This window comes from Hakea prostrata, chromosome 1, assembly GCF_041222555.1.
Source record: "Hakea prostrata isolate BN-2017 chromosome 1, UWA_Hpros_2, whole genome shotgun sequence".
NCBI lineage: Eukaryota > Viridiplantae > Streptophyta > Magnoliopsida > Proteales > Proteaceae > Hakea > Hakea prostrata.
The window spans coordinates 36,917,244-36,989,332 of NC_142600.1; the positions used below are offsets into that span (position 1 = coordinate 36,917,244).

A 72,089-nucleotide genomic window follows, 5' to 3' on the forward strand; every position below is an offset into this window, starting at 1 on the left:
GAAATCCTTAAGTATAAGGCATCGGTTTAAAACCCGAGTGAGTTCCTTCTCAGACTTATTGTATTTCTCCGGAAATCCTTAAGTATAGGCATTGTTTCGGCACAACTAAGACCTAATGCAACGGCGATTCAAGTGGCTAGCAAAGTTCAAAGATAAAGTAATTTCTTATTTCTTCGAAGATCCAAAGAGGCCAGTATCAAAATAATTACAAGAGTTGAATACAATCTTTGATCAAAGAAGAAAGTCATCACAGGTGACTGTTAACAAGTTATACAAGATCGACGCGACTTTGCTAGAACAAACATATGAGTCAACCATTGGTGAGGAGTCAAGGAAAAGAAGAGAAGAAATGAGGATTACAAAAATATTTCGATATTCAGAAAATCCTCCGCAATTTCATACTCTTTGTCCAGCTTGTCCAGAGAAGAATGGTCCTCGACCAAACTCGCATTAGGCACAAGCTCGTCATAATTGACTTCTTCCAGCCGGAGAATAAACAGAGAATCTTCCGGATATTGCATAATATCCGGATCGGAAGGTGGAGGATCAATCTTATCCTTGGTCCAATCGGGAGGAGGAATACCGTCGGCTCAGGATGGCAAACAAGCACCGTAGGGAGTCGTATCAAAATGAGGATCTTTCCTTAATATTGATTCCCATACTTCATTCTCACCATCCCGATACGCCCGCAAGTTATAAGCATTCAGCATATCAACAAAAGGCTTACCGTGTAGATACTTGAAGACGCAGCTCGCGAACATCGCTTGGAAGGGATTCGGGCAAATGAACGACAGCTTGCCTTTCGGGTAATGTTTTAGATCCTTTAGCTCCCGACTTTCCAACTGTCCGCTCCAGCCGCCGGATCTTCTCCCCGGCATCATCCAAGTCCGACCGAAGATGACCAATCATCGAATTCTTTTCTCTTGCCACCTCCCAAGCTAGATTCCGAAGGCGAGCAATCTCAACATCTTTAGCTTCGTAGATTTCCCGAAGCCTAGAAACTTCATTGCTCAACCCATCGAGTCTAGTAACCCGCTTCCACTTGGTTGTGGAAGTTACCAAGAAGACTCCCGCAAACAACTTTCGAGTTAGCGAGGAGCAGAGAAGTATTTTTTCAAAATCAGAGGATAATGAAGAAAGACTTACATCACCAAAGTGACTTCGTAAAGACTTCATCTCGGAAGTTTGGAAAGAACTGCGCTCTCGAAGTCATTCGAGCAGCAAGACACCATTCCAACGCTCGTCCAAACTCGTTTGACACTAATTCAGGCGAAGGATGAGAAGGACGAACTACACCAAGCAAAGGCTGAGCTTCATCACTTGTCATCCGACGGCGCTTCCTGGTAGCAAAATCCTCCAACTCAGAAGGAGAGGAGGAGGATGCCAAACAAGCATTGGAGTTAGAAATAGGAGCAGCACCTGCTGGGACCACACCTTCATCGGATGCCAACATAGTTGCCTCGGTATGCCCGAAGAGTCTCCTTCGGGGGTGCACCGGGCACCAACAAAGCTCACCAGTAGGATTGCCGGCAGCACCATCGGCAACGGAGTGATCAAGATCTTCCTGGGAAAGACGAGCGGTCACTTCGGGCAAAGGAGGCGCAGGGACGGCATCAACAGAAGCTGCAAGAATCTGACTTGAAGATTCACCGCCAGCAGTCGCCTTACGCTTGGAGGATTCACTAGTTGAAACCACCGCACTGGCCCCAACCACCACCGACGGAACGCTATTCTTACGAGATTTTGCTCTGATAAAGTCTGGGTTGATCTTGGGAGCCACTATGCAAAAAAAAAAAAAAAAAAAAAAAAAACAGCCGTATCGTTAGGTAAATAAACGACAAAGAACAATGGGGAAACCCTAGTTTTCTAAAAAGCTTCTGACAGACCACAAACTAAACCCCAAGTATAACTACTGTGCAGTTTACTTCGGGGGGAAGAGGGAAAAGAGATGAGAAATAAAAAAACTCACTTGTTCAGAAATGGATAGAGCTGTCGTTGGAGTACGAGGAATACGGAGGCAGGCCGAAGGACGAAAGGTTGCTTTGGCACTTTAGCAAATCTATCTTGCAGAAGTCAGGATAGATGGAGAGTACCCACGAAGGCTTTAAATAGCCTCAGGTATAAGACGACGGTTGAAGGCTAAGGACAACCGACGACCCAGATCGAAACGACGCTTCGAAATCCGCAAAAAGCAAGATCGACGGTCGAAGGAATGCCACATGGAAACATGTGGAAGCGAGCACCTGATGCAGAGAAACCTCCAATCGTCGCACTGCCATTAAAATAATGGATGTATTTCCGATTCATTGGAAACAGTGAATGGTACACAAAAGCAGGAAAACGTTTGAACTTCGCAGAAGGGAAACGTGCGGACTTTGCAATAAATGAAGTAGTGGGGAAGATTAACGCATCTTCCCGAAACGCATCTTCACAATATTTCTACAAGATCATTATTCGGCGAAGAATGAAGAGTTAAGTGATAAGTTTTATCATTAATACTTTGATATTCAAGGCAATACTTCGGCAGGAGACGGGGGAATTTTGAGGCCAACATGAATAAAGAAATGTCTATTCATTATATTGAGGGTATATCTTTACAAAAGAACAACTCCCTAAGCCTTTTCTTCATTGTTGCCCAAGGGACCCTGGTCGGGATGACTTTTCTCGAGACCATGAGAAGAGCCTTCCTCAAGAGTGGCATCGGCTGAATCCTCTACAAGCAACAACTTGAGACTCGGCTTGTGATTTCTCCTCCGGAAGTGCCGGCTCGTCATCTAGATATGCCTCGTATTGAGGGTCAGCTGGAAAAGGATCATCTACTCCCCGAGCCCGGCCTCTGGGAGATCCATACCAACTTTCCCGAAGACCTCTCGGGTGGCATACCTCACGAAAAGGAGCAAGTGTCGAAGTCGGGGATCGTTCCAAGGATCTGCTCCCAAACGTCGTTTTGCCCCATGCGGTAAGCTCCGAATGTTGTAGAAACCTAGCAATTCGGAGAAAGGTACGCTGTTCGGTGTATTTCCGAATGCACTCCTTCCGAAGGTCCGGCTTTATATGCTCGGGCTTGCTAGGGATTCCCAACTTCGGATGTTCTTCGAGATCCCTACTTTTGATCTCAAGGCTGTCACCAAACAACGTGGCAGCTGCCTTTTGCTTCCTGGCCTCGCGCTCGGCAGCAGAGACGCGAATTCTTGAAGCTTCAAGAGTTTCCTTGAGGGAGATCACTTCTTCCTCATGCTTTTTCTGCAGCTCCACCGTAGCTGCAGTCAGCTGGTCTATTTCGGAATTGGCCTTGGCCAATTTCTCTTCACAAGTTTGCAGCAAGGAGCTGGTGCGACCAACCCGGCTCAATGCTTCCATGTGTTGATAAAAGCTCAACACAAAGATTCCCGGGAAGACGGAAGATATCGAAGAAGTCATAAGAAATTATGAAAACATAAGTAAGCAAGAAGACCGTTACCTTGTAGATTGACTAACAAGGGAGGTGTCATCCAAGGCTTCAAATTCCCGGCGATCGAAGGAGCAAGACCGAGGGAGCTCCACTCTGCAGCTTTCTCGAGATCCCGAGTAACCCCGTCGGTCATCTTCGGGGTCCACCGGGGGATGAAGACTTCCTCACCATCCGTCGAAGCTTTGGATTTTTTGTTGGAGGGAGCATCAATTGTGTCATGCCTCCTCTTGGTTCGGACGGAGGAGGAGACGGTAGCCCTTTCCACCATTGGTTTCTTCCCTTTACCCGAAGCATCAGCTACAGGCCTGATATTCCTGATACCCCTGTAAGAGGGGTCGGGAGAGGGAAGAGAAGCCTCTTGATCTGCAGTCAAGACCCCGGGCGATCGTTGTTCGGCTGTCACAACGGCCCTAGCGGCCTTCACCCGCAGGCTTTCGGTGGTTCGTTCGGGGAGGCACCGCAAAGAAGAAGGACAAGAATCGAATTCAAGACATATCACTTCAGCCAAAATCAAAGGATGATGGTTAGAAGCTCACAATAAGCCAAGCCCCAGCACTGAAGGATGGAGTTATACTCCATTTCATATCCATGTATCTCTTGATACCACGGAATGGATTTGATCTTCCTGATGGTCGCCTCGTCTTCTTTGGATAAGGGAAGGCCCCGGTTACTTTCGGACGAAGAAGTAAACCTCCTCCCGGCGGTTGGGAAGTTAAGATCTGATGGAGGCGCTCGACAGAAAAAGTATCGTTCGCGCCATCTTTTGTGGTTAGAAGGGCAAGTTCCTTTGACAAGGATGCTGCCCCTCCAATCAAGTTCAGCCTTATTGCGGTTGGAAAGAAAGACCCATCCGGGAGGATGGGAGATAGAAAGAACATGAAAATGTACAAAAAGAGAAAGAGATGGCGTGATGCCAAGCTCAAAACACAAACCCAAGAAGCCGACGATGAGACGCCAGCTATTGGGGAGGAGCATTCCGGGACAAATGTTCCAGTGATTCAAAACTGCGGAGAATAAAGGATTAAAAAAGGGAAAGCGAACCCCGCTTTCCAGTGCATCTATGTACAGAGAAAATTCACCCGAAAGGGATGAATCAACCCTCTCATCAGGGTGGGGAGCCCTAACCTGATAGGAGGAAGGAAGGTCAAAATCTTGGACAGCTGAAAGAAGGGTTTCTCCATTATAAATGGAAGGAACAGAGCCAGGCCCACCATTGGACCCGGAGGTTTGAGGTTGCCTAGAAGAATCAACGATCTTGGAAGATCCAGACTCGACAAGGACAGGGGAAGTTTTGGTTTTTCTTTCAAAACCTTTTTGAGAAACTTCAGCGAACTCCTGCCAGAGGACGGTTAGGGTTTTGTTATCACTATCCGACTGTTCGGGAGCAGGAGAGGCAAAAGCATCACTGCTATCACCAGCATGGGGTACTAAAGAAGCCCTATCATCCGCCATTACTCATTTCAGTAAACTACAAAAAGAAAAGACCAAGAAACTTACCGATTCAAGGAGACGGAAGCTTGAGAGCAGGAAGGCGCGAAGGCGACGACAAAGGTTCAAATTCCAGACAGGAAGAATGAAACCTACGAAGACAACGAACCGCTTTTAAAACTCCCGCACGAGTGTTCGGGAATCTGAACGATCGAGATTGATTCAAAATCAACGATCAAGATTCGAAGACGTTTTGAAAGTTTGAACTCACGAATCCGAAATAGGCGTTCGGAAACCGTCGCTTGGATGACGTGAGCCACGACAGATCAACTGCAACGAAGACATGTGGCCTTACACTCACAACGCTCGAGGAAAAGTGACCACCGCATTAAATGTGATATGACATTTAATGAAGCACGTAGAGATCATCACCTGACGACGAACCTAGTTAAAAACCAAGCCCTCGGGATCGACCGAACGCTTGGTCTGGGGGGCTCGTGATATGGAGAGTTTATGATCTGACCGGGTTCATACCTGGTCCGACCCTCGACCCCGGTCGAGACGGAGAAAACCGAATCGCTCCCGAGCGAACCGGATCCAGAAGATGGCTTGCTGAAGAAGAAAGATTATTCGGCTGCAAGCGTGCCCTAATCTTACTTATGGATTAGGGTAATCACCCTGATGACAGCAGACTCAAACTGACGGCTGCGAATAATCATCATCAAAGGGATAACTATCGCATAACCTAACGGTTATCTCAGGAGTCCTCTACTAGCCCAAACTAGTAGAAGTCTATCGCTCAACGGATCTTATTGATAAAGATCTAACGACTACCCGAAGAAGGCTCGAGTGCATCCAACGAAGGAGATTCGAAGGTACACTCTATATAAACCTCACTACCATACAAGGTGAGGGACGGATCAATCGATCAAAAAGAATACTATCTGAGACTCGGGTTGGGGTACATTGGGGGGGGCCTAAAATATTGGGGTTTTGTTTTTTATATCCCCCTCCCCCTTTTTTTTTTTTTTTTTCGGTGGGGGGGGGGTGGGGTGGTTTGTTTTTTTTTTTTTTTTCCGCCGGGGGGGGGGGGGGGGGGCGCGCGCCGGGGGGGGGGGGGGGGTTGTTTTTGTGTTTTTTTTTGGGGGGGGGGGGGGGGGGGGGGGGGGGGGGGCAGATTTTGGACGCATCAGATCTCATCAACAAATTTAATATCACACCTTGTAGGCTTGAGCGTTGAAATCCTAAACTGCGGTCAAGAAGGAATCCAGTTGGCACCCCAGATTAGAACTTTGTTTCCTTTCCCAGTTGCCAGATTAAACCATCTTGTAACACATTATGATCGATAAGGATACTCCTCCAAGCCCATGAAGGACAATTTCCTGGTTTAGCTTCCATGAATGAACATTTAGGAAAGTATATGTCTTTCATGAATTGTGCCCATAGTGATTCCGGGTTAGCCAGAGTTTCCATGCCATCTTACTAAGAAGAGCTCTATTGTGTAGTTGAGGATCGCGTAGACCTAGGCCACCATCCTCTTTAGATCTACATAGTCTAGCCCATGACACCCAATGAATTCTGTGTTCTTCATCCTTTTGCCCCCAAATACAATTAGCCATGGCTTTTTCACATCATCATGATGAGATGCCGGGAGAGAAAAATGTGAAGCGCTATAAGTGGACATAGCACTTGCTACTGATTTGACCAAAGTGACCCTGCCTTCAGTAGAAATGGGAGAGTTTTTCCACCCTTTAATTCTGTTGCAGGTTTTCTGAGTTACCTCCTTAAAGACCTCCTTTTTTGACAATCCGAATTCTGTGGGAAGACCCAAATATTTCCCCGGCCCCTCGCCATACTTCACCTTCAATACTCTAGAAAACCAAGCTTTGGATTTCCTTGGAGTGTTTGGGCTGAAAGTCAAGTTAGACTTTTTGAGATTTAAAGCCTGACCACTAGCTTGACAGTAGTACTCTAAGCACTGCTTTAGCATGCAAATTTTGTTCAGACTGGCTTCCGAAAAGAGGATGCAATCATCGGCAAAAAGCAAATGTGAGATTGGTTGGGTCCGATTCTTGATGCTAACTCCTCTTGTTAAGTGTTCTGTTTCAGCTTTCTGGATGATGGCCGAAAACACCTGGGAACAAAGAATAAAGAGATATGGAGAAAGGGGATCCCCTTGTCTAATACCCCTAGTGGGCATAAATGATCCACTGTCAGATCCATTCACCAATAAGGAGTAGGATACTGAAGTTATGCACCCCATAACCAACTCAGTCCACTTCTGAGAGAACCCCAACTTAAGCAATGTAGCACTAATGAAAGGCCATTCCAATCGGTCATATGCTTTTTTCATATCTAACTTGAGTGCTAGGAATTTTTTCCCCCTTTTTACGACGCTTAATGTAATGAAAAAGCTCATGAGCCACAATTATATTGTCAGAGATTAATCTATCAGGTACAAAAGTAGACTGAGAAGGAGATATAATACCTTTTAATAGGGATTGAAGAGTTAGTTTCTAATTAAGAATTACATTTTGATTTTTGAATACCTAATAAGATTTTTTCCCCCTAAAATTTCCTTTAGCCTACATTTATAGAAACATAAGAGAATAAATAGGAAGAAAAGATGAGAGAGAAGAGAGGGGAGAATAAATAGGGATTGAAGAATTAGTTTTTAATTATGAACGACATTTATACCCATTATTTTACCTTTAAAAATTGTTCTCAATATTGGGGGGCCAAATATTGACATTTCACATGTGGGAAGAGAAAATACTGGAAAAAATAAGAGAATAAAGGGAATCGTATAAAAATTTTAAAAATCCGGGGGGGGCATGGCCCCCGGCCCCTCTTTAGATCCACCCCTAACCAATCAGTATCCCCTTTGGGTTGCCTAGTGTCTTTATGAGTATCAATTGTAGAGTTCTTCTTGTATATAATAACTAGTGTTTGATCAGTAGGACTTCTAACATCAGTAGAACTCTTAGAAGTTTGATCAGTTGTGGAACTTCTAACAGCAGTGGAATTCTTGGAAGCAATCCTAGCCGCATATACTTGAGATGAAGTGGCAGCTAGGATGTTGGTTGATTTTCCAGATATATCCTTAATACTTAGCAATATTTGTTTATTAAAGTTGAAAATTACAGTTATACCATATTCTACATATCATGACTAAAAATTATACGGTCATATCAAATTAAGGATTTTATTTCACTAAAGGCAACATCATAAAGTCACAAAAAGTTATACATAAGGGGTTAAAGGGCAATACTATAAAGTCACAAAAACATTAAGGGCAATTTTTGAAATTATGAAATTATCTAACCATGACTTAACGGAATTGGCTAACAGAGTGTACCAATATGCAAATTTAAGTGACATTTTGGGGTGTCTCTACCAATTTAATATATTTTTGGGGTAATTGTACAAATTTATTTTTTGTTTTTTTTATCATCATCAATCTAGTAACAAGGACGGGGACCATAGGCTCAGGGAAGGTTAAGGTGTGGAAGTATAAGTGTTACGACTAAAATTTCCACTTCCGGTTTATACCGGTCTAATCAGGTTCAACCGGATTCAGCTGATGAGATGAATGAATTTAAGGGTCCGCCCAAAGGTTAAACAAAGGCTTAATCATAGCCATCCAATCTATACTTTCTATCCGACGGTCATCAATGATAAGAGACAACATATTCAAGCCTATAAATAGAGCCAAGATTCTCATGAAAGGTAAGCTCATTCGAATATTCACACTCTTCTCGCTCATTTTCCATTAAAGCTCTCTGAGAGCTCTACTTCGGATCATCTACTGACTAGATCGTCGGAGACAGGCCGATCAAGACGATCGGCTTTGTTTCTCATTGGTGTTCTATCTTTCAGGAGCGAGAGGTTGATTGACGATTGAGCAAGCCAGATCGATCCAGATCTGAATGGATTGGTGCAAGGATTACGGTTCAAAGCCTCCGGCAATTTTAGCACCAACATTTGGCGCCGTCTGTGGGAATCGAACCCACTATCAATGCTAATTCTATGGATTTAATGGTCTATCGATGCTAATTTTATGGATTTAAAATCAAAACAATACAAGCGTTGGTGGAATTAAGTAAACAATGCAGTTGAAGCAATTTAATCAGTTCCAAATCCCCTCTCTCCTAAGTATCTTGGCATTAGAAGCTATCCTAATCACAAAATATAGGGAAGTCAACCATAAAATCGGGAGCCGAGGTGTGAGGCATGTAGTCATTCACGTAAGTTTTTTGGAACAAGAAAGACATGTATACTTTAACAAACATAGGCATTGGGCATTCTTCTCAATTTAACGATGTAAAGTTATAAGCATGATCATCTCATTCAAATGTTTACATCAATCCATTCTTGAACAGCTCAAGCATCAGTCAAGGATGTACTATATTATAACATACATATGGTTCTTTCCCCACCTTTCATTCTATGGTTGATCAACCATCATTCTGTTGACCATAGATAGGGTTTGATATAAATGTTCTACCTATCTTTGTGATTGTGGGAAAGGTCTCACACCATTGTTACAACCTTTCCTTATATCCATTGTTGGGTGGTTCTCTTTTCCCTTTCTACTTTGAGAATCTGCTATTGGTTGATTTTGAAGGGAAATTCTTAGGTAACCCTCATGAAAGGATATCCAATTGAGAACCATGATTTATCTTTTATTTGTTGGATCCTCCCAACACCTTTCTTGATTATGAATTTCTATTCTTCTTTCCCTACGTGAATCATTATTCTCTCTAGTCCTTCCATGAGATCCATGGACTGTCAACAATGAAACCCCAATCCTATGGTTCAATTAGGATTCTATCTTTTTGGCCCTATTTGATGCTTAGACCTTCATAGATAGACCTAGTATGTTTTTGGGAACTCCCATTCAAATTTCGGAGCAATCGGACTTCAAACGAAGAAGTTATGACCAATTTAGGGTTTTATACCCCGTACTGTTCCTTGGGTCAACTAGACTAGGTTGCCAACCAAGCTGCCCAAGCTGACAGCAACTTGTTTCTTTGTCCGATTTGATCCGTTTGACTTCTAATCTTTTAGGGCTTATTCCTAATGATTGTTATATGCTTGTTTAGGGTTTGTTTGCTAGTCTTGGACCTCTCCTCTTTATTCTCCGGAATTCTTTGAAGATTGTGTAAGGTAAGGACGGTTGATCCCTAATAACCTAATATACATGTCTACTTGTAATTGAATTGGATTACCTAATCATACTATTGTTGAATTAGCTTTCTTATAATTATATTGCTGTTGTAGTTTCTTCAACTACAGTAGTACTTGTTTATTTGATTCAGTTATTACTTCAGTCATATATGAATGATTATTTACTTGTGTTTTGCATTATCAGTTGTACTTGTGAATGACTGATTTGGGATTGTGGTTGCTTAGGTTGTAATTGGGGAATGGGGAATGCTCTTTCGGCGTTTCTGTCTTTGGACACCAGTGGAGGTGGTATGTGACATTTTCCTATGGTGCCCCTTGGCACTTTCTCGGGTTACTAGTTGACATAACTAGGGCATGTCTAGAAGTGTTTGGCTATGATCGTGTCGCTAACCAATCAAAAATAAAATCCTATACTAATCTAGCAAGCGAAAGTACAAGGGTCGAACTACGGGGAACTAAAAGGCTAAGTTACTGATATGGAGAAATTATGATCAGACCGGGTTCATACCTAGTTCGACCCTCGACCCCGGTCGAGACAGAGGGAACCGACTCGCTCCCGAGCGAACCGGATCCAGAAGATGGCTTGCTGAGGAAGAAAACTTATTCAGCTACAAGCACGCCCTAATCCTACTTATGAATTAGGTTAATTACCCTAATGATAGCAGACTCGAATTGACGGCTGTGGCTAATCATTATCGAAGGGATAATCACCGCATAACCGAAAGGTTATCTCAGGAGTCCTCTAGTAGTCCAAACTAGTAGAAGTCTATTACTCAACGGATCTAACTGTTAAGATCCAACGACTACCCGAAGAAGGCTCAAGTGCATCCAAAGAAGGAGATTCGAAGGTACACTCTATATAAACCTCACTGCCATACGAGGTGAAGGACACACAATCTGAGACTCAGATTCAGATTCAGATACATACTGATAGACGTAAACTATCAGCGGCTTACGATCTAGATCACCTTTCCCAGTTCTTTATTCCTTAGCTCTGTGCTTCTAGCAGAGCTATTTGTGATTAAGTTCATCAACTGACTTAGCCTTCGAAGGTGGACTCCCGACCCCGCGGTCGGGCCACATCTGACGCTTTCGTTTTGCAGGTCATCACGAGGAGATCTAAGGGCTGAGCAGATTTTGGACGCATCATTTGGCGCCGTCTGTGGGAAACGACTTGAAAAGCCATGGTGACTAGATCAGTAGCAGCCGCTGCACAGTGCGATTCCGGTGTTCAGATCCCTGGAGCGAATAATCCAGATATTCCCCAGGGAAGCCAAAATCCTATCGAGGTAGATGGTGGTCAGGGAGGACGTAATCCTCCTGATACATTCCAAGATCAATTGAATCAGGTAAAGATTCAACTTTTAAAGGTGAGCCAAGCACTCCGCATGCTCACTAGATGAGTGGTTTTACCACAAGAACCTGATCAATGCGATTCAGGGAGACGTGCGTTGCCACGTGATCAAAGATTGGCTGAAGACCGGAATATCGGTCAGAATTTTCGTGAAGGAGACCGAGGACTTAGGAGGATTAACGATCAACCTAGGCGAGACGATCGGTTCGACAGACCGCAAGAGAGTACAACTGATTCAAATACAAGGTTGGATACAGGGGTAAGAACTCACTCACCAACTGTCAGAAGAACCGTTCGTGACGATCGAGCAGTTCGCGACGAGCGGAATGTTCGGGAAGGACGGGCTGTTCGTGATGATCGAATAGCACGTGATGATCATGTTAATCGAGGTCGTGATCATATCGCTGAAGATCACCCGACCCAGATTGGTCAGGAATTGGCCAACATCAATGAGAAATTAGGGTAGTTGGCTAAGGGAAGGATAACTGAAGATATTTACTCAGTCATTCGAAAGACCCCCTTTGCCGAGCCAATTGCGGGATATCAGTTTCCCCATAACTTCCGTTTACCTACCTTTTCTACATTCGATGACTCCAGAGATCCAACAGCTCACATTGGCTATTACCAACAGACCATGGCAGTTTCAGGTAATTCTGATGAAATTTTATGCAGGGTTTTTGGTTCATCTTTAACTGGAGTAGCACAAAAGTGGTTTTCGAACCTCCCCTCTGGAAGGATCGTAAACTTTGATGAATTGGAGCGCAAATTTATAGGGCGATTCCAGAGTGGAATACAGGTCAAAAAGACAGAGGAAACTTTGTTTACTGTCAGACAAGGAAAAAACGAATCAATCAGAGAGTTTCTAAAAAGATTCAACAAAGTAACGATGGAGATAGAAAATTTGGATGAGCAAGTAGCCAAAACTGCTCTATTCACGGGACTCACTAATCGGAAACTCCTGGAGTTATTACTACAGGATATGCCTGCGACTTATGCTTGAGTTGGTACGAGAGATGCCGAAGCAGGCTGAAGTCATGGAGATTCTAGATGCGCGCCAAGGAGATAATAAAGTCTCCAATAAGGGAATGAAGGCTCCGAGCGAAAGCGAAGCCAAAGAAAAATGTCCGTGATCGGGTTGGAAAATCTCAGGCTTGGCGCCAAAGGTCTCCCGGTAAAGGTGAGTACACTCCATTGAATGTTCCTCGGGCTGATATTTTAAATATCATCAAAAGAAAATTTTTTTTGAAGTGGCCGCCTAAAATTCTTTTGAAACCCGGAGAGCAGCAGGATTGAGAAAAGTATTGCCGATTCCACAAGGACTATGGTCATTATACAAATGACTGTCGTCATCTGAAAGCAGATATTGAGAGATTAATATCTTAGGGACACTTGTCCAATTTTGTTAGCAGAAGGAGGGAGGAGCCACGTGAGCCACGCACGGCTGCTCCTAAAAGGGATCGTTCGGTTAGTTAAGAACGATCAAGGGAGGCTCCGAAGTCTAAGAAGGGCAAGGAGGTGATTGAAGCTACTCGGTCACCGATCCTTACCATCTTCGGGGGACCAGAGCCCGAATCACTCGGGAGTTTGAAAACAAAATCCAAATTTTTCGGAACCGGAGAGACGCAGAAGCGAAAAAAGCTGAATGGTGAAGATTCTATCACCTTTGGTGAGGAGGACGAAAGAGGCATTTGTTTACCTCATGATGACGCCATAGTCATCAAGGTAGAGATTGCACGTTGGGAAGTGCATAGAGTTTTGGTTGATACAGGGTCTGCAGTTGACCTAATTTGTTATGAAGTGTATCAAAAATTGAAGGTGGATCAGGACTTGATGGAACCTTCATCCACACATCTATATGGTTTTGCAGGGTCATCTGCGGTGGCGCAAGGATCTGTCCAGTTGGACTTATCTATTGGAAGTTTTCCTAAGGAAACAACCGTCCGAATCAATTTTTTGGTGGTTCGGGAACTGCCAGCTTACAATGTTATCCTCAGGCGACCATCTTTATCCAAGATAGGTGCTATTGTTTAGACAAAAACACCTGAAGATAAAATTCCCGACTGATATGGGAATTGGTCAAGTCTCCTCTAACCAAAGGATCTCTCGGCAATGTTACGTTGCCTATTTAAAAGACAAGGAGGGCCCGAGGAAGGTGACTGCCCTACCTATAGAAGTTCGAGACGATCGGGAAAATGCAGAGATGCAAAGACCCGAACCAGTGGAGAAGCTGGATGAAATCCAGCTGTGTACCGAGGATGAGAAAAAGATTACTTATATCAGGTCTGAACAGCTGGAGGAATTTAAAGATGAGTTGAAGTTATTTCTTCAACAGAATAAAGACGTATTTGCATGGTCTGCTGAAGACATGCTAGGAATCGATCGGGCTGTCGCAGAGCACAAACTCTGGATAGATCCTAAGGTGAAACCAGTGATACAGAAAAGGAGAAATTTCTCCATTGAAAAGTATGAAGCCGTTCGTAGTGAAGTTGAAAAACTCAAGAATTCTGGTTTCATAGAACCAATTGAATGCCCAACTTGGTTGGCCAACGTGGTAATGGTAAAAAAGGCGAATGGGAAGTGGAGGATGTGTACAGACTACACAGATCTTAACAAGGCTTGCCCTAAAGATTGCTATCCGTTGCCTCGGATTGACCTCTTGATAGATGTGACTGCAGGATATGAAACTCTAAGTTTCATGGATGCCTACTCGAGGTATAATCGGATCCTTATGAATAAGGAGGATGAGAAGTTTACTGACTTTCATGACTGATTGTGAAAGCTATTATTATAAGGTCATGCCTTTTGGCCTGAAAAATGCAGGAGCCACATATCAGAGGGCCGTCAACAAGATTTTCAAAGATTTGATAGGTAAGAATGTTGAAGCTTATGTTGACGACATGCTTGTAAAGAGCTTTACAAAAGTAAATCATATTGCAGATTTGACTGAGGTATTCTCAGTACTGCGAAAGTATCAAATGAAGCTGAACCCAGAAAAGTGCGCTTTTGGAGTTTCTTCAGGAAAATTTTTGGGCTTCATGGTGTCACAGAGAGGAATTGAGGCTAATCCTGCCAAAATACAAGCTCTGGTTGATATGGAGGCTCCCAAAATTGTTCGTGATGTGCAGTGTTTAACTGGGAGAGTTGCTGCTTTGAATCGATTCATCTCCAAGTCCGGGAGAAAATGTTTGCCTTTCTTCAAGGCACTTAAAGACCTGAAGGGCAGGAAGGAAGCAAAATGGACCGAAGAATGCCAGAAAGCTTTCGAGGAGTTAATAGAAGCACTCGGACAACCACCGATCTTGTCTAGACCAGAGAAGGGGGAAATATTACAGCTATATCTAGCGATGTCCCTTTCAGCGGTCAGTGCAGTACTTGTTCTTGAAAAAGATAAAAAACAGTGGCCGATTTACTATGTAAGCCACGTGTTGCTAGATGCGGAGACAAGATATTCGCAAATTGAGAAGTAGGCTCTGGCTCTCATGATGGCCGCCAGGAAGCTAAGGCCATACTTTCAGGCTCATCCAATTGAGGTATTTACAACTTTTCCTCTTAGTAAAGTTCTTAATAAACCTGATTTATCTGGAAGGATGGTGTCCTGGTCAGTCGAACTCAGCAAGTTCCAAGTGAGCTTTGAGCCCAGAACCGCAATCAAGGCTCAGGCGTTAGCCGATTTTGTAGTAGAAACTACTGCACCGGTGGAATCCACCATCGAGGATCCCATTATACCAACCACTTGGGAGGTATATGTAGATGGTTCGAGTAATAAAGATGGAGCAGGAGCTGGAATTCTATTAAAAAGTCCAGCAGGATTTATTATTCGATATGCTTTAAGATTTGCATTTGAAGCAAATAATAATGAAGCAGAATATGAGGCTCTGATAGCTGGACTTCGGTTGTCAAAAGCATTGTCTATTGCAGATGTTACTATTTATAGTGACTCTCAACTTATAGTCAACCAGGTCTAGGGGGAGTATGGTATTAAAGAACCAAGCTTGCAGAAATATCAAGAGATAGTGTAGGCATTTCAAAACCAATTTCGGAATTTGAAGATATCTCAGATTTCGAGGAATGAAAATTCAGTGGCAGATGAGCTATCCCGACTAGCCAATGCCAAAGAAAAGAATCTTGACCCTTCGGTCTATATTGAAGAGATAACTTTTCCAAGTTATCATGAGAAAGAAATTTCCTATATTGAAGCAGAGCGTTGCTGGATGGATCCGATAATCGAGTATCTGAGAGATGACAAATTACCTGAGGATCCGAAAGAGGCAAGGTTGATCAAGATACGATCAGCAAGATTTGTCGTTCAGAATGGGAGACTATACAAAAGATCTTATTCTGGACCCCTTAAGAGATGTATAGGCCTCGAAGGAGCAAAATCAGCTTTGGCTGAGGTTCATGAAGGAATTTGTGGAGCTCACATGGGTGGACGAGCCCTGGCCCACAAAATTCTAAGACTTGGGTTATATTGGCCTAAGATCCAAGAGGCTGCTATGGAATATGTTCGTCGGTGTGGTAACTGTCAAATTCATGCTACAATATCGAAGCGCCTGGCTGAAACCATGACTTCAATTCTAGATCCCATTCCCTTTGCGATGTGGGGAATTGATATCATGGGCAAATTCATCAAGGCGTCAGGCGGACGAGAATATCTGATAGTAGTAATTGATTACTTTACGAAATGGGTAGAAGCCAGTGCACTGGCAGCAATTACTGAGAAAAAAGTGGAGAAATTCGTGCTTGAGTCAATCATATATCGCTTTGGGATTCCAAAGATTATCGTCACTGACCATGGTACTCAGTTCGACTGTCCGCAATTTGAGCAATTTTGAGGAACATATATGATCGAGCATCGTATGTCCTTAGTGGCATACCCCCAGAGCAATGGACAGGTAGAGGTTACTAACCGAACGCTACTGGAAGGAATAAAGAGAAGACTCGAAGCTGACAAGGCTTCTTGGGTCGAAGAATTTCATAATGTACTGTGGGCCTATAGAACTACAGTTCGAACACCCACAGGAGAAACTCCATTCAGGTTGGCATATGGATCCGACGCATTGGCACTAGTGGAGATAATGGCGGGAACATTACGGGATCGAGAGTTCGAGGAAAAAGCAAATGAGCAAGTACTGCTTGATAGTCTTGATCTGTTAAACGAAGTTCGGGCAAAGGCAATAGCATGAACTCAACATTATCAAAGAAGGATAGCGTCTCATTATAATACTCGAGTGAAGAATCGTCGGTACTTAGCCGGAGATTTGGTGTTGAGAAACACCTTAGCTTCCGACCCGCGTCACCAAAGAAAATTGGACCCTTCCTGGGAAGGACCTTATATGGTTGTAAAACCAATTGGTTCAGGAGCTTACAGGCTGAAGAACATCAACACCCAGAAAGAGTTGGATCGTTCGTGGAATGCCAGGCATCTCAAAAAGTTTTATCCTTGATGATGATTTCAATTTTGTTTGCGATGTAAACAATTTCAACTCAATCAATGCAATTTTTGGCTTTCAACAAATTATCTTTTGATTGGAGGGCATCATACACCACATTCAAGAACAAGATCCAACTATAAGGCATCGGTTTAAAACCCGAGTGAGTTCCTTCTCAGACTTATTGTATTTCTCCAGAAATCCTTAAGTAAAGGCATCGGTTTAAAACCCGAGTGAGTTCCTTCTCAGACTTATTGTATTTCTTCGGAAATCCTTAAGTAAAGGCATCGGTTTAAAACCTGAGTGAGTTCCTTCTCAGACTTATTGTATTTCTCCAGAAATCCTTAAGTAAAGGCATCGGTTTAAAACCTGAGTGAGTTCCTTCTCAGACTTATTGTATTTCTCCGGAAATCTTTAAGTAAAGGCATTGTTTCAAACAACTAAGACCTAAAGCAACAGCAATTCAAATGGCTAGCAAAGTTCAAGATGAAGTTAATCTCTTATTTCTTCAAAAGATCGAAAGAGGCCAGTATCAAAACATAAGATTACAAGAGTTGGATACAATCTTCGGTCAAAAAAAGAAAGTCATCATCGGTGATTATTAAGAAGTCATACAAGATCAGCACAACTTTGCTAGAACAAACATAGGAGTCAACCATTGGTGTGGATTCAAGGAAATGAAGAGGAGAAATGAGGATTACAAAAATTATCTCGGTATGCATAAGATCCTCCGCAATTTCATACTCTTTGTCCAGCTTGTCCAGGAGAAGTATGGTCCTCGACCAAACTTGCATTCGAGACGAGCTCGTCATAATTGACTCCTTCCAGGGGAGAATAAACAGGAGAATCTTTCAGATAATGCATAATATCTGGATCGGAAGGTGGAGGATCAATCTTATTTTTGGTCCAGTCAGGAGGAGGAATACCCAGGTCGGTAAATACTTTAGGATGGCAAATAGCACTGTAGGGAGTCGTATCAAAATGAGGATCCTTCCTTAATATTGATTCACATACTTCGTTCTCACCATCCTGGTACGCTTGCAAGTTATAAGCATTCAGCATATCAACAAAGGGCTTACTGTGTAAATACATGAAGACGCAGGCTCTACGAACATCAGTTGGAAGGGATTCGGGCAAAGGAACGACAGCTTGCCTTTGGGGTAATGTTTCAGATCCTTTGGCTCCTAACTTTCCAACTCCTCGTTCCAGTTGCTGGATCTTCTCCCTGGCATCATCTAAGTCCGATTGAAGACGACCGATCATCGAATTCTTTTCTCCTGCAACCTCCCAAGCTAGTTTCCTAAGGCGAGCAATTTCAGCATCCTTGGCTTTGGAGTCTTCCCGAAGCCTGGAAACCTCCTTACTCAGCTTATTGAGCCTAGAGGCTGCTTCCACTTGGTTGTGGAAGTTACCAGTAAGACTCTTGCAAACAACTTCCGAGTTAAAAAGGAGCAGAAGAGTAATTTTTCAGAATCAAAAGATAATGAAGAAAGACTTACATCACTAGTGACTTCATAAAGACTTCATCTGGAAGTTTGGAAAGCACTGCGCTCTCAGAAGTCATTCGAGCAGCAGTGCACCATTCCAACGCTCTGTCAAAATCGTTTGACACTAATTCAGACAAAGGATGAGAAGGATGAGCTACACCAAGAGAAGGATGAGCTGCATCACCTGTCACCCGACGGCGCTTCCTGGTGGCAAAATCCTCCAACTCCGAAGGAGAAGAGGAGGATGCCAAACAAGCACTGGAATTGGAAATAGGAGCAGCACCTGCTGGGACCACACCTTCATCAGATGCCAACATAGTTGCCTCAGATGCCCAAAGAGTCTCCTTCGGGGGTGCACCAACGGTCTCTGCAGCAGGGGCGTCAGCAGTGCCATCAACAACGGAGTGATCAAGATCTTCCTGGGAAAGATGAGCGATCACTTCGGGCAAAAGAGGCGCAGGGACAACATTAATAGAAAATGTGGGAATCTGACTTGAAGATTCACCAACAGCAGTCGCCTTACGCTTGGAGGATTCACTAGCTGAAACCACCTCACTTGCCCCAACCACCGCCGACGGAACGATTTTCTTACTAGACTTCGCTCTGATAAAGTTCGGGTTGATCTTGGGAGCCACTATATAAACAGAAAAGCCGTATCAGTACAGATATCCAACAACAACAGCAAAGAGGGAAAACCCTAGTTCTATATCACTTATGAAAAACCCAATTAACTAAACCCCAAGTACTACTGTGCCGTTTACTCAGGGGGAAAGGGGGAAAGAGATAAGTAATCAAAAAACTCACTTGTTTAGAAGTTGATAGAGCTATTGTTGGAGTACGAGGAATACGGAAGCAAGCAGAAGGACGGAATGTCGCTTTAGCAAATCTAACTTGCAGATAGCAGGATGGATGGAGAGTACCCACGAAGGCTTTAAATCGCCTCAGGTATTAAGACGACGGTTGAAAGCTAAGGACAACCAATGGCCCAGATCGAAATGACGCTTCGAAATCCGCAGAAAGCAATATCAACGGTCAGAGGGACGCCACATGGAAACATGTGGAGGCGAGCACCCGATGCAGGGATACCTCCAATCGTCGCACTGCCATTGTAATAATGGATGTATTTCCGATTCATTGGAAACAGTGAATGGTATAACAGAGCAAGGAAACGTTTGGACTTCACAGATACGAGAAGGGAAACGTGTGGACTTTGCAGTAAATGAAGTAGTGGGGAAGATTAATACATCTTTCCAAAACGCATCTTCACAATATCTCTACAAGATTATTATTCGTCGAAGAATGTGAAGTTAAGTGATAAGTTTTATCATTTATACTTTGATATTCAAGACAAGAGTTCAGCAAGAGACAGGGAAATGGAAAGGCCAACATGAAAAAGAAGTGTCTATTCATTAGCAAGGAGGTCAATCTTTACAAAAAAAAAAGGATAACTCCCTAAGCCTCTTCTTCATTGTTGCCTGAGGGACCCTGGTCGGGAGGACTTTTCTCAGGATCTTGAGAAGAGCCTTCCTCAAGAATGACATTGTCAGAGTCCTCTTTAGTAGCAGCTTGACACTCGGCTTGTGACTTCTCCTCTGGAAGCGCCGGCTCGTCAGCCAGGTATGCCTCATATTGAGGGTCAGCTGGAAAAGGATCATTTTCTTCCCGAGCCCAGTCTGGGAGATCCATGCCTAATTTCCCGAAGAACTCTTTATGGCACACCTCACGAAAGGGAGCAGTATCGAAGGAAGGGATTGATGTGAGAATTCGCTCCCAAACGTCATTCTGCCCCAAGCGATAAGCTTGAATGTTGTAGGCACCTAGCAGCTCGGAGAAAGGTACGATGTTCAGGTATTTTCGAACACACTCCTTCCGAAGCTCTGGCTTGATATGCTCGGGCTTGCTAGGGACCGCCCACTTCAGATATTCTTCGTTCTCCCTACATTGAAATTCAAGCCTGTCACTGAACAACGTGGCAGCTTCTTTTTGCTTACTGGCCTCGCGCTCGGCAGCAGCGGCACGAGCCTTTGAAGCAACAAGGGCATCCTTGAGGGAGATCACTTCTTCCTCATGCTTTCTCTGCAGCTCCTCAGCAGCTGTAGTCAGCCGGTCTATCTCAGAATTGGCCTTGGCCAAATTCTCTTCACAGGTTTGCGGCAAGGAGTTGTTGCGGCCAAGCCGGCTCAATGCTTCCATGTGTTGATAGAAGCTCAACACAACATTCCTGGGAAGGTGGAAAACATCAGAAGAAGTCATAATAAATTATGAAAAAATAAGTAAGCAAGAAGACCGGTACCTTGTGGATTGACTAACAAGGGCAACGTCATCCAGGTTCTCAAATTCCTGGCGATCAGAAGGAACAAGACTAGGGGAGCTCCACTCTGCAGCTTTCTCAGGGTCCCGAGTCACCCTGTCGGTCAACTTCAGGGTCCACTGGGGGGTGAAGACCTCCTCACAATCCGTTGAAGTTTTGGATTTTTTATGGGAGGAAGCATCAATTGTATCATGCCTCCTTTTGGTTCGGGCGGAGGAGGAGACATTAGACCTCTCCACCATTGGCTTCTTCCCTTTACCCCAAGCATCAGCCACGGGCCTGATATTCCTGATACCCCTATAAGAGGGGTCGGGAGAGGGAACAGAGATCTATGGTCAAGGCTCTGGGTGATCGTTGCTCGGCTGTCGCAACGGCCCTAGCGGCCTTCACTCGCAGGTTCTCGGGGTTCATTCTTGGAGGCACTGCAAAGAAGAGCAAGAGTCAGAATTAAAGACATATCACTTCAGTAAAATTAAAGGATGATGGTTAGAAGCTCACAATGAGCCAGGCCCCAGTACTGAAGAATGGAGTTATACTCCACCTCAAGTCCATGTATCTCTTGATACCATGGAATGGATTTGATCTTCCTGACGGCCGCCTCGTCTTCTTTGGATAAGGGAAGGCCTCGGTTATTCTCGGAAGAAGAAGTACACCACCTCCAGGCTGTTGGGAAGTTAAGATCCGATGGAGGCGCTCGACAGAAAAAGTATCGTTCGCGCCATCTTTTGTAGTTAGAAGGGCAAGTTCCTTTGGCAAGGATGCTGCCCCTCCAATCAAGTTCAGCCTTATTGCGTTTGGACAGAAAAACCCATCCGGGAGGATGGGAGATAGAAAGAACATGAAAATGTACAAAGAGAGAAAGAGATGGTGTAATGCCAAGTTCAAAACACAAACCCAAGAAGCCGACGATGAGACGCTAGCTATTGGGAAGGAGCATTCCGGGACAAATGTCCCAATGATTCGAACTCATGGAGAACAAAGGATTAAAAAAGGGAAAGCGAACCCCGCTTTCCAGTGCATCTATGTACAGAGAAAATTCACCCGAAAGGGTTGAATCAACCCTCTCATCAGGATGGGGAGCCCTAACCTGATAAGAGGAAGGAAAATCAAAATCTTGGATGGCTGAAAGAAGGGTTTCCTCCTTGTAAATGGAGGGAACAGATCCAGGTCCACCATCGGACTTGGAAGTTTGAGGCTGCCTAGAAGACTCGGCAATCTTGGAAGATCCAGACTCGAGGAGGACAGAAGGAGTTTCGGTTTTTCTCTCTAAACCTTTTTGAGAAACTCCAGCAAACTCGCGCCAGAGGACAGTTAGGGTTTGTTATCACTATCCGACTATTCGGAAGGAGGAGAAGCAAAAGCTTCATTACCACTACTATTACCAACACTGGGTACCAAAGAAGCCCTATTATCCGCCATTACTTGTTTCAGTAAACTACAAAAAGAAAAAGACCAAGAAACTTACTGATTCAGTGAGGCAAAAGCTTGAGAGCAAGAAGGCGCGAAACAGACAACGAAGGTTCAAATTCCGGACAGGAAGAATGAAACCTACGAAGACAACGAACCGCTTTTAAAACACCAGCACGAGTGTTCGGGAATCTGAACGATCGAGATTGATTCAAAATCGACGATTGAGATTGGAAGACGTTTTGAAAGTTTGAACTCACGAATCCGAAACAGGCGTTCAGAAACAGTCGCTTGGATTACGTGAGCTACGATAGATATACTGCAAGGAGACACGTGGCCTTACCCTCACAACGCTTGAGGAAAAGTGACCACCGCATTAAATGTGATATGACATTTAATGGAACACATAGAGACTATTGCCTGACGAAGAACCCAGTTAAAAACCAAGCCCTCGGGATCGACCGAACGCTTGGTCTGGGGGGCTCGTGATATGGAGAAATTATGATCAGACTGGGTTCATACCTTGTTCGACCCTCGACCCCGGTTGAGACAGAGGGAACCGACTCGCTCCCGAGCGAACCGGATCCAGAAGATGGCTTGCTGAGGAAGAAAACTTATTCAGCTACAAGCACGCCCTAATCCTACTTATGAATTAGGTTAATTACCCTAATGATAGCAGACTTGAATTGACGGATGCGGCTAATCATTATCGAAGGGATAATCACCGCATAACCGAAAGGTTATCTCAGGAGTCCTCTAGTAGTCCAAACTAGTAGAAGTCTATTGCTCAACGGATCTAACTGTTAAGATCCAACGACTACCTGAAGAAGGCTCAAGTGCATCCAACGAAGGAGATTCGAAGGTACACTCTATATAAACCTCATTGCCATACGAGGTGAAGGACACACAATCTGAGACTCAGATTCAGATTCAAATACATAGTGATAGACGTAAACTATCAGCGGCTTACGATCTAGATCACCTTTCCCAGTTCTTTATTCCTTAGCTTTGTGCTTCTAGCAGAGCCGTTTGTGATTAAGTTCATCAACTGACTTAGCCTTCGGAGCTGGATACCCAACCCCCGCGGTCGGGCCACATCTGACGCTTTCGTTTTGCAGGTCATCACGAGGAGATCTAAGGGCTGAGCAGATTTTGGACGCATCAGTTACTAAGATTGAATTTAACAAAACTAAATTTAAACTAAATCTATTAATTAATGCAAAAACTTAAACTATGAATATGTGAAGATCTTTGGGATTTCGAATCTCCAATGCTTTTCCCTAACCGATATAACTCTATACTTCAAAGTAAATTATGGATGGTCTTCCTAGATATGCCCTATCTTCGCAAGACTATCGTCATTTGCGAAAGCTTGGCACGCTTAGTTCGCTGAGCTATAGAACATCTTTGGCCAAATTCAAACACAATCAACTAGAAGAGATAGAACAATCAAATTAATGAAATAAGCATGGTTCATCTACATCCCAAAGAAAAGGAACTAGCTACTCATTATCACAAAGTTCATAAAAAAAATAAGGGTAATTTTCATCTGGACCCCCTGAGGTTTGGTCTATGTCATTTTTAGTCCAAATAAATGGACACTTTGCATCTGCCTCCCCTGAGGTATTCAATAAGATCAACTAAGGACAATTTTTAGTTTTTATGACCAAAATACCCTCTCCTTGTCGATTTGCATATTTTCTTACAATTAAATACAAATGTGAAAATCAAAAAAGTAGGGTATCCGCTCCTGTACGATCAATGCAAACAAAGAGTAATTTCTCTGCTACTTGCCGACGCCGACTAAGAAACAAGTGGGTTCTGGCTATGGGCAAAAACTACAGAGCTTCCTTCTCCCTCTTCTCTAGTTCATTGTCTAGCTTAGAGCACAAGGTCCTACTTCATCGCCTAAAGAATTTGATAATCTGATTATGTCTTCTTCCTCTGGTAGTTGCATCAAGCATCGTACCAGTCTATCTAGTGCTTCCTTCATCCGCCAATGTTGACACACTTCTCTAGCCTCAGCCACGGTCATCTGTAACACAAGAAAGATTTAAAATCAAAATCAGAACCAGACAAGTTCGATTTAAATGGAATTCATTCTTCTTTACTGATGGAAGATGCAAATCTGAGTCATTAAACTTACCCATTTCCTTTGGCGAAGGTTCTTCTCAGGCCAAAGGTCAAGTTGCTCTTTAACGAGCAAAGGGAACATGACACCTTCATAGATTGTGTTATACCTCTTGCTACTGAAAGACCACTCACCAATCTTACTCTGCAAAATAAAAACCAAAAGTAAAAGAAAGTCAGATACAGATAGCCCCATGTAACTCAAATACTTGTAATGAATCAAGGCAACTTTTCAAAGGAATGAAATTACACTGAACTGAACTTTCCCTATCACTCTGGCCTCCTCCAACGTCTCTCGCAAGGCTGCTTCTTTGATTGACTCATCTGTTTCCCAACCTCGCTGATGAATTAAGAGAAGAAAATGATATCATGAGCGACATTAGCCCAGAACTTCAATTTTAGACTCTTTGGGTTATCTTTTTGGGGGGTTTAGTACCTTTGGGAACAACATGCCCTGACCCTTCTGTGAAGTAATTACAAGGATCTCCAGTTCACCTTCATCACCAATGTATTAGTACTCTCACATGGAGGATGTTCTCCGCTCTTGTATCTGTAAGGAAAGCATCTGCAGAAATTGAAAATGCCCATCAACATTAGATTCCAAGGTCAGAAATTTTTAGTATCCTAGGGGGAGAAATTACAGGAAAATCTGGAAGGGGCAAAACCCATTTTAGAATTTCACCCTTTCAACAGCCTCATGAAGATTTCCCCTCAAAAGTAAGCAAATAAGAACCCAAAAGAGTAAAGAGTAAGAAAGAATCCGTACCCAACAACAAGGCGATGGCCATCCCTGTAGCGTTGCAAGTGTCTTCCGGTGCGAGAAACCAAAGAAACCATGTTTCAAGATTTGCAAAGAGACTACTAGGAATGTAAAGCGGAATGGTTTAGCAGGAAAGAGAAATTGGGAAGAGAAAGAAACCCTTAAATTTTTTGTACGATGAATCCTTGATTAGCGGGTTAGCTATCACTGAATGTTCGATGATTGTTGCCGGAATTGAAGAGGAAAAAAAAGCAGCAACGATGTCAGACCGATGATGGAGACGATGAAGGAGATGAGAGAGATCAGGGATCCCGCAAACACCGCACTCTTTTGATTTTCACCGTTAGATTTAATTGTGGAAAAAATGTGCAAATCTTACGGTATAATAGATGTAAGGGTATTTTGGTCATAAAAATAACAAATTGTCCTTAATTAATCTTGTTGAATACCTCAGGGGAGGCAGATGCAAAGTATCCATTTATTTGGACTAAAAATGACATGAACCAAACCTTAGGGGGTCCAGATGAAAATTACCCAAAAAATAAAGATGAAACATAGGGGGAGAGAGAGAGAGAGAGATGTGGTCTTCTTCTTCAGCAATGAGAGATGAGAGCCGCATTCGCCGTCTTCTTCTCTTCTCTGTGGTTGGCTTCTCTTTTATGTCTCCCGCACACAATGAATCCCCTCTCTTTACTCGTCGATTTGACCTTTATTCTTTAGGAATTTGGAAAAACTTAAAACCGTAAAGTTGTAGATATTTTTAATATCGTTCCATAGCATCTTGAATCATCAAAATCCAAGCTCATACGAGAGAGATATGCCCAAATTACTGAAGGTAGGTCTGTTTACCCGATTTTCAAATTTATTACCAATTTTGTTCTTTAGACCTCCACCTGTTTCCAATTTGGCTAAGATCTCACTTTTCATGATTTCTTGGGAAGCAAGATTGAATGCCATGATTTAAAATCCACCAATATCTAATATATTTGCCAACTTTACTCCATATTATCTCTAATATCCAAAATCACCTTATTCCTGAAAAATACACAAAAATACTCAATTAGCTCTCTTTAATTAAATAAGTATTGGAAGTTAAATCAAATAAATAATGGTAAATGCATGCTTATCAAATACCCCCACACTTGAGTGTTTGCTAGTCCTCGAGCAAAACAAAACAATAAAAGTAATACAGAAAATAAAGAAAGAAAAACCTAACTCACTTTCGTAGGAATCACGGTTGCACTTAGCATGTGCAACAAGCTTTTAAACCCCTAGGTTACCCTAGTGGACGAGTTGTGTCTCATGAGTGTTTGCAGAGAATATACACACAAAATTCTTAAGTGCTCTTATAATTATTCTGGTAGTAGTAAGAGTAGAAAGATAGATTCCAAGACAAAGACACTCCACTAAAGATTAAAGGGAATATAGGCACCCCCACACTTAAGCTCTTACACCCTCTCTTGAGTCTAGCTCTAGGCAAACAATTCAATCGAGAAGTCTCTTCTTATCTTCAGTCTACCAGTTCACCCTCAGATAAGACTAAACTAGGTACTAAATAATACCAAGAACTCAAGATCTAAGCAATATTGACCTTCTTAGACATTTCTCCTTTATAAGCACATTAATTCACTTCTTTCTTTAATGGTCACAGTTCTAGTCCGTGCAATGTCTTGCCTCTTAAGCTTTCTAGATAGCCAATGTAACGAGTGTTGCGTCAGCCGCTCTCAAGCCAGATGGCCTTAAGGGACTAGGTGTAGAATACCCCTCAAACTTACTTACTCAAGCCCACTAGGCTACAGGCCAAGACTGGACCAAAGACACCTCAACTGTTTGATGCGAGGCATGATGTTGGTGACACCGAGACCCGGTTACTAAGAAGGAGGTCTAACCTTTAAACTTCAGCATATATATTTTTTTTCTTTTCCTTTTTTCACATTACACTTCAATTCACTTCACATTTAAATAGTCTAAAATCGGTCTCAACTTGTCACCATAAGCACAAGGCAATACAAGATAACTAGATGGTCAAACTTTTTGGACTACCTGGAATTCCTATTTTCCGATTCAACCTCGGTCTCAAAATGTAAAACCCATTACTATTCTCTCAAGAGGGTGTTCATTACATCAGATGGGATTTCTAAAACACTTAAACTTTCATTTTGTATCGAAGCAAGGAATTAAAACATTTATCTTACCAAAGCCAAAAAAAAATTGGGCACTTTTTATCTTTTGTGACAATGCTCTACCAACTATCAACAAGTCTTACTCGAGTTGACACCCCCCCACACTTAAATTATGCAATGACCTTAGTGCATGCAAGATATATAAAAAAAATGATAGAAGCAAATAGAGGAAAGAGTGTACCCGATGTTTGAGATCATGATAGAGCACGCAACAGTAAAACCTAACAACAAAAAAAGAAAAGAAAGGAAAAAAAACAAGAAATAATATCTAAACATATGGGTTGCCTCCCATAAAGCGCTAAGTTTAGAGTCTTCAGCCAGACTCAGTAAGAAGCCGCCAATGGAGGTGGAAGCTCAAATCTAAATGTGAATGGTGACTGCTCCAAAGAAGTGGAAGAGTCCAACAATGTGTTGACTTCCTCAATATTTAAGTTATATTCCCCAAATGGCAAGTAATGTTGTAGGGGATCATCAATAAGAATGTTTAGAATATAATCAATCACTACCTCATCAATAAAGTTAATCGCAAAGCACTCTTCATCTCTATTTGAGCTTAAAGATACATTCTTTATAGAATCTGGAATTGAGGACTTAAGAGCTTCATGGAAGGGGGCTTTGGGAGTGTAAGATTTAGGAGTAGGACCCTCTACAATCGGAATGTGCAACCCCTTACAAGGAAATTGATGGGAAATACTCACAGGTGGTGTTTCTTTACTAGGCTTGTGTGCATCATTGCCAGTCTCATTGTGAAACCCAGCCCTAATCTAACCCTTACCTTGACCCAGTAAACCGGTTGTTTTTAGGTCCGAAGACCCGGAGTAAAGAAAGAAGCCAACTATGGGCCATCTCAGTAGAAGACATGGTGTTTGACTCTGAACCCATGGATGTTGTTGATGGAGTTTCATACTTGGATGTCTGTGTAGATTTGGAAAGGAAGCTGCAGTTGTCTGAAGATGAGATTAGTTGAAGGACTTGGAGTATTATCTGACTTGGTTTGAAGGTATTTCTTCACACTTGACTTGTTACTTGATGTGTATGCAAAAGCCCATAAGGTTTAAAGCCCATTTGATCCTCCAAATCCCTGATTATTCCTTACTGTCTGCCTTGGTCGACTGACTGGTCGAGTGGGCCACTCGACCAAGCACTCGACCAAAGGAAGGTGAAATCCGAGGAATTGTAAATTTAGGGTTTTTCACTCTTATTTAAACCCTACTTCGTATTTCTTTGTTACGGCTGCCTCCTAAACACTTTGTGAACGTGAGAAGACCTCTCCGAAACTCTCTCTGGTGATTTCGAAGATTCCTCTGCAAATCTGAAACCTCTCTTCTCTGTTCTGACAATTCAAGGTTAGTATCTCTTCTGAATTTTTAATTCTCTTTTCTTGATCTTGTTCTTGATTGAGATCAGGAAGTTGATGCTGCATCCTTGCAACCATCCCTTCGTGATCTCCTTCGTTTCTTTGAGATCTATGATCATCATCATCATGATCTCAACCCTAGCCGAAGATTTTCTTGAAACCCTAACCCTTGCTGGAGTTCTGGAAACTCTTGTTAACCTCCCATGTGAGGGAAACCTCATGGGTAATATTTCTAGTAACCTAAATTAGTTTTCCTATGATTTTCTTATTGCCTTTGGCCAATTATTTAATTTTCTTTCATTCTGTGATCTCAACCTTTTTATGGGAACCATAAGGTTGAAACCCTAAATTCTTGGGTTAAATCAAGAACCCAAATTTTCCCTATGACTTGATGTTTTTATCTTACTATATGATCCTAATATACCTTAGGAAGTTCCCCTTCGAATTTCGGATCATTCCGACTTCAAACGAAGAAGTTATGGCCAAAAACAACAGTACAATTCCAGATCGACTTGCTTGGTCGATCCGGGCGATCTACCAAGCACTCGACCAAAGGAGTCAGTAGCTTCGTTTTTCACCCGAATTGATTCGTTTGCTCTCTGATCTTTTAGGCATCTTTCCTAATGTTGTATCTATGATTGTTAGGAATCTATTTGCTAAGTTTGGAGTTGCTCTCTTTGATTTTTGGATCATATTCTTCGATAATCAGGTAAGGACAGTTGATTCCTTAACTACATAGATTGCTTGTTCTCTGGTTTCTACTTTATGAAACTATGAGATTACCTACTGTTGTTGTATTTTAATTCTGATCTCCTACTGTGAGAACAGTAGCACTTATTTATATTATCTTTTTCATTATTCATGTTATATGAGTTACTTATTACTGCTTAATCTGATTTTGCTTTTACATTCTCTTGCATATGATGAACTGTTGGTTGTGTATGTCATGACTGATCTGAGAATGTGTTTGCTTAAGTTTGGTTTGGGAATGGGGAGTATCCTATTGATGCTTCTGTCTTTAGACATCGGAGGGAATAGTATGGGCTGTTTTCCGAAGATGCCCATCGACGCTTTCCCGAATCAATGGTTGTCATACCTAGGGCTGTCTAGCATTGTTTGGCTAGGATATACCCTTGTTATATCAGACCCGAATCGGAAGGGTATTGAGACCGAACGACCCGTGGTAGCAATGGAGATTCGTGGGCGCTCAAGACCGGTGAAAAGATCCGTGAGAGGACATGGATCACATTGTGGATACTTGAAAGAGGCCATTTATTGGAGGGTTGCATATGGCTAGACTTGGGCTCATGGGCCCTCAAGACCGGTGAAATGATCCGTGAGGGGACATGAGAGCTTCCCGTTTACCATATGTGGATAACCAATAGGGTTGATGAGTCCGTAGTCAGGGACTATTAGGACTCTAGTGGAAAGGATACCAGAAAGGATCGTCAGGGATGAGGAATGGAAGTATCTGGACCTGAGTTAATGTAACTGAGTAGATGACTTGCATTGGGCTAGGCTTTTCCCTGACATGCGCCAGTACTTATGCCAAATGGTTGTGAGAGAGTGTGTTGACTTAACCCCCTACCATGGTTTGTCCCGAGGGATGCAGGACCCGTTACCAACCGGCTGCTCAAGACCGGTGAAATGATCCGTGAGAGAATCCAAGATATCTTAAATGGTTGAGGATGTGAGTGGACCTTCCCAAAGAAGTACGGTGCTATGACTTAAAGCATGTCTACCATAGAGACCAGCATACATAGAGTTAGATGCATACATTCATTACTTGTTTCATACTGCATTGCATCATGTTATGTTTTGCCACATGTTATCTATGATGTTATGGATTAACTTGCCTTACTGAGTTTCTTCGAAACTCATTCCTTTTTTGTACATTTTCTTGTTAGATTATCTTGCAGGTACAGAGTATTATGACGAGCAGTACAGCGAAGCACAGGCTGATGAAGCGTATTACACGCAAGGTGCTGGCTACGATCAAGCTTACTCTGATGATCCCTCGGCAGATCAAGCTGCGTACTACTTTTGAGAACGGCATAGAGTTAGAACGGATTCATTGGATTGATGAAGTCCATACTTATGAAGATGTTATCTATAAACTTGAAGACGCTTAATCTTAGTTTATTTCTTAGTACATTTGTTTCAGTTGTAATCCCTTTTGATTTTCATACTACGTTCCGCTATTTTGGTAAAGTGAGTTTCCGCCTCACTTTACTCCTTTTTGATATCATTGGATATCTGGTATCTTTCCGCACTCTGATTATACTGATTGTTCATTTCTTGTTTTGAACCTTGTTTATAATATTAAAACTTGATTTATTTCCTGTTTATGATTATATTATTGTATATGTGGGAGGATGATTTCCTCGATACTTGATCTTCGGGGCTGTGGATCACACTCCCGGGTATGCCAGTTAGGGTACCGGCTAAGGGGATGTGACACTCATGGGTCAAATCAACCTCTTCTCGACTCTCAAGATCAATGGGCAATGGCTTAGGAGTAGGCAAAGGTGCATAATATTCCTTCCCACTGCGTGTCACAACAGAGATTGCTTGGACTTGTTCCTTCCTAGACCCAATCTGATGATTAGGGTTACTTATTGGTTGACTAGGTAACTGGCCAACCTCCCTCCTACTGATGGCATCAACTAGTTGACCAAGTTGGGTTTCTAATTTGTTAATGGACTGAGAATGGGAATGCAACAATTGAGTGTTTTGCTCTAATCCACTAAGCGCCTTTAGTACCTTTTCCTCAAATGATGAATTATGTGAAGGTTGTGAAGATGATGGTTGCTCATTCCTATAGGCATTTTGGTGCATATTAAATGGAGGTGGCCTATAAGGTATTTGATTAGAGGGATTGGGCATTGAGTTTCGCCATGAAAAATTAGGGTGGTTTCGCCATCTTGGGTTATAGGTATTGGAATATGGATCATTGCCAAATTTAGAGACTCCTTGGGCCAAATGTGTATGCTCCTTAACAAACTCAGGGTATTGTGTAGCCAAATAGCAATCAGTGACATGATGGGATAGGCTAGAACATAAAGCACATGCTTCAATCTGATTAGGTGGAGAGAAACTTATAGGAAGTGGAGATGGGGTTTGTTGTCCTAAGGACAAGAGATGGTCCAATTTCTTTTATAGCAAGTCAACCTTAGTGCTCATCTCAATGGTAGGATTGATCTCATAGAGACTGCTCCTCTTTGGTTGCCCAATGGATGGAATCTCAGTCCTAGCTGTTGAAGCATGGTGTTGGGAGTTTTCACTAAGGGTCTCAAAAAGTTCCCATGCCTCATTCTCATTCTTGTGCATGAAAGTCCCACCACAAGAAGAATCAACCATTGTGCCACCACCACAATGCATTGAACCAATTGCCATTTAGGAATAGCATGGTGGGGGCACTTTCTAGGTAATTCTTTTAGCCTTTCCCAAGCCTCATGAAATTGTTCTCCTTCTTGTTGGGAGAAACTCGTTATCGCTCTCCTAATGCTATTGGTACGGCCAATGGGGAAGAACTTTTTAAGGAACTCTTGTTGCATTTCTACCCAAGTGGAAATTTTAACATTATCCAAAAAATGAAGCCAATGCTTAGCTTTATCTTTAAGGGAGAATGGGAAAAGAAGTAACCTTAAAGCATCAACTGAGAGGTTTTGAATTTTAACCGTGGAGGACACCTCTAAAAACTCATCTAAGTGCTTATAAGGCTCTTCATTGGCAAGTCCATAAAAAGATGGTAGCATTTGAATCACACTAGATTTGATCTCATATTGAGCCGCCTCTATGTTAGGCAACTTAATACAAGAAACCGGAGTATATATCGTAGGACTGAAATGCTCACTCAAGGGCTTCATTGGAGGCTCATAGTTTGCCATGGTTCTTTGCCTGCTAAGGTTGGCCAAAGTCTCTTCTAACTCTAAGTCAAGTGGAGTCAACTCAGGGTTTAGGGACGGACGACCATGCATACACACAGAAGAAGAAGAAGAAGAAAAAAAAAAAAAGAACAAGCTAAATAAGTAAAACTCTAAGAAAATAACTATAGCAAAAGGGAAAGTTTAGGACGTACCTGAAGCGCAATCCACGTGATCTTTCGAACAAAAGTTACACATGTGGGATCTGAGGGATGGGGATTTTTTTTAAAATTAACCTAAACAACCCAATCTAATGTAATATTACAATTGAAGAGTCCTAAATAAAATTATATCTAAGAAAGAAAAGATAACAACCTAAACTAATTATCGAATCGCTACTCTTGCAGTTACCTACAAAACAAAAGAAAAAGAGATTAGTTAAATAAGCAAAGAAAAACAAAAAATTAAAAACACTAAAATTACTCTAAAAATTATGCCTAATTGACAAAAATCAATCCTAGCAACCGTGCTTTGGTTCCCCGGCAGCGGCGCCAAAATTTGATCGTGTCGCTATCCAATCAAAAATAAAATCCTATACTAATCTAGCAAGCAGAAAGTACGGGGTCGAACTATGGGAACTAAAAGGCTAAGTTACTATGATTGAAATTAACAAAACTAAATTGAAACTAAATCTATTAATTAATGCAAAAACTTAAACTATGAATATGTGAAGATCTTTGGGATTTCGAATCCCCAATGCTTTTCCCTAACCGATATAACTCTACACTTCAAAGTAAATTAGGGATGGTCTTCCTAGATATGCCCTATCTTCGCAAGACTATCGTCCTTCACCGAAGCTTGGCACGCTTAGTTCGCTGAGCTATAGAACATCTTTGGCCAAACTCAAACACAATTAACTAGAAGAGATAGAACAATTAAATAATGAAATAAGCATGGTTCATCTACATCTCAAAGAAAAGGAACTAGCTACTCATTATCACAAAGTTCATAAGAAAAATAAAGATGAAACATAGGGAGAGAGAGAGAGAGAGAGAGAGAGAGATGTGGTCTTCTTCTTCAGCAATGAGAGATGAGAGCCGCATTCACCGTCTTCTTCTCTTCTCTGTGGTTGGCTTCTCTTTTATGTCTCCCGCACACAATGAATCCTCTCTCTTTACCGGTCGATTTGACCTTTATTCTTTAGGAATTTGGAAAAACTCAAAACTGGAAAGTTGTAGATATTTTCAATATTGTTCCATAGCATGTTGAATATCGAAATCCAAGCTCATACGAGAGAGATATGCCCAAAATACTGAAGGTAGGTTTGTTTACCCAATTTTCAGATTTATTACCAATTTTGTTCCTTAGACCTCCACCTGTTTCCAATTTGGCTAAGATCTCACTTTTCATGATTTCTTGGGCAACAAGATTGAATGCCATGATTTAAAATCCACCAATATCTAATATATTTGCCAACTTTACTCCATATTATCTCTAATATCCAAAATCACCTTATTCTTGAAAAATACACAAAAATACTCAATTAGCTCTCTTTAATTAAATAAGTATGGGGAATTAAATCAAATAAATAATGGTAAATGCATGCTTATTAGGCTAGGATGTCCCTGTTATATCAGACCCGATCGGAAGGGTATTGAGACCGAGCATCTCGTGGCAACATTGGGGATTTGTGGCGCTCAAGACCGGTAACAAACCCATGAGAGGACATGGATCACATTGTGGGGGCCATTCATTGGTAGGGTTGCAGTGGTAGACGTGGGCTCATGGGCGCTCAAGACCAGTATTCAACCTATGAGAGGACATGAGAGCTACCTGTTTACTATTTGTGGATGACCAATAGGGTTGATGAGTTGGTAGTCCGAGTTGGTTGTAGCCAAAGGATACATTGACTCTAGGGAGAAGGATACCAGAAAGGATCCCGAGAGGAAAGGAATGGAAGTATCTGGATCTAAGTTGATATAACTAAGTAGAAGACTTGCATTTGGCTAGGCTTAACCTTAACATGTGCCAATACTCAGACCAAACGGTGGCGTGAGAGAGTGTTGACCTAAACCCTAGCCAAGGTTGTCCGAGAAGGTTTCAGGACCCATTGCCAACCAGAGAACCCAGGATACCGAGATGGTTGAGGGAGAGTGATTTAAACCCTACCTAGAGGAGTATGCTGCTATGACTTAAAGCATGTCTGCCAATAGTGTGAAATCCACCCCTAAACCTAACCTGAAAACCCTGTTGTTTGTAGGTCCAAAGACTCGAAGTGAAGGAGGAAGGCAATTATGGGTCATCTCAATTGAAGACATGGTGTTTGACCTAGAACCCATAGAAATTGATGATGGTATTCCATACTTGGAATCTTTGTCTGGAGTTGGAGAAGAAACGCACATTGATGAAGGAGAGCCTGGTTGTTGGACCTAAATCCAATTTGGACATGGTTTGAAGGCATCCCTCCATGCTAGGTAAGTTGTTTGATGAGTTGTGAGAAGCCCATCCAAAGATATTGAGGTTTGGATGACCTTAATTTCCCTAAATTGGACTTGCTAACAGCATCGGTTGACTGATTGGTCGACTCACCAGTCGACCAACCAGTAGATCAACTGTGATAGTAAGGTCAAAAGTGTAAAAACTCTGATTTGTTTTTAAGGGTTTTTGTTCTATTTAAAGGGGAACTCCGTGTTTTTCAATCGTTATCAATTCTAAACCTCTGGAGAATGTGGGAAGAACCCTAGAACCTCTTCTTTGAAGCCAAGGAAGATCCCCAAGCATCTGTTCGAGTTTCTTCATCCAATCTTCTTCTAAAAAGGTTAGTAATCGATTTGTTTCTTCTTTGATCTATTCTCTCTTCTATTATTATGATCTCTTGACTATGATAAAGGTATTACACTACTATAATGGCCTTTTCTCTGACTCTATTAGCCCTAGAGTGAATCCCCCAATTCACTCTATGTTCTTGAAGCCATATGGTGATGTTCTTGAAATTGATCTTACATGAGATCTTGATTACTCCCTCATTATTTTTCTCCCTATCTTGGTGATTGTGGGAAAGGTCTCCCACCAGTGTTACAACCTTTCCTTATATCCCATGATTGTTGGGTTGATCCCTATTTTTCTTTCTACCTTGGGAATCCAAAGTGGTTGATTTTTGGAGGAAACTTTTGGGTAACCCTCATGAAAGGGTATCCAAATTGGGAACCCTAATTCTCTTTTAATTCGTTGGATCCTCCCCAACACCTTTTCTTGATTATAAATTTCTACTTTTCTTTCCCTAGAGTGAATCTTTATTCTCTCTAATCTTTCCATGATATCCATAGACTATATGCAATGAAACCCTAATCCTATGGTTCAATTAGGATTCTACTTTTTGACCATGTTTGATGCTAGACCTTCTTAGATAGTCTTAGGATGTTTTTGGGGAACTCCCTTTCAAATTTTGGAGCAATCGGACTTCAAACGAAGAAGTTATGACCAATTTAGGGTTTTCTGCCCCATCATTAGTCTATTCGTTGGTCGATTGTGTCACATCCACCCAGCCGGTATCCTATCATACCTGGGATGTGATCCACAGCCCGAAGATCCAGATCGAGTGGCCATGCCTCCCACATACACGATAACATAATCGTGAACAATATAATCAATGTTTAAAGTAAGAAATAAGCTGATCAAATGAATAATAAAAGATAATCAATCAGAGTGCGGAAATATCAAGTATCAACTTCTCATAAAAGTAATCTCAAGGGGAAAGAGTGATCAGAAGTCACCCTTTCAAAATAGCGGAAAAGTGGTTATTCAAACTTAATTACAAACAGTATTAAGAGTAATTCCATCAGAGTTAAAGACAATATATCCATAAGTTTTACAGTTATCTAGGGAAATGGGGCACTACGCAAAGGTTTCTTCTATCCTAATGAATGTTTCTTCGTAAGTGTGGATGAAGTGAACCCAGCGTGGCCGCTCCCTCACCATGGTGGGGCTAACCTTGGTACGAACCATAATCCTCCTTAACACAATAATCCTGACTTTCATCGTAGCCATCACCCAAAGGGTAGTATGCGGGATCATAGCTTGGATCATAGTGTGCGCCATCAGAGTCTTCTATACCTGTAGGATAATCTAACAAATTGCATGAAAGGAATGAGTTCAAAAGAACTCAGCAAGGCGAGTCGTTTCATAATACACAGTTCATCCGATACAATTCATGATATGATGCAATATGATATGAGACAATGATGATATATGATTCTTAACCCTAAGTATGCTGGTCTCTAAGGTAGACATGCTTTAAGCCATAGCACCATACTTCTTTAGGTCATCTGTCACTCCCCCTCAATCATACAAGATATCTCGGGTTTGCCGGGGTAATTGGGTAAAGTCCTCATCAAACCATGGCTGGGGGTTAAGTCACCACTTTCTCACATCACCATTGGTATAAGTACTGGCGCATGTCACGGCATAGCCTAGCCCAATGCAAGTCATCTACTAAGTCGTATCATGTCAAATCCGGATACTTCCCCTATGGCACCGACCAACTCAGTTCCATATCCTTCACACTAGAGTCAGCGTATCATATGGCACCGACCAACTCGGACTACGGACTCATCAACTCTATTGGTCAAAAATCTTCCTAAACACCAAGAAAAGCCCAAGAGAGTGTCCAACTTCGTGCTCTGGAGTGCGAATGATTAGCTTAGGTCCTCATTCATGAGTTCCAAAAAGGTAGGGGAAAAATGGGAAGTGATTTTGTAAAAATTCGAATTCCATTACTGCAGGTCGACTGGTTGGTTGACTGTCAGTTGACCAAGCAGTCGACCAACGCATGACAGCAACTTAGAATAGGGAATTGGAAGGCCAGACCGATCCGAATTGAGTTGGGTTTTCTTCTACAAGTCAATCAACAAGTCTAGTTTCAAGAACTACCTTCGGATTGATCACGGGGGTGTAATAAGTTGTAAAACCCAGCCCTAACCTTGACCCGGAAACCTTGTTATTTGTAGGTCCAATGACCCGAAGTAAAGTAAGAAGTCAGCTTTGGGCCATCCCAGTAGAGGACTTGGTGTCTGGCTTTGAATCCATGAAAGTTGATGAGGAAGTTCTATATATGGAAACTGAATCTTGATGAAGATCGGATTAGTTGATGGACTTGGAGTGCTCTCTATCTTGGTTTGAAGGCATTTCTACCTATTAGGTAAGTCACTTGACTTGTGTGCAAAACCCCTTTAGGATTGGATTTGATCTGGGCCTTCAATTCCCTGTTTTGGTCTTGCTGTCAGCATTGGTCGACTGATTGGTCGATCGGGCCGATCGACCAATCCACTCGACCAATGAGTGCTTGTCTTTGGCAATTAGGTTGTTCTTGCTCTATTTAAGTCCAATCTCGAGTCCACTTCGTATTTGCTGCCTCCAAACTCTCTGGAACGAACCAAAGACCTCTGCAAGTCATCTCCCTTGCATCCTTGGTGTTTTCTTGACGGATCTTCGTCGAAACTCTTCTTTTTGCATCAAAAGGTATGTCTACTCTCTCTTCTTCTCCTCCATCTTTGTTTTTCTTTCCTTTTTGAGTTGAGACAGTAGAAGAGATGCTGCATTCTCTGTTGCAAACATCTCTCGAACATGTTCTCATGATCATCCTAAGGATTTGAGGCTAGAACAATGATCTTAACCATGATCATTGCAAGCTTTTGAAGGAATCATGATCAAACCATGATCTAATCTTGTTAAACATCTGATTTGAATTCTGATCTCTTTGGATCTTCTATGTTGATCATGTTAGTAGTTAGTTACTGTGTTTTCTTTCCATGATCCATGATCTATCAATCTCTAGTTGTTCTCTTCTACCATACTATGTGTTCTTCATGAAGCATGGTAGTTACATATATGGTAGGTTTTATTTCCTAATTTAGATTTATGCTTCTAAGCCTTGTTCCTTGAAGATCTAAGTATGTTTTCATGATACCATTACCTGAAGCAATGATCCATCCTCCTATTGTTCTTGTCTTTGATTTCTATTTCGAATTCATCAAGATCCATGGTTGATCTAATTATGGTAACTTTTTGTTTCCTAATTTGGATCTTGATATCTTGATTTGATTGGTGTTTTGAGGTACCCTATATGTTGGAATACTGCTGATGTAGTTTACCCCTTGATTAGTACCCTTTTGAACCACCAAATTCGGATTTCATATCTTAAAACTCTGTTTTTCTAGGCTACTGTCTGCATTGGTCGACTGATTGGTCGACTGGGCCAGTCGACCAATCCACTCGACCAATGAGTACAGCAACTCCAGAATTGGTCTGTGTTGGATGTTTTGGTATCTTTTCTGTTAGGGATCTTTCCTAATATGTTGTATATACTTGTTTAGGACATTCTTCTCAAGTTTGCCAAGATCTTACTTGATTTCTTAGGATTCCTTTGCGAGTTATAAAAGGTAAGGATGGTTATTTCCTTAATTACATAGATAGCATGAATCTAGTTTCTATATTTGAATATCATAGATATGATTCCTAAATTAGATTCTTACAATGATATACTACTGTTGCATAACTTTGATTACAGTAGCATTACTTATTCATATTAAATTGATTCATGTGTGATTTACTTACCAATTATATACAAGTGATTGTAATTATTGATTTCTTTCCATATATGAAGTTACCATATATGTGATGATATGAATTGATGCATGTGTATGCTTAAGTATGGTTTGGAAAGGAGAGGTGTCCTTTTGACACTTCTGTCCTTGGACTACTACGGGAATATTATGGGATGTTTCCAGAGATGCCCTCGGGACACCTTCCCAAACTGTTGGATGACATATCTAGGATTGTCTAGTAGTGTTTGGCTAGGATGTCCTGTTATGTCAGACCCTAATCGGAGGGGTATTGAGACCAAACGACCCGTGGTAGCAATGGGGATTCATGGGCGCTCAAGACCGGTAACCAACCCGTGAGAGGACAGGAATCACATTGTGGGGGCCATTTATTGGTAGGGTTGCATATGGTTAGACTTGGGCTCACGGGCGCTTAAGACCGGTAACCAACCCGTGAGAGGACGTGAGAGCTTCCCGTTTACCATATGTGGATGATCAATAGGGTTGATGAGTCCGTAGTCAGGGACTATGAGGACTCTAGTGTGAAGGATACCGGAAAGGATCGTCGGGGATGAGGAATGGAAGTATCTGGATCCGACTTGATGTAACTAAGTAGAAGACTTGCATTTGGCTAGGTTTTACCCCGACATGCGCCAAGTACTTATACCAAATGGTTGTGAGAGAGTGTGTTGACTTAACCCCCTGCCAAGGTTTGTCCCGAGGGATGAAGGACCCATTACCAATCGGCTGCTCAAGACCGGTGAAATGATCCGTGAGAGAATCCAAGATATCTTAAATGGTTGAGGATGTGAGTGGACTTTCCTAAAGAAGTACGGTGCTATGACTTAAAGCATGTCCGCCAATAGAGACCAGCATACATAGAGTTAGATTCATTCATTCATTGCTTGTCTCATATCATATTGCATTTATGATTGTTCGGAATCCTGCCATTTATGTTATTATGGATTTTTAATCGCCTTACCGAGTTTCTTTGAAACTCATTCCTTTATTGTACAATGTTTGTTAGACTATCCTGCAGTGCTGAGTATTATGACGGTCCCTATGAAGAAGCGCAAGGCGAAGAGGCATATCTCCGGGGAAGGTGATTGCGGTTACCACAATTACTCTGAAGATCCCGCGAGTGGTTATGCTCCGTACGATGCTTAGTCTGACCATTGAGTGGAAGCGTCCTTGTGCCATTTATGAGATTTACACTTATAAGGATGTTGTCTATAAAGTGGAGAACAATTTAGTTACCCAATGTACTTGCTACTGGGATTAGATTTTGTCTAGTTTATTATCTTTTGGAGCTACTTTTCCGCTGGTTGTAAAGTGGGATTCTTGCCTCACTTTACTTATCTGTTTGATACTCTGATTATATCTATCATTCTGATTCATTTATGATTCATTCTTTCTTTATTGGATCTATGGTTTATCTTCCGCACTTTTATTATGATTGTTCATGATTATGTTATTGTTTATGTGGGAGGTTGACCACTCGATACCTGATCTTCGAGTTGTGGATCACACTCTCGGGTATGCCAGATAGGGTACCGGCTGGGAGGGCGTGACATAAGTGCTTCAACTAATTCAATCTTCATCGATGCGCAGATTTTCACTCAACACTGACAATGTGCTCAAGTAAGGGACATCATTGTCAATGTCCATAGGCTCTGGATCAAGCATCGAATCTTCAACTAAGAGGGCCCACAAGTCTCTTCTACCACCACTTCGGGTCTTCGGACCTGCAACAGTATAAAATCCGGGCTGGGTCAGGGTTAGTATAAGGCCGGATTTTACATTTTCCCCCCTTTAAGAAATTTCGTCCTCGAAATTGAAAGCGTACCTGTGCTTTATAAAAGATGAGGGAACTTCTCTCTCATGGCTTCTTCTTTCTCCCATGAAGCTTCTTCCGGGGTATGGTTCTTCTACCGAATCTTCACCAAAGGGATGGTGCGATTCCGCAGCTGCTTGTCCTTTATATCTAGGATTTCAGCTGGTCCATCATCGTAAGAAAGATCGGCACTAAGTCCTTCGGGTGCTTGCTGTAGTATGTGTTCCGAGTTTTCTATGTACTTTCGGAGCATCGAAACATGGAACACATTATGAACTCCAGCAAGAGATGGGGGCAAGGCCAAGCGGTATGCAACAGGTCCAACCTTCTCCAAGATCTCATAAGGTCCAATGAAGCGAGGGCTAAGCTTTCCTTTCACATTGAATCTTGTCACCCTTTTCATAGGTGACACTTTGAGGAAAACTTTCTCACCAATTGGAAATTCCAAATCGGTCCTTCTCTTATCGGCATAAGATTTCTGTCTTGACTAGGCAGACTTAATCCTTTCTCTAATCATGTCAACCATCACACTTGTAGCTTCAATCATTTCAGTTATGCTTCATTGGTTAAGTTTCTAATCCAAGTGTTCTATTATTCACTTCTAAGAGTAGATGAGTCACTTCTGGATCTATGACTCAGGAATGTTCCGTTATTGTTTTATGTGGTTAGGATTTACTTGAACTTTGGGCTCTGATACCACTCTGTCACATCTCCCTAGCCGGTACCCTAACTGGCATACCTGGGAGTGTGATCCACAGCCCCGAAGATCAAGTATCGAGGAAATCATCCTCCCACATATACAATAACATAATCATAAACAAGAAATAATCAAGGTTTAAATATTATAAACAAGATTCAAATCAAGAAATGAATAAACAATATAATCAGAGTGCGGAAAATGATACTAGATATTCGAAGATATCAAAAGAAGTAGAGAGAGGCGGAAACTCCCTCCACAAATACAGCGAAACGTAGTATAAGTCTAAAAGGAATAGCAACTGAAACATAAGAAAATAAGAAAGATAACTAAACTAAGAGTCTTCTATCCTATAGATGACATCTTCAAAATAGTGGACTTCATCAATTTAACTGAGATGTTCCAATTCCACGTTGCCTTTAATCGTAGTACGAAATGTGATCGCCGGAGGGATCATCAGAGTAATCTTGATTGTCGCCAACACCTTGCGTGTAGTACGCTTCATCGGCTTGGACTTCATTATACTGCCTGTAGAATAGTCTAACAAGAGATTGTACAAAAAAAAGGAATGAGTTTCGAAGAAACTCAGTAAGGTAGTTAATCCATAACAACATAAATAACATGTGGCAGAACATAACAAGATGCAATGCAATATGAAATAGATAATATATGTATGCATCTAAACTCTATGTATGCTGGTCTCTATTGGGAGGCATGCTTTAAGTCATAGCACCGTACTTCTTTGGGTAGGTCAGTCACTCGGCTCCTGTTGGTAGTGGGTCCAGCATCCCTCGGGACAATCCATGGCTAGGGGTTAAGTCACCTCTCTCTCACATCACCATTTGGTCTAAGTGCTGGCGCATGTCAGGGTAAAGCCTAGCCCAATGCAAGTCATCTACTCAGTTACATCAACTCAGGTCCAGATACTTCCATTCCTCGCCCCGGGCGATCCTTTCCAGTATCCTTTCCACTAGAGTCCTAATAGTCCTGGACTATGGACTCATCAACCCTATTGGTTATCCACATATGGTAAACAGGAAGCTCTCATGTCCTCTCACGGGTTGGTTATCGATCTTAAGCGCCCATGAGCGCAAGTCTAGCCATATGCAACCCTCCAATAAATGGCCCACAATATGATTCCCGTCCTCTCACGGGTTGGTTACCGGTCTTAAGCGCCCGTGAATCACACTGCTACCACAGGTCGTTTGGTCTCAATACCCTTCCGATTTGGGTCTGATATAACGGGGACATCCTAGCCAAACACTGCTAGACAGCCTTAGGTATGACAACCAATGATTCGGGAAAGCGTCGATGGGCAACCCCGGAAACATCCCATACTATTTCCGATAATGTCCAAGGACAGAAGTGTCAAAAGGACACCTCTCAATCCCAAACCATACCTAGTCAAACACATTCTCAGATCAGTGATGTCATACACAACCAACAATTCATCATATAAAAGCAAATGTAAAAGCATAAGCTAATCGTTAAACAATATAGTAATAAGAAATTCATATAAGCTTAAATAATAAAAAGAAAACATAAGTGAAGTGCTATTGTAGTTACAGTAGTACATCAGAAGTATAAAATATAAGAACAGTAAACAAACTCATAGTTTCATAAGGTAGAAACCAGAGAGTATGTGATCTATGTAATTAAAGAATAACTGTCCTTACCTTATAACTCGCAAAGGAATCTTAGGGAATCAAGTAAGATCTTGACAAAATCTGAGAAGAAAGTCCTAAACAAGTGTATTCAACATATTAGGAAAGATACCTAGAAGGAAAGATATCAAAACAATCAAAACAGACCAAAAATGAGGTTGATGTACTTATTGGTCGATTGGATTGGTCTACTGCCCCAATCGACCAATGAGTTGACCAACCGAGACAGTAGCCTTCAAGAATCCAAATTTTGGGAAAATAGAACCGAATTTGGTGGTTCAAAAGGGTACAAAATCATGGGAAAACTACAATGGCAGCATACTAGTATATAGAGGACATCAAAACACTAATCGAATCAAGCTTTCAAGTTACAAATTAGGAACCAAAAAGTTACCCTAATTAGGTTAATCATGGATCATGAAGAAAGTAATGGTATGATCAAGGATAAAGAACTAGAGGATGATAGGTTACAAATCTTTTAAAGAAAACACATTGATTGGATATTAACATGATCAAAATATGGGTTCTTGATTTGACCCAAGAAACTAGGGTTTCAACCTTTATGGCTCTCATGAAAAGGTTGTGATCACGGAATGAGAGGGAATGAATGCTTGGCCAATTATAACAAGAAAATCATAGAAAGATCAAATTTAGATTAACATAAATATTACCCATGAGGTTTCCCTCGCATGGGAGGTTACCAAAGGTTTCCAGAAAGATCATACAAGGGTTAGGGTTTCCAGAATTAATTCGGCTAGGGTTGAGACGATGATCATAGATCTCAAAGAATAGGATGAGATCATGGAATAGATGGTTGCAAGAATGCAGCATCTCCTTCCTAATCTTAATCAAGAATAATATTAAAGAAAAGAAATTCAGAGATGTAAAAGAAAAAGAGAGCATAGACATACTTTTGTTGCAGGAGGAAAGAAATTACTTGAGTTCTTGCGAGATATCAACCAAGGATGCAAGGAAATTGATTAGAATGGAGTTCTAACTCGTTCCAGAGGCTTAGGAGGCAGATGAGGCGGAGTAATAGCGAGATTAGACTTAAATAGAGTAGCAACGACCTAATTAGCAAAAACATAACCACTTGGTCGATTGATTGGTCGACTGGTCCAGTCGATCAATGAGTCAACCAATCAGGTTAGCAAGTTCAAACAGTGGATTTGAAGGCTCAAATCAAGTCCAAACATAACGGGGTTTTGCACACACCTAAAGTGACTTACCTAGTAGGTAGAAATGCCTTCGAACCAATACAGAGAGCACTCCAAGTCCATCAACTAATCCGATCTTCAACAGGATGCAGTTTCCATAAATGGAACACTGACATCAACACTTATGGATTTCAATCCAGCCACCAAGTCTTCTACTGAAATGGTCCAAAGCTGACTTCTTGCCTTACTTCGAGTTTTCGGACCTACAAATAACATGGTTTATGGGTCAAGGTTAGGGCTGGGTTTCACACGAGGACGAGGTGGTCGAGCTCGAGGTAGGGTAGTAGGAGCTAGGAGAGGTAGAGGTCAGCTGCCTTTGCTGCCACGAGCGGAGGTGATTGATCGACACCGCTTCGTTACACCATTGGCTGAGTTCCTCTACGATGTATACTTTGGACATTGTCACATAGAGTATGGTCGACCATTTCAGGTTGGAGAGTTGACGACATTTCGGATCGGGGAGAGGTTTGATACTTTGGGATGGACACACCTACTTACTGAGGATTTACCGGTGTACCCAGAGTTAGTTCGGTTGTTTTACAGCAACTTGACTTCTTTTGTGGAGGGTCCAGCTGATCAGATGGAGTTAGTGATAGCGAGTCAGATCAGAGAGACTCAGATTAGATTTACTACTCGTACACTAGCAGAGATTCTCGGGGTTCCACATTCTCCACATGCATGTGTGTGGATATCAGTGGGGGAGGATTTCAGCCGACATATGCTTCCATATGAGTTGTACGAGATATGCATGACACTTTGGAATGATGATAGGTGTTATCAGCCTAGGAACAGTGGTGAGATGATTCCATCGGCTAGAGTCATTGGGCGGATTGTAGGGAGGAACATCATACCAAGAGCGGGACATCATTATGTGGTTACGGTGATGGATGCCATGCTCATCTATCGGATCTACATGGGATTTGAGATCGATTTGGCTTATATCATACAGAATGTTATGATCGAGGTTGTCACGCATCCGGGTGTTAAGAACCTTTGCTTTGGGATCTTATTGACACGCATTTTCAGGCACTTTGGAGTAGACCTAGATGGTGAGGAGAGAGTTGTTGGAGGTGCAGGATATTCCATCGGTACGAGGACTATTGGATTGATGCAGTTAGATCGAGTTGCCAGGTCTCCCAGTCTAGGGGACGAGTTGGAGTCCGAGGATGATGATGAGGATGTTCTAGGAGAGGAACTGGCTGGGGATGACATAGGCATGCAGGAGGTCGGTCCCGATGATCAGGAGATTCCGGTGCCACAGTTTGAGGCTGGGGGTCCATCACAGGCTGACCAGAGGCACCGGATATGCATGCTCAGATGTTGTCTATGACTTCCATGATGGAGAGAATGGCAGACAAGAGCAGTTGTTCGAGAGTTTAGGAGCAAGGCAGACTCAAATATACGAGAGGATGGAGGCGAGTCAGTCACATATGTATGAGAGGCTGGAGGTGAGGCTTGCACAGATAGAGTCCAGACAGGATCAGATGCAGTCTCAGCTCACTCAGATTACTGAGGATGTCCGAGCACCCAGAGATCGACGACAATCTCCTAGATAGGCAGATTGTACTAGGATTTTAGTTTATGTTTCCCATATGTAATCCGTTGTAAAACTTATTTAAGTTAATGAAAGTTATATTTTGTTTCATCTATTATTGTGCATTATTCACTTTTCTTTTTCGTTTTATTAAGTGACGATTGCTAAATTATAATTATTGTACGTTATTCAACAATTAACTTATGCTTCATTAATCGGGTTTCTAGTCCGAGTTATCTATTATTCACTTCTAAGAATAATTGAGTCACCTTGGATTTGTGACTCGGAATGTTCCATTATCGTTTCTGTGGTTGGGGCCTTACTTGATGTTGGGCTCTGATACCACTCTGTCACATCCACCCAGCTGGTATCCTATCTGGCATACCCGGGATGTGATCCACAGCCCGAAGATCCAGATCGAGTGGCCATGCCTCCCACATACACGATAACATAATCATGAACAATATAATCAATGTTTAAAGTAAGCAATAAGCAGATCAAATGAATAATAAAAGATAATCAATCAAAGTGTGGAAATATCAAGTATCAACTTCTCATAAAAGTAATCTCAAAGGGAAAGAGTGGTCAGAAGTCACCCATTCAAAATAGCGGAAAAGTGGTTATTCAAACTTAATTACAAACAGTATTAAGAGTAATTCCATTAGAGTTAAAGACAATATATCCATAAGTTTTACAGTTATCCAGGGAAATGGGGCACTATGCAAAGGTTTCTTCTATCCTAATGAATGTTTCTTCGTAAGTGTGGATGAAGTGAACCTAGTGTGGCCGCTCCCTCACCATGGTGGGGCTAACCCTGGTACGAACCATAATCCTCCTCAGCACGATAATCCTGACTTTCATCGTAGCCATCACCCAAAGGGTAGTATGCAGGATCATAGCTCGGGTTGTAGTGTGTGCCATCAGAGTCTTCTATACCTGCAGGATAATCTAACAAATTGCATGAAAGGAATGAGTTCAAAAGAACTCAGCAAGGCGAGTCGTTTCATAATACACAGTTCATTCAATACAATTCATGATATGATGCAATATGATATGAGGCAATGATGATATATGATTCTAACCCTAAGTATGCTGGTCTCTAAGGTAGACATGCTTTAAGCCATAGCACCATACTTTTTTAGGTCGTCTATCACTGCCCCTCAATCATACAAGATATCTCGGGTCTACCGGGGTAACTGGGTAAAGTCCTCATCAAACCATGGCTGGGGGTTAAGTCACCACACTTTCACATCACCATTGCTATAAGTACTGGCGCATGTTATGGCATAGCCTAGCCCAATGCAAGTCATCTACTCAGTCGTATCATGTCAGATCCGGATACTTTCCCTATGGCACCGACCAACTCGGTTCCGTATCCTTCACACTAGAGTCAGCGTATCCTATGGCACCGACCAACTTGGACTACGGACTCATCAACCCTATTGGTCATCCACAAATGGTAAACGGGAAGCTCTCACGTCCTCTCATGGGTTGGTTATTGGTCTTGAGTGCCCGTGAGCCCAGGTCTATCCATTTGCAACCCAACCAATAAATGGCCACTTTCGGGTATCCGTAGTATGGTTCAAGTCCTCTAACGGAGTGGATACCAGTCTTGAGCGCCCATTAACCATACCCTACCACGGGTCGTTCGGTCTCAATACCCTTCCGATTCGGGTCTGATACGACAAGGAAAGTCCTAACCATACACCCAGACAATCCTATGTATGTCATCCAATAACCTGGGAAAGCATCGATGGACACCTTCGGATAAATATCCCATACTATTCCCTCCGATGTCCAAGGATAGAAGTGTCGGAAGGACACTTCCCAAACCCAAGTCATACGTAGTCAATCACAAGCTCAATCTCATCACATCGTTCACAATCAATAATTCATCATATAAACAAAGACATATCATAACATGATTGATCATATACGAAATCATGAAATATAATTAAGCATGATGTTCCGAATGACATGTACATACTATTACTGATAAGAATGTATGTAAAAGTCATGCATGGTAAAGAAGTACACATAGAAAATATATTTACTGAATTCTCAAAGCATAAGCATGATTACATAGTTAATATACTTGTGTTAACGACCGTCCTTACCTTAATCGAGTCGTAAATAAAATCAGTACTGGTACCCTAGACAACATACAAGTAACATCAGAGAAGAAAACAATCGAATCGGAGGTTAAACGAATCAATTGGGCCAAGTACAAGGGTGTTCTCATATCTTAGTTGACTAGCTTGGTCAACTATCAGTCGACCAAGACTTGTTAACCATGGGCAGAATTGAAAACTTGATCCGAAACTGGCCTTCCGGTGCTTCGATTGACATGAAATTTGGAGGGCATGATTATAACAATATGAGGATACTACACATTAAATTTCATGACGATCCAACGGTCCAATTAAAAATACCCAAATCGAAGCCTTATGTTCTATATGCTAAATATCAAGAATCGAATTGGGATTGATTGAAATTGTAAAGAATGATGGAAATCAATTAAGTGAATGGTAAGAATTAAATTAGAATCATGAATTCATAGTAATCTAGACCTAACATGCATTTACATATCAGTTTTGAATCAAGACAAGGTTGAAATGGGAAGAATCAAAGTAATGAAATGCAAGCAATCCTAATTGAATCATAACATAGCAAGAAAGGGGTCCTAATCATGGGATTGAATGGGGAAAACTCATGGTTAAGTGTTTGCAAGGTTGCAGCACTTCAACCATGGTCTTAAGATCATAATTTGGTAGAAAAAGAATAGATTAGAAGAAGGATAGAAGGAATTATACCTTGAGTTGATGATTGATGTGCAATACTAATGATTGGAGTCAAAAATCTTCGTAAACACCAAGAAAGGCCCAAGAGAGTGTCCAACTTCGTGCTCTAGAGTGCAAATGATTAGCTTAGATCCTCATTTACGAGTTCCAAAAAGGTAGGGGCAAAATGGGAAGTGATTTTGTAAAAATTCGAATTCCATTACTGCTGGTCGACTGGCTGGTCGACTGTCAGTCGACCAAGCAGTCGACCAAGGCATGACAACAACTTAGAACAGGGAATTGGAAGGTCAGACCGATCCAAATTGAGTTGGGTTTTCTCCTACAAGTCAATCAACAAGTCTAGTTTCAAGAACTACCTTCGGATTGATCACGGGGGTCCAATAAGTGCTTCAACTAATTCAATCTTCATCGATGTGCAGATTTTCACTCAACACTGACAATGTGCTCAAGTAAGGGGCATCATTGTCAATGTCCATAGGCTCTGGATCAAGCATTGAATCTTCAACTAAGAGGGCCCACAAGTCTCTTCTACCACCACTTCGGGTCTTCGAACCTGCAACAGTATAAAATCCGGGCCGGGTCAAGGTTAGTATAAGGTCGGATTTTACAGACTGGACCAGGCTACCAACAGTGGCAGTAGCTTGTTTCTTCGTCCGATTTGATCCGTTTGACTTCTAATCTTCTAGGGCTTATTCCTAATGATTGTTATATGCTTGTTTAGGGTTTATTTGCTAGTCTTGGAGCTCTCCTCATTATTCTCCAGAATTCTTCCAAGATTGTTTAAGGTAAGGATGTTGATCCCTGATAACCTAATATATTTACTTGTAATTAATTAGATTACTTGATCTTACTACTGTTGTAGTAGCTTTCTTATAATTATATTACTGTTGTGGTTTCTCAACTACAGTAGTACTTGTTTATGTGATTCAATTATTATTTCAATCATGTATGAATGATTTACTTATGTTTTGTATTATCAATTGTACTTATGAATGACTGATTTCGGATGTGATTGCTTAAGTTGTGATTAGGGAATGGGGAATGCCCTTTCGGTGTTTCTGTCTTTGGACACCAGTGGAGGTGGTATGGGACATTTTCCTATGGTGCCCCTTGACACTTTCCTTGATTACTAGTTGACATACCTTGTAAAATCCGGCCCAAACCTAGCCAGGACACCCTATTTGTTTTGGGTGAAAAATACTCGTTTGATGTTAGACCTTAAAGTTGGACCTTAATTTAAGTGTTATTATCTTTGAAAGCCTTAGGAAGTCATGCCAGACCTTTCCCTTAGGGTAGATCTGTAATATCCGGCCTTATCCTAACCTTGACCCGGCCCAGAATCTGTTATGTTTGTAGGTCCAAAGACCCGAAGTGGGGGGAAAAGAGACTTGTGGACCCTTTTGGTTGATGATTTGGTGTCAGAGCCCAAGCCCATGGACATTGACGATGATGCCCCTCACTTGAGAGCATTGTCAGTGTTAGTTTTTAATCTGCGCATCGAAGAGGGGTGAATTAGTTGAAATACATAATGAACTCGTGTACTCAATCCAAAGGTGTTTCCCGAAACTAGACTTCTTGATGGACTTCTAGGAGAAAACCCCACTCAATTTGACCCCATATAGCCCTCCAAATCCCTGTCTGAAGTTGCTGAACTATGTCTGGCAAATCCTGCTTGTGCATCGAAGAAGGTGAGTTTAGTTGGTGGACCTAATGAACTCCCATGCTTGATCCGAAGGTATTTCTGGAAACTAGACTTCTTGATTGACTTGTAGGAGAAAAATCACTCAATTTTTCCCCTTATAGCCCTTTAAATCCCTGTTCGAAGTTGCTAAACTATTCCTGGATTTTCTGCTGAAACCTGTTTTGGTCGATCCTCTTTGGTCGATGCCATCAACCAAAGAGCATCAACCAAAGTTGCCCAGATTCGAGAAAAAAGATGCTTTTGGATATTCCTTCCTCTATTTAAGTGAAACCTCGAACCTAGAACCATATTTTACTCATTTCAACACCTGAGAATGTGGGAAGGCTCCTCCTTGGCTTGGGTGATGATCTTCTACAAGAATCATTGTCTCTCTTCTCCAACTATCATCTTCTAAGGTATGATTCTCTCTCTTTCTCTCTATTATACTCACTCCCATTCTTCTTTTACTTATGAGACCATGGCCAAGGTGCTGCAACCTTGCAAACACCTTGCCATTAATGTCTCTTCCCATTAATACTTGCTTTTCCTTCATTCTTGCATTGCCTCACTTGCATCTTGATCCTTGCATATGCATTACCATGATTCTTTGCTTAACAACTTGATTTCTTATACTAGACTGAGATGTGGAGTATGATTTGTCTAATCTCTGGCTTGCAAATGATTGTAATCTTGTTCCTAACCCATTCCCCAACTAATTCTCTAGTTTCCCTTTCAATTACATCGATTTCTCGTGAATGCTAGGATTCTTGTCTTTAGAACATAGGACCTCAATTTTGGGGTTTTCATTTGGACCATTGGATTGTGATAATACTTGCTAGGTAGTGTTCTTACATTGGTATTAATCATCCCTCCAAGTTTCAGATCGATCCGAGCCCCAGAAGACCAATTTCGGACCAAAATCCCCAAAACCCATTATGCAGCCCCGAAGACAATTTTGGTCAATCCTCCTTGGTCGATGCCATCGACCAAACATGCTACTGACAGAAAACTTGCTCTGTTTTGATCCAATCGACCTCCGATCTTCCCGATTTCTTCTCTAATATCTTACTTATGTTTGTTTAGGGTCTTAACACTATTATTGGATCATTCCTTTGTGACTCTTGAACTCAACTTAAGGTAAGGATGGTTATCGCCATAAATACATAGGCTATGTGCTTATGTCTTGATGCTCATAACTTAGTGAACATAGCCTCTTAATTGCTTTTGAATATTATAGGACTGTTATACATGTTTTAGAACAGTAGTATTGTGATTTCATATACTCTTGTCATAATGATTCATTATTCTTGCTACTTGTATATATGATGGATCATTTCGATGTTATGATTTAACTTCTATCATGATGATGTATCAAATGTATGCGATATGATGGACTTGAGTGTGTGATTGCCTAGGTATAACTTGGGATTGGGGAGTGTCCTATTGACGCTTCTATCCTTGGGCATCGGAGGGAATAGTATGGGATGTTCTCCGAAGATGCCTATCGACACTTTCCCGGGTTATTGATGACATTCATAGGATTGTCTAGTTGTTTGGCTAGGATGTCCCTGTCATATTAGACCCGAATCAGAAGGGTATTGAGACCGAACGACCCATGGTAGTGTATGGTTTGATGGGCGCTCAAGACCGGTAACCAACCCGGGAGAGGACATAAACCATGCTACGGATACGCAAAAGGGGCCATTTATTGGTAGGGTTGCAAATAGCTAGACTTGGGCTCACGGGCGCTCGAAGATCGGTGGGTCATATCCGTGAGGGGAGGTGAGAGCTTCCCGTCCATTATTTGTGGATGACCAATAGGGTTGGTGAGTCCGGTGGGTAATATCCGTGACTCTAGAGTGAAGGATACCGGAAAGGATCCCGCGATGGGAGGAATGGACGTATCTGGATCTGACATGATATGACTAAGTAGATGACTTGCATTGGGCTAGGCTTTACCATGACATGCGCCAATACTTAGACCAAATGGTGATGTGAGAGAGCGGTGACTGAAACCCCAACCATGGATTTGTCCGAGAGGGATGCAGGACCCAATTCCCCCCTGGTGATTGAGTGACTGAGACTTATCTAAAGAAGTATGGTGCTATTACTTAAAGCATGTCTACCTTAGAGACTAGCATTCATAGAGTTAGAATCATTATTGCATCATGTATTTCATATCATATTGCATCATGTTATGCTTTGTATCATATGGCTTATGTTTTATGGAATAACTGCCTTGCTGAGTTCTTTTGAACTCACTCCTTTTTGCAACATCTTTTGTTAGACTCTATTGTAGGTACTACTACTGTTGACTATGACAGTCAACACTCTGAAGATCAAGTTGATGACCTGTACCCCACTAGTCACGGTGTACAAGTTGATAAAGACTAGTAGTCGAAGATTGGGACTTATCTGGAGCAGTTCAGTTTTGCACTTATGTGTTAGGGATGGCAAATCGCCTCATTCCCTTTTTAACCTTTTTATTTGATTTGTCGAGACCGTAGTTTATTTTGTTCCCTTGTCATTTTGGGAACCGGTTGTAATCCTTAATTTTATTCGATCTACCTTCCGCTAATGTTGTAGAGGGAATTTCCACCTCATTTCCGCATGTTGATCATTTATTTTATTGGTATCTTTTCCGTACTCTGATGTCCTTTGTGATCCTTTTAAGATCATTTCTTGACTTTATTATTAAATTATTTGAATACAAAGAATTGTTCTTGCTTTGATTATATTATTGTGCTAAGTGACTATGATTGTTCCTAAACTTGATCGGCGGGACCGTGATTCACTCCCTCAGGTAATCTAGATAGGGTACCCCCTTGGTGGATTTAGGGCGGGATGTGACATACCTAGGGCATGTTTAGAAGTGTTTGGCTAGGATGTCCCTATTATATCAGACCCGATTGGAAGGGAATTGAGACCGAGCAACCCGTGGCAGCAATGGGGATTTGTGGGCGCTCAAGACCAGTAACCAACTCGTGAGAGGATATGGATCACATTATGAGGGGTCGTTCATTGGTAGGGTTGCAGTGGTAGATGTGGGGTGCTCAAGACCGGTATCCAACCCGTGAGAGGACGTGAGAGCTACATGTTTACTATTTTGTGGATGAACAATAGGGCTGATGAGTCCGTAGTCCGAATTGGTTGTACCCATAGGATACGCTAACTCTAGGGAGAAGGATACCAGAAAGGATCCCGAGAGGGGAGGAATGGAAATATTTGGATCTAAGTTGATATAACTAAGCCGAAGACTTGCATTTGGCTAGACTTAACCTTGACATGCACCAAGTACTAGGGGTGCAAGTTTGCCCTGGCGGCCCTAACCCTCTTTAAGCCCGCCCTGAGCCCGAATAGGGCTTGGGCTAAGATTTTGGCCCTAAGGGCGGGTTAGGGCCAAAATGTTCTGGCCCTGAACTAGGGCCAAGGGCAGGTCTGGGATTACTCTCTAGCTTGCCCAGCCCATCCTGTCCCATCCTTGATTTTGGCCCTATCTTGGCCTTGATTTTGGCCTTGATCTTGGCCCTAATTTTGGCCTTGATTCTGGCCTTGATTTTGGCTTTGATTCTAGCCCTGATTTTGGCCTTGATCTTGGCCTTGACCTTGGCCCTGATCTTGGCCTTGATATTGGCCCTAATCTTGGCCTTGATCTAGGCCCATGATTTTGGCCCTGATTTGAGTCTGGACCTTCCAACCATATGAAGAGGAATTAATTATAATCCACATGGGTGAATATTTGACACATGTCAAATTTTAAAAAATGATTATGTTTTGTAAAAAAAATTAATAAAAATAAATTATATCTTCATTGCCAATGTAGTAAGCATCCACCTGATTTTGGCCCGATCCTGACCCTAATTTTGGCTCTAGTCTTAATGCTAATTTGATCCTGATCATGTATTAGATTTTTACCCTAATCTTCTCATTAACATTGATATAACTATAAGTTTTGACTTTGACCTTCAATCATTTTGATAATATTAGACTATGAGTTTACTTTTTATAGTATTTTTAAGATAATTTTTATTTTTCGAATTAAGTCATTTATAGTTCCAAAAAATCATTGATTTTTTTTTTTGGACTAAGGCGAGATAATATATTATAAATAATAAAATCAAGTATATAGATAATTAATAACTAACAAATCTACACCCCAACTTCTCATCATGAATATTGACATCTTTCTTTTGCCTCCAAGAAAGAAAAAAAAAAAAAAAACTTATTAAGGACAGATAGCTATGTTTGTAACTAAAATATAATTTTCTTTAACTATGAAAAAAATTTCAATACTAAATTATCGTTGATTTATTTGTTGACAAAGTTTTGAATATGGTTTTATTTATTGAATAAGGATATCAATGGGTGGGGTTTTCAATTTCCATCACCAAAGTAATGGGAGAGGTTTTCAATTTCTATCATCAAATCAATGAGAGACTTTCAGAGATCAATTAATACAGAATTATGGTGTATGAATTTATTTATGTTTAAAGCAACACTATCAACTTATTGACTATTTTATCATTTGATATGAGCTTGAATCATCTTATATTTCTATGAATTTTATTTTTAGTTTATTTATGATACTTTTATTTTTATTATTATTATTTTTTTTTTATGAATTTACAAATGTTATTTTAGGTCCAATAATATGACCAATTAAGGCTAGGGCCAAAATAGGGTCAATCAGGGCTAGAGACGAAGCTAATTAGGGTCAAGGCCAATTAGGGCCAATCAAGGTCAAGGCCAGGGCCAATCAGGGTCAAGGCCAAGGCCAATTAGGGCCAACCCATCACGACACAGCCCAACTAGGGCGGGAATGGGCTTGGCCCTGTAGGGCTTAGAACCAGGGACAAGAATCCTTGGCCCTGAACTAGGGTCAGGGTGGGAATGGGCTCAGATTAGAACATATAGGGTTGGACTTGGTATTGCAAAAGCCAGGCCCAGCCTGGCCCAGTTGCAGCCCTAACCAAGACTCAGACCAAACAAGGGTGTGAGAGAGTGTTGACCTAAACCCCAGCCAAGGAATGTCTGAGAGGGATGCAGGACCCATTGCCAACCGGAGAACCCAAGATACCAAGATGGTTAAGGGAGAGTGATTCATACCTTACCTAGAGGAGTATGGTGCTATGACTTAAAGCATGTGTACTGATACAGGAGTTTCCTACCCGACTGGCTCAGACCCACTTAGCATGTCATATAGTCGGGACAGTTACTAATCAGCTTGATCAAGGCGTTACATACGCTGGACTCATATGGCAACCACTCTCAATATGGAAGGTCAACTCAGCAGCTGATTGAGTGAGACCAATGACAAGGAGGCATAATCCTAGGAGAAACAACAACCCTCATCGGGTAAACTTACCAAATACAGAAAAGGTAACACTTACGGTATAAAAGCAAGGACTCGCCCCTCCATTAAGCATCCAATACATTTTGAACATAGTCTTGTGTAGTTCTTGCACGAGACCTTAACCTATTCACTGTCTGACTAAGCCATCGGAGGCGGTTGCCTGGCACTCGAGCCAGCCCGTGTCTAACCCTTTTTGCAGGATTCATCATCCTGAGAACGAGGAGGTTTAGTGGGGAGTAGCGATATAATTGTGACGCATTAGTTTGGTGTCGTCTGTGGGAATCTTCAAGTCATGGCAAGATGAGGAGCTAATAATGGGCATTCTTGGCAGGAAACTGCTGGTGAGAACCCAAACTTAGATGATCAAACATGCCAAGACGAGGGGGCCGGACGCTCAACCCAAGTGGAACAGGATTCTCCTGAGGATAATCTGATTCCAGAAAATCTGAACGGGAAGGGCACGTCCAAAGGCCCCCAGGGGCATTCTACTACAGCAGATGTAGATTAACTCTGGAAGGGAATGCTTGAGATGTAGGGGGTGTTGCGGGACTTGGTCCATCAAATTGGAGTTGAGCAGGAACCAAGACAAAACACTCAGACGGGAAGGCTACTAAGAGCTTTCTAGAATACCAGAAAATCCCGACAAAGGAGAGGTATCCCGAGAGGAAGACAAGCCAAGGGTCAGAGATCCATCCATATTTGTTCTGTCCATCGTCAAAGAATACCAAATGGGACAAGGATCAGTGCCTTAGACCGTATCTCGGTACCTTCTAAGACTGGATCTTTACCTCAAAGAAGCCATCGGGAGGAAATAGAGCATCAAGGAGAAAGTCAACCTTAAGCAACCCGATCGAGGGTGTCGGTTGCCGAAACACAATCTAGAAGAGAAGACACCGCTGAGTCCGATGGAAATGGAGCAAGGAAAAACCGCCTTAGGAGGAGGGTGGCAGAGGTCGAGCGCAAATTGGAAGATCAGGATCATGATGAAGATCTAGATGTGGTTGATCGGGAACCTTTCTTAGATGAAATCATGAATATGCCTCTTCCTCAAAATTTCATCATGCCAACTTTCACCCCATTCGAAGGGAAAACTAACCCAAAGGAGCATATAAGTTACTTCAAGTCTGTAATGAGTGTCCTTGGATGGGAAGATGAATTGCTTTGCAGAACGTTCCCGGCTTCACTGAAGGGACCAACCATTAAGTGGTTCAGCAACTTGCAGTTGGGATCCATCCACAACTTTAGGGAACTTGCCCGGAAGTTCATAGCCCTATTCAAAAGCGCGATCGGGAGCAAGAAAACGACCGACAACCTATTTGCTATAAGGCAAGGACGAAGCGAGTCTATTCAGGATTTCCTGAAGTGCTTTGACGAAGTAGCCATTAAGATCGAGGATCTAGATGACCAAGTTGCATACAACGCACTTTGGAGTGGCATTACTCACCAAAGACTTTTGGAAGTCCTGTTGACTGACAAACCCAAGACATACAGGACACTGTTGCGTAAGTGCCAGAAGCAAGCTAGCGTTTATGAAGTAATAAACGCTCGGGTGAAAGCTGATCGAGATAGAAGGCCCGATCAGGAGACCGAAAAGAACTCTTCGAACAATCGGAATCTAGGATCAAAGAATAGATGGAAGTGTGACCAAAGACGATAAAGCTATACCCCTCTCAATGCCAAGCCATCGGAAATTCTAATGAATATTCAGGACAAGAAGTCCTTAAAGTGGCCCAGGAAACTACATTCTCTTCCAGAAGATCGGGATATGACAAAATACTGTCGCTTTCATAAAGATTATGGACATCACACGAAAAACTGTCGAATCCTCAAATCAGAGATTGAGAAATTGATCCAAGAAGGCAAACTTGGCCAGTATGTTCGAAGATCTGGAAAGCCTCGGGACAGGTCACCCGAGCCAAGAAAAAGGGCCCGATCGTCCAGTCCAAAAGAAGTCACCAAAGAGGCTGACAAAGGAAAAGAGAAGGAGGATCGGGAGGAGACACCGGTCTATGTTATAATGGGTGGCCTGACCGTAGAGTCAATAAAGAAGGCAAAACAAAAAGCACGGTTTGTGGGAGCTGTACACTTGCCAAAAAAGAGGCAAAATCCAGCGTGCCTGGAACCCATAACATTCACGGATGAAGATTTGAGCGGAATTGTGGCGCCTCACGACGATGCGATCATCATTAAAGTAAAGCTCGCTACTCGGGAGGTTCACCGAGTGTGAAATCCAGCCCAAACCTAGCCAGGACACCCTATCTGTTTTGGGTGAAGAAAGGTTAGTTTAATGTTACATCTTGAAGTTGGACCTTGATTTCAGTGTTCTATCTCCTTCTTCTCTCTTTTTTTCTTCTTACTATTCTATCTTGATGTTTTGACTGTGGAGAAGGTGTTACACTACTGTAACTACCTATCCTCTAATCTCCTTATGTCTCAGAGTGAACCCCCAATCACTCTATGCATTCCTTGAAACCACATGGTGAATCTCCTTAATTCTTCACTAATTTTGATTGAATTTCGGACAACATGACCATTCTACTGTAGCTTCTTTTCTAATTAATGTTTAACATATTTGATCTTAGCCTTTACTACTGTTCTAATGTATTTCACCTCTTTGAATCAAATTCCCTTTCTTTCTAGCCATTTTAGCCTTCTATGTTGACCATTGATATAGGCATTCTAGTAAGTTTCTATTTTTGATTCCTCTCATTCTAGGATTAGTATTCTTTTGACTTTCTATTTAGTTATTCTTGCCTCTGATATGTTCTTGATATTCCATTAGAGTGAAGCTTTGTTCTCTCTAATTCTTCCCTTGAATCCATGATGAGTTTGCTATGAGAACCATGTTGTTTCTAATTTAGAAACTCATGTTCCCAATTTATAAAGTACTGATTTTTGGACCATGGATGATGTCCAATTCATGCTAGATAGTCTTTGTATGTATGTGTGAAGTTCCCTTTCGAATTTCGGATCAATCGGACTTCAAACGAAGAAGTTATGACCAAAATAGTGCAATCTGTACCTTGCTGTCTCCATTGGTCGACTGATTGGTCGATTGGAGCCAGTAGACAAATCCAATCGACCAATAAGATCTTTGTTTGCAGATTTAGGTCTTTCTTGCTCTATTTAAGTCAAATCTTGGGATTACTTCGTCTCCTCTGCCTCCTAAGCCTGTGGAACGAGTTAAAACTCCATTCTAATCAATTTCCTCGCATCCTTGGTTGATCCCTTGCAAGAACTCAAGTAATCTTCTTCCTCTTGCATCAAAGGTATGTCTACACTCTCTTCTTCTTCTCCATCTCTGATTTTTTTTCCTTTTTGGGCTGAGACAGTAGAGAAGATGCTGCATTCTCTGTTGCAAACATCCCTCTATTCGTCTCTCATGATTTCCTAAGGATTAATGGCTAATGCAATGATCTTAATCATGATCATTGCAAGCTTTTGAAGGAATCATGATCTAAATCATGATCTTGGCTTCGTTCATCTTTTGATTCAAATTCTGATCTTCTTAGATTTGTTTTATTGATCATATTAGTAGTCAATCGTTGTGTTTTCTTTACAAGGGTTGTAACCTATCAATCTCTAGTTCTTTCTTCTTGATCATACCATGCTTTCTCCATGAACCATGACTGATACATTTATGGTAAGTTTTGTTTCCTTATTTAGATTCATGTTCTTCAGTCTTAGATCTATTTTTCTTGAAGATCTATGCATGCTTTTCATGATTTCTTTATCACAATCAATGATCCATCATCCTATCGTTCTTGTCCATGATTTTTACTATGAATTCTTCAAGAACCATGATTGATCTAATTATGGTAACTTTTGTTTCCTAATTTGTAACTTGAAGACTTGATTTGATTAGTGTTTTGAAGTCCTCTATATACTAGGATATTATCATAGTAGTTTCCCCCTTGTTTGGTACCCTTTTGAACCACCAAATTTAGTTCTAAATTCTAAAAACTCTGACTTTGAAGGCCACTGTCTCTGTTGGTCGACTGAGGCAGTAGACCAAGTCAATCGACCAATGAGGACATAACCTCATATTTGGTCTGTTTTGGATGATTTGATCTCTTACCTTCTAGGTTTCTTTCCTAATATGATATATACTTGTTTAGGACCTTCTTGCCAAATTTGGGAATATTCTCCTTGATCCTTGGAGATTCTCTTCAAGTTATATAAAGTAAGGATGGTTACTTCTATAATAGCATAGATTGTGTGATTTTAGTTTCTATATTAGAATTTTTCAGATTTGTTACCATAATTAGATTATTTTATGAATATACTGCTGTATTTACTTCAATTACAGTAGCATTATTTACTTGCTTTCTTTAGTTTATGACTGTCTTTATTTGTTAACTGTATATGAGATGGATCTTATTATGGTATATTTTCTATATACTGTAAAAGTGTATGATATGATTGATTTGTGATTGTGATTGATTAAGTATGGTTTGGGAAGGAGAGGTGTCCTTTTGACATTTCTGTCCTTGGACATCGGAGGGAATAGTATGGGATGTTCTCCGAAGATGCCCATTGACACCTTCCTGAATTATTGATTTTCATAACTAGGGCTGTCTAGTAGTGTTTGGCTAGGAATACCCCGTTATATCAGACCCGATTAGGAAGGGTATTGAGACCGAACGACCCGTGGTAGCAATGGGGATTCATGGACGCTCAAGACCGGTAACCAACCCGTGAGAGGACAGGAATCACATTGTGGGGGCCATTTATTGGTAGGGTTGCATATGGTTAGACTTGGGCTCACGGGCGCTTAAGACAGGTAACCAACCCGTGAGAGGACGTGAGAGCTTCCCGTTTACCATATGTGGATGACCTATAGGGTTGATGAGTCCGTAGTCAGGGACTATGAGGACTCTAGTGTGAAGGATACCGGAAAGGATCGCCAGGGGCGAGAAATGGACGTATCTGGATCTGACTTGATGTAATTAAGTAGAAGACTTGCATTTGGCTAGGCTTTTACCCTGACATCCGCCAGTACTTAGACCAAACGGTGATGTGAGAGAGCAGTGACTTAAACCCCCAGCCATGGAATGTCCCAAGGGATGCCGGACCCACTACCAAAAGGCGTTGTGTGATGAGACCTTCCTAAAGAAGTACGGTGCTATGACTTAAAGCATGTCTACCAATAGAGACCAGCATACATAGAGTTAGATTCATACATTCATTGTTTGTCTCATACCATATTGCATTCATGTTTTGCTTTGAAATCATGCTATTTATGTTATTATGGATTTAACTGCCTTACTGGGTTTCTTTCGAAACTCACTCCTTTTGTACCATATCTTTTGTTAGACTTCTCTACAGGTTCGGATTACTATGACGGTACGTGTGAGGAAGCGCAAGGTGAAGAAGAGCCGACTGAAGATGTGGATTAGATTTCTGTTGTTTCTTTTAGACTTATCTTTTACTTTACATGTATTAGCTTAGAGCTTTACTTAGATTTCGCTCTACCTTCCGCATATGTTTGTGGAGTATATTTCCACTATACTCTACAATTGTCTTTTGATTTGATATCATGTTTTCGCACTCTGATATTCTTAGTGACGCTTCTGAGATATTTTCTTGAATTTTATTATTAACTTATTAGAATACAATGATTTGTTCTCGCTTTTGATTATGTTATTGTGCTAAATGGATATGATCATTCCTAAACTTGATCTTTGGCCTGTGGATCACTTCCCCAGGTAATCCAGATAGGGTACCGGCTGGGGGATGTGACACCGAGTCCTGGTTAATACGGGCTCATCAATCGATCTATAATCCTATGAGGCTTTCAAAAGACTTAAGATAGCTAATGACTTACTTACCCTGTTTGCAACGCCCCTTTATGGCTTTGCAGGATCTTCAAGCAATAGCGAAGGAATGATCCACTTGGATATAAGGATTGGGACGTCGCCTTGGGACACACTAGTATGGGTCAACTTCATGGTTGTAAAAGACCTATCTACGTATAATGTGATTCTGGGATGACCAACCCTCAATGCACTCGAGACGGTCGTGTCCCCCAGACACATGAAGCTTAAGTTCTCGACTGATGCTGGGGTGGGCGAATGCAGCTCTGATCAATCCACCTCCCGACAATGCTATGTGAATTATCTAAAGCAAAAGTGGAGGTCAGAAAGCTCGGGAAGCGCCTTGACCATTGAAGTCCTTGACGGTAGAGACGAAGAAAATATGCAAAGAGCAGAACCGGTCGAGAAACTGGAGAGAATTCAACTAAGCCAGTCTCTACTCGGCAGTGGGATGTTCATCGGATCCAAACAACCCAAAGAATTCAAAGAGGAGCTGACCAAGTTCTTATGTGACAACGCCGACATCTTCGCATGGTCAGCAAACAACATGCCTGGGATAGACAGACGGGTAGCAGAGCATAAGCTCTAGATTCGGAAGGATGCCATCCCGGTCATTCAAAGGAGAAGAATTTTGCAATTGAAAAACATAAGGCCATCAGAGTAGAAACTGAGAAACTTGAAATTTTGGGTTTCATTGAATCGATCGAATGCCCGACTTGGCTAGCTAATGTGGTAATGGTCAAAAAGGCGAACGGGAAGTGGAGAATTTGTACCGACTACACTGATCTGAACAAGGCTTGCCCGAAGGATTGCTACCCTCTACCAAGGATTGATTTGCTGATCGATGCAACAGCTGGACATGAAGCCCTCATCTTCATGTACGCCTACTCAGGATATAACCAGATCCTAATGAGTCAGGAGGATGAGAAGCATACATCCTTTATGACCGATCGGGAAAGTTACTATTACCAAGTTATGCTTGTCACATCCCGCAAAATCCACTCAATCCATACCCTATCTGGATTACCTGAGAGAGTGATCCACAGCCCAAAAGATCAAGTTTGGGAACGATCATAACCATTTAGCACAATAATATAATAAAAGCAAGAACAAATCATTGTATTCAAGTAATTTACTAACAAATGTCAAGAAAGAATCTCAGAAGTATCACTAAAGATTATCAGAGTGCAGAATAACATGATACCAAATCAAAAGACAACTGTAGAGTATAGCGGAAATATACTCCACAACATATGCGGAAGGTAGATCGAAATCTAAGTAAAGCTCTAAGCTAATACAAGTAAAAGAAAAGTCTAGAAGAAACAAAAGAAGTCTAATCAACATCTTCAGTCGGCTCTTCTTCTTCTTTAGTCTTCATCTTCTTCACCTTTGGGTTATGCTCTTGAAGCTTCAGATCAGCATCTAGCGCATGATGCTGGCTGCCATCGGCAAATAAGACGATGCCGGCTGCCATCAATAGGAGCCATCAATGTAGTCCAAATCTGTGTGTTGGCTACCTCACTGTTCATTACCTTGTCCAAGGACATCCGGAGCTGTATCATATATGGAAAGGTCCTCCATGCTGGGGCATGAGTTCTCTTTCAGTCCTGCAATGGCATCTAAAAACAAGTCCCCCGAAGGGTAAGCTCAAAAGAACTTAGCAAGTAATCCAAACACAATAAGCATCTTCACATGCATTCATAAACAAACTGTTGGAATTTATTAATGTAATTAATAAATTAGATGCCCAAGGGCAAATCTGGAAACTCACAATTAGGGCGGTTACAGAATATAGGTTATATATTTGTAACCACTGCATCACTTGAGTAAGAGTGATTCATTAGTACGTGAATTCTGCCAGAGATACGGCGGCTCCCATATCTCTCTGTCTCCCTCTCTCCAAGAAACGCAGGAAGGAGAAACCTAGTGGAGGTTTTCTTCTTTTACCTTAGATCATTCTTCCATCATTTTTCCACATGGCATTTGGGTTGTGGAAATACCTCCCTTTCCTTGTGATTGTGGAGTCATCCCGGTAGAGATTTGGTGGTGGAACGAGAACGTGGATCCAGATTTACTTCCGCTGTGAATACTTCATAAAAGGGAAAGCGAATCCAGGTAAGGAATCTTTCCCCCGTCAATTAATTGAATTGATATATTTGGAGTATAACCAACATTGGCATCAGAGCCATTGGTTCCCACGGTTCTTTGTTCCTCCCCATTGTTTAATTTCATTGTATGGATCCAATGGGAGGATTAAGGGTTTATGGAAACCCACGGAGAATCCAAGGTTTAATACGAAACCCATGGGAGAATTGATAGGGTTTTTGGAAACCCTTATGTTTTGGGTTCGGATCCGAGTGGGAGGATCCTTGTGAATTTCCCTTGTGAATTTTTGCATGAATTGATTATCCCTGAAAATTATTTTTTGTTTAATAATTATTGCAGGATTTTTTTCATGTATTTTTGGATGATTTTTTGGGTGAAAAAACATGTTTTACCGTTTTTTGAAAAAAATTTCGTTCATGAAAAAATCAGAAAAAAACGCCGTTTTCTAGTCACTGTGGACTAGACGGTCGCAGATCACAGTGACCCAGACGAAATTTCCGTCTGGGCAGACGGCAGTCCGTCTGGGAGATGGATTTTTTTGGATATTGGTCTGTCCAGTTCAGAATGTGTTTCTAACTTACTGGACACCAATGGCCCGACAATCTGTGTGATGTTTGGGCATTGAGGGCCTAATGGGGCCTAGTGGGAGCTAATAAGGTAGAAGTGTTCTATGTGAACCACCTCATAGCATTAACATGATTGCATGTTTTATTTTATTAAAACTGTTTTTAATTATGGGTCTATCAATCATGTTTCTTGCACAGAATGAATCTAGTATATAAGTCTATGTGGGTTTTGATACGGAGAAATTATGATCAGACCGGGTTCATACCTGGTCCGACCCTCGACCCCGGTCGAGACGGAGGGAACCGACTCGCTCCCGAGCGAACCGGATCCAGAAGATGGCTTGCTGAAGTAGAAAGTTTATTCGGCTACAAGCGTGCCCTAATCCTACTTATGGATTAGGGTAATTACCCTAATGATGGCAGACTCGAATTGACGGCTGCGGATAATCATTATCGAAGGGATAATCATCACATAACCTAAAGGTTATCTCAGGAGTCCTCTACTAGTCCAAAGTAGTAGAAGTCTATTGCTCAACGGATCTAACTATTAAGATCCATTGACTACCCGAAGAAGGCTCAAGTGCATCCAACGAAGGAGATTCGAAGGTACACTCTATGTAAACCTCACTACCATACTAGGTGAAAAAAGGAGAAAACACACAATCTAAGACTCAGGTTCAGATACATACTGATAGACCTAAACTATCAGCGCTCTGCTATCTAGATCACCTTTCCCAGTTCTTCGTTCCTTAGCTCTGTGCTTCTAGCAGAGCCGTTTGTGATTAAGTTCATCAACTGACTTAGCCTTCGGAGGTGGACTCCCGACCCCAGCGGTCGGGCCACATCTGACGCTTTAGTTTTGCAGGTCATCACGAGGAGATCTAAGGGCTGAGCAGATTTTGGACGCATCATTTGGCGCCGTCTGTGGGAAACGACTTGAAAAGCCATGGTGACTAGATCAGCAGCCGCAGCAGCCGCTGCACAGTGCAATTCCAGTGTTCAGATCCCTGGAGCGAATAATCCAGATATTCCCTAGGTAAGCAAAAATCCTATCGAGGTAGATGGTGGCCTGGGAGGACGTAATCCTCCTCCTGATACACTCCAAGATCAATTGGATCAGGTAAAAATTCAACTCTTGGAGGTGTGTCAAGCACTCCGCATGCTCACCAGACGAGTGGTTTTACCACAAGAACCTGATCAGCGCGATTCAGGGAGACGTGCATTGCCACGTGATCAAAGATTGGCTGAAGACCAGAATATCGGTCAGAATTTTCGGGAAGGGAACGAGGACTTAGGAGGATTGATGATCAACCTAGGCGAGACGATCGGTTTGAAAGACCGCGAGAGAGTACAACTGATTCAAATACAAGGTTGGATACGGGGGTAAGAACTCACTCACCCACTGTCAGAAGAACCGTTCGTGATGATCGAGCAAGTCGCGACGAGCAGAATGCTTGGGAAGGACGGGCTGCTCGTGATGATCGAGTAGCACGGGATGATCGTGTTAATTGAGGTCGTGATCATATTGCTGAAGATCACCCGACCCAGATTGGTCAGGAATTGGCCAACATCAATGAGAAATTAGGGCAGTTGGCTAAGGGAAGAATAACTGAGGATATTTACTCAGTCATTCGGAAGACTCCCTTTGCCGAGCCAATTGCGGGATATCAGTTTCCCTGTAACTTCCGTTTACCTACCTTTTCAACATTCGATGGCTCCGGAGATCCAACAGCTCACATCGGCTATTACCAATGAGACCATGGCGGTTTCGTGTAATTCGATGAAATTTTATGCGTGGTTTTTGGTTCATCTCTAACTGGAGCAGCACAAAAGTGGTTTTCAAACCTCCCCTCTGGAAGGATCGTAAACTTTGACGAATTGGCGCGCAAATTCATAGGGCGATTCCAGAGTGGAATACAGGTCAAGAAAACGGAAGAAACCTTGTTTCTTGTCAGACAAGGAAAGAATGAATCAGTCAGAGAGTTTCTGAAAAGATTCAACAAAGTAACGATGGAGAAAGAAAATTTGGATGAGCAAGTAGCCAAAACTGCTCTATTCACGGGACTCACTAATCGGAAACTCTTGGAGTTATTACTACAGGATATACCTGCGACTTATGCTGAGTTGGTACAGAGATGCCAAAAGCAGACTGAAGTCATGGAGATTCTAGACGCGCGCCAAGGAGATAATAAAGTCTCCAATAAGGAACAGAAGGCTCCTGAGCAGAAGCAGAAGCCAAAGAAAAATGTCCGTGATCGGGTTGGAAAATCTCAGGCTTGGCGCCAAAGGTCCCCCGGTAAAAGTGAGTACACTCCATTGAATGTTCCTCGGGCTGATATTTTAAATATCATCAAAAGAAAAAATATTTTGAAGTGGCCGCCTAAAATTCTTTTGAAACCCGAAGAGCAGCAGGATCGAGAAAGTATTGCCGATTCCACAAGGACTATGGTCATTATACTAATGACTGTCGTCATTTGAAAGCTGATATTGAGAGATTAATATCTCAGGGACATCTGTCCAGTTTTGTTAGCAGAAGGAGGGAGGAGCCACGTGAGCCACGTACGGCTGCTCCTAAAAGGGATCGTTCGGTTAGTTCGGAACGATCAAGGGAGGCCCCGAAGTCTAAGAAGGGCAAGGAGGTGATTGAAGCTACTCGGTCACCGATCCTTACCATCTTTGGGGGACCAGAGCCCGAGTCACTCCGGAGTCTGAAAACAAAATCCAAATTTGTTGGAACCGGAGAGACGCTGAAGCGGAAGAAGCTAAATGGTGAAGATTTAATCACCTTTAGCGAGGAGGACGAAAGATATGTTTGTTTACCTCATGATGATGCCATAGTCATCAAGGTAGAGATTGCACGTCGGGAAGTGCATAGAGTTTTGATTAATACAGGGTCTGCAGCTGACCTAATTTCTTACGAAGTGTATCAAAAATTGAAGGTGGATCAGGACTTGATGAAACCTTCATCCACACATCTATATGGTTTTGCAGGGTCATCTGTAGTGGCGGAAGGATCGGTCCAGTTGGACTTATCTATTGGAAGTTTTCCTAAAGAAACAACCGTCCGAATCAATTTTTTGGTGGTTCGGGAACTGCCAGCTTATAATATGATCCTCGGGCGACCATCTTTATCCAAGATAGGTGCTATTGTTTCGACAAAGCACCTGAAGATAAAATTCCCGACTGATATGGGAATTGGTCAAGTCTCCTCTGACCAGAAGATCTCTCGGCAGTGTTACGTTGCCTATTTAAAAGACAAGGAGGGCCCGAGGAAGGTAACTGCCCTACCTATAGAAGTTTGAGACGATCGGGAAGAGGCAGAGATGCAAAGACCCGAACCAGTGGAGAAGCTGGAACAAATCCAGCTGTGTACCGAGGATGAGAAAAAGATTACTTATATCGGGTCTGAACAGCTGGAGGAATTTAAAGATGAGTTGAATTTATTTCTTCAACAGAATAAAGATGTATTTGCATGGTCTGCTGAGGACATGCCAGGAATCGATCGGGCCGTCGCAGAGCACAAACTCTGGATAGATCCTAAGGTGAAACCAGTGATACAGAAAAGAAGAAATTTCTCCATTGAAAAATATGAAGCCGTTCGTAGCGAAGTTGAAAAACTCAAGAATTCTAGTTTCATAGAACCAATTGAATGTCCAACTTGGTTGGCCAACGTGGTAATGGTAAAAAAGGCGAATGGGAAGTGGAGGATGTGTACAGACTACACAGATCTTAACAAGGCTTGCCCCAAAGATTGCTATCCGTTGCCTTGGATTGACCTCTTGATAGATGCGACTGCAGGATATGAAACTTTAAGTTTCATGGATGCCTACTCAGGGTATAATCAGATCCTTATGAATAAGGAGGATGAGAAGTTTACGGCATTCATGACTGATCGTGAAAGCTATTATTATAAGGTCATGCCTTTTGGCCTGAAGAACGTAGGCGCAACATATCAGAGGGCCGTCAACAAGATCTTCAAAGAGCTGATAGGAAAGAATGTTGAAGCTTATGTTGACGACATGCTAGTGAAAAGCTTTACAAAAGCAAATCATATTGCGGATTTGACTGAGGTATTCTCAATACTGCGAAAATATCAAATGAAGCTAAACCAAGAAAAGTGTGCCTTTGGAGTCTCCTCGGGCAAATTTTTGGGCTTCATGGTATCACAGAGGGGAATTGAGGCTAATCCTGCCAAAATACAAGCTCTGGTTGATATGGAGGCTCCCAAAACTGTTCGTGATGTGCAGTATTTAACAGGGAGAGTTGCTGCTTTGAATCGATTCATCTCCAAGTCTGGAGAAAAATGTTTGCCTTTCTTCAAGGCACTTAAAGACCTGAAGGTTAGCAAGGAAGCAAAATGGACTGAAGAGTGCCAGAAAGCTTTCGAGGAGTTAAAAGAAGCACTTGGACAACCACCGGTTTTGTCCAGACCAGAGAAGGGGGAAATATTACAGCTATATCTAGCGACGTCCCTTTCAGCGGTCAGTGCAGTACATGTTCGTGAAAAGATAAAAAACAGTGGCCGATTTACTATGTAAGCCACGTGTTGCTAGATGCGGTGACAAGATATTCACAGATTGAGAAGCAGGCTCTGGCTCTCATGATGGCCGCCAGGAAGCTAAGGCCATATTTTCAGGCTCATCTAATTGAGGTATTTACAACTTTTCCTCTTAGTAAAGTTCTTAATAAACTTGATTTGTCTGGAAGGATGGTGTCCTGGTCAGTTGAACTCAGTGAGTTCCAAGTGAGCTTTAAGCCCAGAACTGCAATTAAGGCTCAGGCATTAGCCGATTTTGTATTAGAAACTACTGCACCGGTGGAATCCACCATCGAGGATCCCATTATACCAACCGCTTGGGAGGTATATGTGGATGGTTCGAGTAATAAAGATGGAGCAGGAGCTGGAATTCTATTAAAAAGTCCAGCAGGATTTATTATTCGATATGCTTTGAGATTTGCTTTTGAAGCAAGTAATAACGAAGCAGAATATGAGGCTCTGATAGCTGGACTTCGGTTGTCAAAAGCATTGTCTATTGCAGATGTTACTATTTATAGTGACTCTCAACTTATATTTAACCAAGTCCAGGGGGAGTATGGTATTAAAGAACCACACTTGCAGAAATATCAAGAGATAGTGCAGGCATTTCAAAACCAATTTTGGAATTTGAAGATATCTCAGATTTCGAGGAATGAAAATTCAGTGGCAGATGAGCTATCCCGACTAGCCAATGCCAAAGAAAAGAATCTTGACCCTTCGGTCTATATTGAAGAGATAACTTTTCCAAGTTATCATGAGAAAGAAATTTCTTATATTGAAGCAGAACGTTGCTGGATGGATCCGATAATCGAGTATCTAAGAGATGACAAATTACCTGAGGATCCCAAAGAGGCAAAGTTGATCAAGATTCGATCAGCTAGATTTGTCATTCAGAAGGGGAGACTATACAAAAGATCCTATTCTGGACCCCTTATGAGATGTATAGGCCCCGAAGGAGCAAAATCAGTTTTGGCTGAGGTTCATAAAGGAATTTGTGGAGCTCACATGGGTGGACGAGCCCTGGCTCACAAAATTCTGAGACTTGGGTTATATTGGCCTAAGGTCCAAGAGGCTGCTATGTAATATGTTCGTCAGTGTGGTAACTGTCAAATTCACGCTACAGTATCGAAGCGCCCGGCGGAAACCATGACTTCAATTCTAGATCCCATTCCCTTTGCGATGTGGGGAATTGATATCATGGGCAAATTCACCAAGGCGTCAGGCGGACGGGAATATCTGATAGTAGCAATTGATTACTTCATAAAATGGGTTGAAGCCAGTGTAAAACCCAGCCCTAACCTTGACCCGGAAACCTTGTTATTTGTAGGTCCGATGACCCGAAGTAAAGTAAGAAGTCAGCTTTGGGCCATCCCAGTGGAGGACTTGGTGTCTGGCTTTGAATCCATGAGAGTTGATGATGAAGTTCTATTTATGGAAACTGAATCTTGATGAAGATCGGATTAGTTGATGGACTTGGAGTGCTCTCTATCATGGTTTGAAGGCATTTCTACCTATTAGGTAAGTCACTTGACATGTGTGCAAAACCCCTTTAGGATTGGATTTGATCTGGGTCTTCAATTCCCTGTTTTGGAATTGCTGTCAGCATTGGTCGACTGATTGGTCGACTGGACCAGTCGACCAATCCACTCGACCAATGAGTGCTGTCTTTGGCAATTAAGTTTTGCTTGCTCTATTTAAGTCCAATCTCGAGTCTACTTCGTATTTGCTGCCTCCAAACTCTTTGAAATGAACCAAAGACCTCTACAAGTCATCTCCCTTGCATCCTTGGTGATTTTCTTGACGGATCTTCGTCGAAACTCTTCCTTTTCATCAAAAGGTATGTCTACACTCTCTTCTTCTCCTCTATCTCTTATTTTCATTTGAATTCTGTTATGGGCTAAATCTTATTTTCCCCGGCAACGGCGCCAAAAACTTGTTGCTTGTATCTCAAGATATTACGCAAGTATACGTATCGCAATCAAGTAATAAATGATAAGTACAAAATCGATCCCACGGAGAATTATATCCTTAACTTTCAATGTAAAAGTAAAATCGATTTAAATGAAATTAACAAGGTTGATTGGTATTTGTCTAACTAATTAACCAAATGACAGGTAAAGAAAACTAAGGAACTAAAATGTAGATTTGAGCAATGGAAGAAACTTAATGAGTGACAAGTGTGTTAGGAATCAAGTTTCCCTTCCCCTGAATTTTAAAACACAAATACTAAAGCAATACTACAACCCCAAGATAAATCAAGAACTTGGAATGAATGGCAATATGGTATTTTCCAATACACATAAGCTAGCATCCTAAATCAACATCAGCATATTCCTATGAAGAATTGAATTAAGAATGCAATTTAAACCCAATCCAATCAATGGTAATGTGAGGTAATTGGGTATTCCTACCCAACCTACTAATTAACACAACCTAATTAAAGATGATGCTAACTCACACAATTCAACAAACACCTAGACTTCATTAATTTTCCAATTAATGAAATCATAACATTCATTCAAGAAAGATCATTCAAGAACTGAAATTAGTCAATATAACATGCTGAATTCATTAACAATAAAGTGGATTGCAATAAAACTAAAGAACACATGATTAATTACATATCAAAATTCAGGTTTAGGTACTACTATCATCCCAACACAGCTAAGATTTAGCCCATAACAGAATTCAAATGCATAAAACCAAGTATAGTTGACATGAGACTAGAAAATAAGAAGATAGAGTTATAAAAACAAGAATAAACTAAGGCTTCAACGCTTCCACATGAGCTCCAGCTTTCTTCTTCAGCAAATCAGCAACTCCAGCAGCTCCTTGCTTCCACAAGAGCTCCAGCATTCGTTCTTCTACCTCCTTCCTCTCAACCCAGTCTCTATTCTCCCTTGGTCGAATCTCTCTCCTTTTGTCCTCCTTGCCTCTCTTCTCTTTCTTCCATAAATGTCTTCAATCATTAGGTTAGATTCTGGCCATAGGATTAGAACTTTCCTCCTGAGATCAAGGGCTGAAAACCATCATGTATTTACAAGAATTTAGTCCACTTAAGTTAGCCCTTTTTGGTCAATTCCATTTGAATTGGATCTGAGAATATTCTGCTCCGTTGTTGTAGCAATGCAGCAACAACTCTACAACGACATGTTCTTCTATTATGAATCTTCACCTACATGTTCAAGAGAAAGAGAAACAGTCAAATTCATCCATAAAAAGAAGGGAAATTCATGCAATGGTGACAAAAATGAACTAAACAAAATGCAACATGTTAAGACTAAATAAGACAACACCTAATGAATACTATCACTAAAACAAAGACAGAATA

General features: G+C 41.7%; 2 protein-coding genes and 1 non-coding gene across 3 annotated transcripts; 2 read left to right on the top strand and 1 right to left on the bottom strand.

Annotated features, from left to right (window-relative positions):
- Positions 1-23,810: 23,810 nt before the first annotated feature.
- On the bottom strand, positions 23,811-25,221 carry LOC149028892 (nudix hydrolase 17, mitochondrial-like). Its single transcript, XM_089149401.1, has 6 exons — positions 24,954-25,221; positions 24,721-24,752; positions 24,624-24,676; positions 24,438-24,527; positions 24,204-24,326; positions 23,811-24,092 (listed from the first exon to the last, which is right to left on the bottom strand). Exons 1-6 carry the CDS (start codon positions 25,022-25,024, stop codon positions 23,934-23,936), a joined length of 528 nt encoding a protein of 175 aa, XP_089005527.1. The 5' UTR covers positions 25,025-25,221; the 3' UTR covers positions 23,811-23,933.
- Positions 25,222-31,889: 6,668 nt separating this feature from the next.
- Positions 31,890-31,996, top strand: LOC149028893 (small nucleolar RNA R71). Its single transcript, XR_016171316.1, has one exon. It is a non-coding gene; the product is annotated as a small nucleolar RNA R71 (small nucleolar RNA).
- A 25,433-nt stretch (positions 31,997-57,429) lies between these two features.
- On the top strand, positions 57,430-57,960 carry LOC149028894 (uncharacterized). Its single transcript, XM_089169104.1, has one exon. The coding sequence runs from the start codon at positions 57,430-57,432 to the stop codon at positions 57,958-57,960; it is 531 nt and encodes a 176-aa protein (XP_089025230.1).
- The last annotated feature ends 14,129 nt before the right edge of the window (positions 57,961-72,089 follow it).

Bases quoted from the DNA above. Each gene is read 5' to 3' on its own strand.
- LOC149028892 (XM_089149401.1), bottom strand. From the start codon at position 25,024: ATGGTTTCTTTGGTTTCTCGCACCGGAAGACACTTGCAACGCTACAGG. The intron at 24,753-24,953 runs GTACGGATTCTT...CAATTTCTGCAG, and splicing joins GGCCATCGCCTTGTTGTTGG to ATGCTTTCCTTACAGATACA. The intron at 24,327-24,437 runs GTAATTTCATTC...TTGCAGAGTAAG, and splicing joins TAGGGAAAGTTCAGTTCAGT to ATTGGTGAGTGGTCTTTCAG.
- LOC149028894 (XM_089169104.1), top strand. From the start codon at position 57,430: ATGAATATTCAGGACAAGAAGTCCTTAAAGTGGCCCAGGAAACTACAT.